Below are 72,089 nucleotides of genomic sequence, written 5' to 3' on the forward strand. Positions count from 1 at the left end.
AAGTATATATCACCTTACACCTGACACACATTTTTCAAACCTAGTGACGTGACAGAGTGGTAAGCCGCACCGGACTCACATTCAGTTGTAGGACAGTTCACATCCACTTCCGCCAGTCCTGACCGAGACATTACGTGATGTCCTTAAATCGCTATAAACAACTGCCAAGAGGGTTCCTTAGAAAGGATACGGCCGATTTCCTTCCCCCATTCTTGAAATAATCTGAGTCTGTGTTCCGCCTGAAATGACATCGGTGACGACGGGACGTCAACACTAATCTTTCTTTCTTCGTTACTATTCTTTAACATAGTCATCAAGTCATCAAGTCATCAAGTCATCAAGTCTCTTCAAAGGACAGTCGTAACGTTCTACCAAACGTTCAGTTTCCTCGACGGTAGAAATACTTTCCTTAAACCGTCCTCTCACGGGACGTGAAAACGCACGTGGACATGGAGCTGATGGCGTACCAGCTTGGAATTCTACGTTCCACTACACTGCGGAGTGGAAAATGGAGCATATGGCATATTTGTACCGTGGAGAGGAACCTAGGCAATGAGATGGGCTATCTAAAGTAGATCATAGGAGTCACCATGTAGTATTGAGTTAAACTACATATTTTCTGAGTTATGTTTATCGTAGAGCACGTGCTGTGAATGTAAGATATTTCAAAGCATGAGAAAACTAAGGATCTTTTGAACCCACGTCGTTTTATCTATTACATGTTATAATAAAATTACAGAAAACTACACTACAGGCCATTAAAATTTCTACACCAAGAAGAAATGCAGGTGATAAACGGGTATTCATTGGACAAATATATTATACTAGAACTGACATGTGATTACATTTTCACGCAATTTGGGTGCATAGATCCTGCGAGATGAGTACCCAGAATACCACCTCTGGCCGTAATAACGGCCTTGATACTACTGGGCATTGAGTCAAACAGAGCTGGATGGCGTGTACAGATACAGCTGCCCATGCAGCTTCAGCACGATACCACAGTTCATCAAGAGTAGTGACTGGCGTATTGTGACGAACCAGTTGCTCGGCCACTATTGACCAGACGTTTTCAATTGGTGAGAGATCTGGAGAATGTGCGGCCAGGGCACCAGTCGAACATTTTCTGTATCCAGAAAGGCCCGCACAGGACCTGCAACATGCGGTCGTGCATTATCCTGCTGAAATGTAGGGTTTCGCAGGGATCGAATGAACGGTAGAGCCACGGGTCGTAACACATCTGCAACGTAACGTCAACTGTTCAAAGTGCCATCAATGCGAAAAAGAGGTGACCGAGACGTGTAACCAATGGCACCCCATACCATCACGCCGGGTGTTACTCCAGTATGGCGTTGACGAATACACGCTTCCAATGTACGTTCACCGCGATGTCGCCAAACACGGATGCGACCATCATGTTGCTGTAAACAGAAACTGGATTCATCCGAAAAAATGACGTTTTGCCATTCGTGCACCCAGGTTCGTCGTTCAGTACACCATCACAGGCGCTCCTGTCTGTGATGCAGCGTCAAGGGTAACCGCAGCCATGGTCTCTGAACTGATGGTCCATGCTGCTGGAAACGGCGTCGAACTGTTCGTGCAGATGGTTGTTGCCTTGCAAACGTTCTCATCTACTGACTCAGGGATCGAGACGTGGCTGCACGATCATTTACAGCCATGCGGATAAGAAGCCTGTCATCTAGACTGCTTGTGATACGAGGCCGTTGGGGTCCAACGCGGCGTTCCGTATTACCCTCCTGAACCCACCGATTCCATGTTCTGCTAACAGTCATTGGATCTCGACCAACGCGAGCAGCAATGTCGCTATACGATAAACCGCAATCGCTACAATCCGACCTTTATCGAAGTCGGAAACGCAATGGTACGCATTTTTCCTCCTTACACGAGGCATCACAACAACGTTTCACCAAGCAACGCCGGTCAACTGCTGTTTGTGTATGAGAAATTGGAAACTTTCCTCATGTCAGCACGTTGTAGGTGTCGCCACCGGCGCCAACCTTGTGTGAATGCTCTGAAAAGCTAATCATTAGCATATCACAGCATCTTCTTCCTGCCGGTTAAATCTCGCGTCTGTAGCACTTCTTATCGTGGTGTAGCTATTTTAATGGCCAGTAGTGCGCATATCGGTAGTTGAAGGCTGTCGTTAGTTGATATTTATAGTGTAATAATTACGAAAGTACGCTGTTTCACTGCTGTGGCACAATGATGATCTATCAAAAACGTGTCGTTTTGATACAGTTTGTGGTAGTTAAATAGCAAATCATGACAATTGTCTATATAGTCTTTAGACAACATATAACTTACGCGGAGACCCGGCTTCCATGCCAACGCAGAAGCTTAGGTGATAGAGTCGTGAACTGTGAAGAGAAAGGCAGCAGGTTTGCGTCCACCTTCTTCCAAATTTTTTTGGCTTTTGTATTTCTTATTACTTTAATAGAAGTATTACCTGTAGTAGTCGATATCTATTATAAATATTGCATCTGCAGTAAGTCTTGTTTCGAAGACCGACGACCAAAATGTTTCAACAGTGCCACCAAGTCTTAGCTTAACAGCCAGTCTATGTAATAAATAAATAAAAGTTACAAAGTGGAAGTTTTTGCTATTATCGAACATCGTGTACAATATATAGGCCCTATACCTATTGTTGGTTCTGTAGACTGCCTGATGTTTTTGTGTAGCCGGTAGAGCTCTTTTTCAATGATGGAGAGCAGCTTCAAAAACAAATCTCTTTCAGTCAAATGATATTACGAAACGAATCTCCATCCTGAAATCAATGCAGTGAAGTATAGAACTTCACACTGATGGTAGTAAATGCAACATCGAGAATATGCAGGTTGACGTTAGACAGTATTATTTAACTATATTAAGTTTAAAGCCGAAACTGGAATGAAGATTCAATTGCGTTAACGAATAAGCTCTGCTAGGGTGTGTATACAGATCGTTGTTTAACATTATTCGCTGTTCAAGCCATCGACGAATCTAGAATCTCCTTCGCCATTTCGTCTGTTTTTGTTAGACAGCATCTAACAGAGATGACGCAGCTATTTTACGTGAGTGCATTCCCACAAAGAACCTGTTTGATTTACGCGCCACATGCCGCAGACTGCCGCTGGACTGCGCTCAGGTCGCAAAACACGACGACGAGCACGTTCTGTGAGATGTAGCAGTTTATTTCCGAGAGAGCAACAACCACGACGGACGCCACATCTGGCGTGCTTCGCCATGGGGAACACGTCTCCTGTGAAGACAGCTTTAGTCACGGAGCCTTTCGAAAATTGCTCATCGTTGGAAAATTTGCGGCTGCTGCTCGTAAGCTCCTCGTCTGCTTGGACAATGTCGTCTGTGGTCGATATCCTTCTTTCCAGATCAGCGTCAACCGTGCCTGGGAGGCGTTGAGAAATTATTGTTCGCAACATATCACTACTGCTGGACGCCACATTGCGTTTGGTCCATATACCTCCAGAATTTCACGGTGAATCTCTGTGAATTTAATCTTTTTGCCTATATGAATTGCACCATCCCCTTTACTTCAACTTTGGAGTACGCTTCCATTTCTGCGCTATGTCATTCGCAGATTGTCATGCACCTGTCATCCGTGCCGCAGCGTAACTGTGTTTTCAGAAAATCCACATAATGCAGTTTCTTCCAACATAGCGCCACTACGACGACATGTGTATCGTACTTTTTAAAGCCTCCTCATACATACATGCATATGAATACTGTATGGCTGTGCTTGTGCGCCAATTAACGTAAGTACGTTTCCTTCCACCTGCTACTTCCCATGTTACGTAATTCAGTTGCATTGTAAAGCAATGTCTTATTTGAACTGCTGGCCTTAATATCAATTCGCAGCCACATTTTTGTCAAAGTTTATAAAAGGGTTTATAAATTTATTTCACGCTTATTTTGCTGGAGGGTTCATATGTAAATCTGCGCTGTAGACATTGCCGCCCAAACGTAAACGTACAGAAGTTACTGCTGTTGCTGACAGTATGAGAGTTGTTCATTGCTACCGGTTAAGAACTAAGTGCTCGTCGTAGCATTGCAGTTTTGTCAGAATAGATAAAGAACTAGTGACAACGGTTCGTTGCATTTCGAATTCAGTTAAGGTGTGTGGAGCGAACTAAGTCGTAGACCATTTATTGCAAACATATCATTATCTGCTGTAATTTTAACCACGTAAGTTAAAAGAACAGTTCTACTACATTTCCTCCATTGTTTTTCCACTAATTTATTATGGAGTCAGGTTTCAGCAATGATCATACACTTCAACAGCGCTGTTAGTTTAAAACTACACGCTAAGTGCAAAGCGGACGTCGTCGTAGAAACATCCGACATTCGTTATAAAAATTTGCGTACAACCACATAAAACGTATATATTCACGCAAAGAAAATTTCCATCGCGTCTTCTTTCAGTTGGGTAGCATCACACACGCCGTATTGCGAACATTTTGGGACATGGTATCTCCTTGAATCAAGAACCTGAATTTCTAATAAATTAAGCACTGTGAGAATGTTGTGAGTTTCACATGCATTTTGAAAGCTCTTAGTGAGTCGTTGCTACCGGTGCAAGAATAAGTTGGCTGTCGCCCAAAATTAGCAGGCAGCTGCGTCGCATGACGGGCTTCAGATTGCTCCACTAGGAATTGGGGCGGTGAAGTGTCTGATTAAAGGGTGAAGCACCACAAGGTCCACGCGCCTTTCTGGGCGACTCTGAGGCGATACCGCCTCGCTGACAGTCTCAACACTTGTGTGAATTATAGACTGTGTCCTTGTTATACTCCACTGGTCCCAACGGGACAGAAGGTACTTATTGTGCACTGCCATCATTTGTCTAACAGCAAATGTGTGGTAGTCCTGTTGCTGAAATTTAGACTCTCTTGTACCTGTGGATGACAGTCTTGCCAAGTGACCTTTAGATTGAAAAACTAGTACAGGTATTGATTCATAGGTATAAAAGAACTCATCGGAAATAGGGTACAGGCACTGATGGGCGCTATGGAACACATCTCTGTCAAGTACAAACCATCTTGAAGTTTTCACTCTGCAGCGGAGTGTGCGCTGATATGAAACTTTCTGGCGGATTAAAACTGTGTGCTGGACCGAAACTCGAACTCGGGAATTCTAGTCTCATTCCGGCACACAGTATTAATCTGCCAGGAAGTTTCAAACACAAAACATGTAACACGAGGTGTCCCACAAGGTTCCGTGTTTGGACCTTGCTTTTCATAATTCATATCAATGAACTGTACAATACGATGCCACGTAAGTCCATACCATGCGCAGAACACCAGTTTTTTTTTTTTACAGTTCATAGGACCTCTGACACACTCAAGCTGGAAAGTGCAGGGAAACTCAGAACATCCAGTATGTGGTGTCACCGCCAGACACCACACTTGCTAGGTGGTAGCTAGCGATGGTTCACTGACAAATTACGCTGTCATTTGCCGAGACGATAGTTAGCATAGCCTTCAGATACGTCATTTGCTACGACCTAGCAAGGCGCCATTACCAGTTATTATTGATGCTGTAAAACATGTACCGTCACGAGCGATGTTCACCAATTATGAATTAAAGTTAAGTATTCCAGCAGCTACGTACGTTTTTGGCTATTCTCATTTCCGTGTCCTGTTCCAGACTTCACGCCAGCCTGCGTGAGCTTAAACGCGTGGCTTTCGGCTTCCTCATAGTGGCTTGGTTGTCTTGCCAAGCCATAACACAGTGTATGTGTAAGTAGGGTGTTTAGGTTTATATGTTGGTAACGCCACGTAGAGCTCTGTACGAAAATCACTGACTGATCTGTGTACAGTCCGTGACTGGTTGGCATTGTTGGAATATTCGCTATTGCAGTATTGGGTAGTTGGATGTGAACAAAACGTAGCATTGTGCAGTTGCAGCTGAGCCGCCAGCAGTGGGGTATGTGGAGAGAGAGAGAGAGAGAGAGAGAGAGAGAGAGAGAGAGAGAGAGAGAGATGCCAGAGTTTTGAGAGGTAACTATAAGCGGACGATCTGGACGTGTGTCCGCCAGAAAAAGGAAATTTGTAAAGATGGATGTCACGAATTTCTAGATATATGACTTTTGAACATTGTTAAAGTAAAGACATTATTTGTTCTCTATCAAAATCTTTCATTTGCTAACTATTCCTATCAGTAGTTAGTGGCTTCAGTACTTAGAATCTTGTACTTAGCTGGCTGTAATTGGCGCTCGCTGTATTGCAGTAGATCGAGTAACGAAGATTTTTGCGAGGTAAGTGATTCATGAAAGGTATAGGTTATTGTTAGTCAGGGCAATTCTTTTGTAGGGATTAATGAAAGTCAGACTGCGTTGCGCTAAAAATATTGTGTGTCAGTTTAGTGATGATCAGAATAAGTAAAGAGAGAAATGTCTGAGTACGTTCAGTTTTAGTCGGCTGTCTTTTTTCATGTAACGTAGAAGTTATACAACACAGTCATTCATAATTTTTCTAAGGGGACATGTCATTTGGTTCAGAGCAAATGAATTAGAAAGTACCCACTCGTAAACTGTAAATATGCTTTCCAACCTATGTCAAAACGACATTTTAGTGCCTCAGGTAAGTTTCTTGGCATTCATCTTGACCATTATTAACTGGGAAAGTCGCACTAATTAAGTATGCGAAAAATTTGCCAGAGTCACCTGTCTCATAACTAAACTTAGTACTTGTGTGACGGAAAAGCTACTGCTGAACACCCATTATGCCGTTCTTCAGAGCCAACTCACGTACACAGTGCTCTTATTAGGCAATTTCTCTGGGGAAAAAAGTATTTTTATGTGGCAGAAAAAGGCGATCAGTTGTGTTGCTGCAGTAAGAAACAATATACGATGTAGAGAAGACTTTAAAGAGCTCAGTATACTAACAGGTGCATCACTCTTTTTTTCTCAGCTGCTTGATGCATATCAAGGAAAATCAAGACAGCCATATACTGTGAGAGTGTATATATAATCATGACACACGTCAAAGGCAGATGATGGGTATCAGGTTACTAGATAAAAAAGTCTAAATAGTACAGATACATAGGGGTACATTTATTTACTATATAACCGCCTTTAGCACACAGTGTATCACTGAATGTGTCCATGAATATTACGAAAGGGTGGACTGAACAAAAAGTTCTGTACAAAAGAAGAATTAAGATATGTAATAAAGAAGTCCTAAGCTACTCACGTTGCTGTATGATATGACCACTATATTACTTGCGCTTTTCCAAAAACGTTCTTGTGTCATACTGTTGTACTTTGTTTTCATAATACAGTTATACTTAGTGATTAAAATGTATCAAGCATGTTTGCCTCAGCACTGAGTACGTTACACACACTGTTTTCCCTTTATTGAGATCAGTTACATGGAAAATGCTTAAATGTGGATAAATGTGGATAAATTAATCTGTGGATAAATTAATCTATAGATCAAAGGAATTTCGAAAACAATAAATCATGTTTTCTTTATTAGCGTCCAATTGTAGGTATACATCGGTTTCTAAAGTTGTGTGTGCTCTTTCGTTATGAATTCGGTAATAAATTAGTATTTGTAACTACTTTATTAATAAGAGTCCAAAATAATATTATTTATTGTAACTTTCGAGTCGTTAGTTTCCGTTACAGAGACCCTCAATTCGAACTGATATATTTATCCTTCTCCTTTGTTCTTGAAAGACTGCTGTATCATCATGGAATCACACTGTATATACACACACATTTACAGACGCCGACGCCTATAACTCTGACGATCTGTGGCGTCTTTGGATGACGTTTCCGGATATGGGCTCCTACTCAAAAAATTATCTATTCACTCCCCCCTACAAGTTCTAGAAGTTCGTAACGGGAATTTCCGAACACCCTACAAATTCCTTTGACATTTCGAAGTTTGCACATCTTAAAACATCCTCTGGGTCTGCTGCACGCAGTCTTGTTTGTATGTTATCACCATACAGGCGCCTCTTTCAGTTATTAGCTCCCAACTCCGCATTATATGGATCAAGTCTGATGGAAGCATTGATGAACCCACATTGCCAGAGGCAGCATCGGTGCCTTGAATGTGAAGAGTTGGTTCCACAGATGTCACTGAATCTAAAGCTTTCTCACAATCTACGAATGTATGAAAAATAGTAATTCATAGCTGCCTATTGCTACGTTATATGCAATGAGGTAACAAAAGACATGTCAGTACAAACAGATGACCGTAGTATCGCTGATCTACCGGGTGATCAAAAAGTCAGTATAAATTTGAAAACTTAATAAACCACGGAATAATGTAGATAGAGAGGTAAAATTGACACACATGCTTGGAATGACATGGGGTTTTATTAGAACCGAAAAGAAACAAAGTTCACAATGTCCGACAGACGGCGCTGGACAGCAGAACGTCAGTGACTGCGCATGACAATCGTGTATAAAAGAGCTGTAATGAGAGAGAATCAGATGCGCCAACAGTCGCAGCATGTTGACGTTACCTGAAAAGGCCCTTTTACTGAAGCTGTATTATCAGAATGGGGAATGTGCTAGTTCAGCGTTACGATCCTATCGCCTTAGGAAGGGGATTCGAACGGGTAAAGATCCGTTGACAAATGCAGCTGTGGCGAGAAAGATTTCTAAGTTCGAAGCCACGGGATGTTAAGACGATGGACACCGTAGTGGCCGACCGAGCACAAGGCGTAATGCTGCTGGGACAGTTCAGGAAGAAATGGAATCTGTAGCGGGTTCGTCTATGCACGGGGAAGTCAGCGCTCGTGCAGTCGCACGTCGCACCGGCATTCCATACATTACCGTTTGGTTGGCACTTAGGCGTACCCTCCGATGCTATCCATACAAAATCCATCGGCATCATGAACTGCTACCTGGCGATTTAGTGAAGCGAAGGGCATTTGCGGTGTGGGCGTTTCAAAAGATGGCGGAAGATGAGGTTTGGTTGAGTAACGTGTTGTGGACCGACGAAGCTCATTCACGCTCCGAGGGTCTGTCAACGCCCACAACTGCAGAATATGGGCTACCGAAAATCCTAGAACTGTCGTGGAAACTCCACTGCTCGACGAGAAAGTCACGGTATGGGTTGGATTTACCACATCTACCGTTATCGGGTGAGAGGTACGCCGATATGTTACAGAATCGCATCATCCCCATCCTGGCTGACATACACCTGCTGGGACGTACGATGTTTATGCAGGATGGCGCTCCACACAATACTGCTAGACGCGTGATAGATCTCTGGCGCGCGTCGTTTGGTGGTGATCGTGTGCTCAGCCGCCATTTTCGTCATGCTTGGCCTCCCAGTTCCCCAGACCTCAGTCCGTGCGATTATTGGCTTTGGGGTTACTTGAAGTCCCAAGTGTATCGTGATCGACTGACATCTCTAGGGATGCTGAAAGACAACATCCGACGCCAATGTCTCACCATAACTCCGGACATGCTTTACAGTGTTGTTCACAACATTATCCCTCCACTACAGCTATTGTTGAGGAATGATGGTGGACACATTGAGCATTTCCTGCAAAGAATATCATCTTTGTTTTACTTTGTTATGCTAATTACTGCTATTCTGATCAGATGATGCGCAATCTGTCGGACATTTTTTGAACTTTCGTATTCTTTTGTTTTATACTAAAACCCCATGTCATTCCAAGCACGTGTGTCAATTTGTACCTCTCTATTTACATTATTCCGTGATTTATTCAGTTTTCAAATTTATACCGACTTTTTGATCACCCGGTAGGTATAAAAGTACAGCGCACTAACAGTTGTCATTTATACTTAAGTGGTTATGGCTGCACGACATATTAACAATATTAGTATCCGGAATGATACGTAAAACCAAAAGTACGGTACATTCCATCTTGAACTGTGCCGAGAATACAAATTTTCACTCATTATCTCAACGCAGTGGCCGTTGGCCTCCTCTTAACGACATAGAGCAGTGTCGTTTGAATAGAGTTGTCAGTGATAACAGACGAGCGGCGCTACATGAATCACTGTGGGACGTACGACGAACGAATCCGTTAGGACATTGTGACGAAATGAGGCGTTATCGGGACATGGCAGTAGATAGCCGAGGCGGCTGCATTTTCTAGTAGCACGACATCGCCTACAGTGCCTCTCCTGGACAGGTGACCCGGCTGACGGGTACCGATTTCAGTCTGTAAGAACTGATAGTATGGTTCGAGTGTGACGCAGACCCCGCGAAACCATTGACCCAAGTTGCAACAAGGCATTGTGCAAACTGGTGGTAGTTCCATGCTGTTGTTGTTGTTGTCTTCAGTCCTGAGACTGATTTGATGCAGCTCTCCATGCTACTCTATCCTGTGCAAGCTGCTTCATCTCCCAGTACCTACTGCAACCTACATCCTTCTGAATCTGCTTATTGTATTCATCTCTTGGTCTCCCTCTACGATTTTTACCCTCCACGCTGCCCTCCAATGCTAAATTGGTGATCCCTTGATGCCTCAGAACATGTCCTACCAATCGATCCCTTCTTCTAGTCAAGTTGTGCCACAAACTTCTCTTCTCCCCAATCATATTCAATATCTCTTCATTAGTTATGTGATCTACCCATCTAGTCTTCAGCATTCTTCTGTAGCACCACATTTCGAAATATTCTATTCTCTTCTTGTCCAAATTGTGTGGAATTACATGGAATTAATTGGGTTCTCTGGAGGAGGAGGAGCTCCTCCATAAAAACCATGAAGGATTCCGCAAACAGAATTCTTACGAAACACCGCTCGATCTGTTCGCTCATGACAATGAAAATAACACCGTTTCCCTTGATTTCCAGAAGGCAATCTATACATTTCTGAAATCTCAACGGAACAAAATCGAGAGATGTAAAGATAAATTCGGGAATATTAGAAAGGAGTGTTTTTGGGCCGTTACTGTTTAAAATTTACATTAATCCTTCCAAACCAACAGGCTACACTAGTGTAAATTAAACTTTAGTGTTTCTTAGTTGCAACAGAAATATTTTCCGACAATACTCGTATGCACAATAGTGGCTGGCTCTGAGCATTACGGGACTTAACTTCTGCCGGCCGGGGGGAGCCGGGCGGTTCTAGACGCTTGAGTCCGGAACCGCTTGACTGCTACGGTCGCAGGTTCGAATCCTGCCTCGGGCATGGATGTGTGTGACGTCCTTAGGTTAGTTAGGTTTAAGTAGTTCGAAGATCTAGGGGACTGATGAGCTCAGATGTTGAGTCCCATAGTGCTCAGAGCCATTTGAACCATTTATCAACAGTCAATGTAGCATTGCGCAGCAGCTTGTGACAGCGAGAAAGTGGTAGGTTATCTATGTCCCACTGTGTAAATATTTTTTTTATTTTTCATGGTAATTATTCGATGATCAGTTTACTTATTACAAAAGTGAATATTTCAGTATTAGATATTTAAACCCATAAAAAGAAGCCAGACGTACAAAGTATTTTTTGAAGACGGCTACATATATTTGCATAAATCTAGCATCTAAAAACATTATAAAAATTCCCTTAGGAGCATTACAGCGTAAAGAAAAATTTTCCTTGTTTCCAGAAAAGTTCAGGTCTGAAAGGGTTAATGTTCTGCAGAACAACGTTTGAGTGGGGTTTCGTAAGGATATTCGCGGACGACGCTGTTGTCTATAAAAACGTAGCAACGCCAAAAGCCTATAGGGAAATGCTTGAAGGTATGCAGAGGATCGACGATTGGCTCATGGACCGACAATTGGCTATGAACCAAAATAGATGTAACGTACTGGGCATAAATCCACTACTGTTCGATGAGACTGTTAATGACAAAATACGCATCAGTGGGCACAGTCCTCGTCGCTTCGGAACGCAGCCCAATCTTCAGCCAGTCTGCGCATCCGTTCCCATTAACCTCTAGCAGCCAGTAAGATTCATAATCTTTCCAAGCGGTAAGCCGCGAATTATTGCTACGCAGCAAGAGTCACTCCCTACTTCTCGACAATATACACTCCTGGAAATTGAAATAAGAACACCGTGAATTCATTGTCCCAGGAAGGGGAAACTTTATTGACACATTCCTGGGGTCAGATACATCACATGATCACACTGACAGAACCACAGGCACATAGACACAGGCAACAGAGCATGCACAATGTCGTCACTAGTACAGTGTATATCCACCTTTCGCAGCAATGCAGGCTGCTATTCTCCCATGGAGACGATCGTAGAGATGCTGGATGTAGGCCTGTGGAACGGCTTGCCATGCCATTTCCACCTGGCGCCTCAGTTGGACCAGCGTTCGTGCTGGACGTGCAGACCGCGTGAGACGACGCTTCATCCAGTCCCAAACATGCTCAATGGGGGACAGATCCGGAGATCTTGCTGGCCAGGGTAGTTGACTTACACCTTCTAGAGCACGTTGAGTGGCACGGGATACATGCGGACGTGCATTGTCCTGTTGGAACAGCAAGTTCCCTTGCCGGTCTAGGAATGGTAGAACGATGGGTTCGATGACGGTTTGGATGTACCGTGCACTATTCAGTGTCCCCTCGACGATCACCAGTGGTGTACGGCCAGTGTAGGAGATCGCTCCCCACACCATGATGCCGGGTGTTGGCTCTGTGTGCCTCGGTCGTATGCAGTCCTGATTGTGGCGCTCACCTGCACGGCGCTAAACACGCATACGACCATCATTGGCACCAAGGCAGAAGCGACTCTCATCGCTGAAGACGACTCGTCTCCATTCGTCCCTCCATTCACGCCTGTCGCGACACCACTGGAGGCGGGCTGCACGATGTTGGGGCGTGAGCGGAAGACGGCCTAACGGTGTGCGGGACCATAGCCCAGCTTCATGGAGACGGTTGCGAATGGTCCTCGCCGATACCCCAGGAGCAACAGTGTCCCTAATTTGCTGGGAAGTGGCGGTGCGGTCCCCTACGGCACTGCGTAGGATCCTACGGTCTTGGCGTGCATCCGTGCATCGCTGCGGTCCGGTCCCAGGTCGACGGGCACGTGCACCTTCCGCCGACCACTGGCGACAACATCGATGTACTGTGGAGACCTCACGCCCCACGTGTTGAGCAATTCGGCGGTACGTCCACCCGGCCTCCCGCATGCCCACTATACGCCCTCGCTCAAAGTCCGTCAACTGCACATACGGTTCACGTCCACGCTGTCGCGGCATGCTACCAGGGTTAAAGACTGCGATGGAGCTCCGTATGCCACGGCAAACTGGCTGACACTGACGGCGGCGGTGCACAAATGCTGCGCAGCTAGCGCCATTCGACGGCCAACACCGCGGTTCCTGGTGTGTCCGCTGTGCCGTGCGTGTGATCATTGCTTGTACAGCCCTCTCGCAGTGTCCGGAGCAAGTATGGTGGGTCTGACACACCGGTGTCAATGTGTTCTTTTTTCCATTTCCAGGAGTGTATTTTCATTCACAGAGCGACCGAATTGTTAATTCAACTGTCCATATTATTTTCTTGTAGCAGTAGAGCTGTAAATGCCCATCTGTGAAAGTGCGACTTCCAAATATATATGCCAGGTGCGGGCTGTATGAAGTGAGCCTACTCGTCTCTCTACAGTTTCACAAGCTGCACTAAAAATGCATACATGAAAAATGTGAGGAAATCGAAAAAGAAATGATTGTCGGAAGGGCTGACTCAGAATATAGAAAAGTCAAAGCAACCTACGGTGAAATTAAAAGCAAGGATCGTACCATTAAGAGTGCAGTGGGGAGTCCACTGTTGAAAGCAGAGGAGAGAACGAATAGGTGGAAGGAGTATATTGAAGTAATCTATCCATTCCCCTTTTTAAATTTTCTAACCTACCTGCCCGATTAAGTGTTCTGATATTCCACGCTCCGATACGTACAACGCCAGTTTTCTTTCTCCTGATAACGGCGTCCTCTTGAGTTGTCCCGCCCGGAGATCCGGATAGGGGACTATTTTACCTTCGAAATATTTTACCCAAGAGGACGCCATTATCATTTAAGCATACAGTAAAGCTGCATGCCCTCTGGAAAAATTACGGCTGTAGTTTCCCCTTGCTTTCAGCCGTTCGCAGTACCAGCACAGCAAGGCCGTTTTGGTTAATGTTACAAGGCCAGATCAGTCAATCATCCAGACTGTTGCCCCTGCAACTATTGAAAAGGCTGCTGCCCCTCTTCAGGAACCACACGTTTGTGCGGCCTCTCGACAGATACCCCTCCGTTGTGGTTGCACCTACGGTACGGCCATCTGTATCGCTGAGGCACGCAAGCCTTCCCACCAACAAGAAGGTGCACGGCTCATGGGCCGGGGGGGGGGGGGGGGGGTGCTTCATATACTACTGTCTATTCCTTCCTGTTCCGCTCCAGTCACACACCACTAGCGTAAGAATCTCTGTACCAACTAGGATCTCTCTGATTTTACCCTCATGGTGTCATGCCATGGACAAGGTCAAAGCTCGTTGCCATAAGCGTACCACATGCCACAGCCTGCTGTCCGATCATTTCATAACACCGCGCGTATAAGAGCCACCGACAACTATTTGGTTAATCATACAATCGATAGATATGAAATAAAAATTAAAGCATTTACTTTATTTGTAAAACCAGTTTCGGTTTCCCATTACACTATCTTCATGCCCCGTTAACTAACGTCAGTCACTTCATCAACCGATGAATAATCGATTGATGAACAAAGTATAGTGTCGTACAATCCAGAGATCTACAGAACCAGTTATTTAATTGTGCCTCTTGTAATGACAGCACGGAAGACTGGATTCATCCCAATTCACAGTGGTGAAGGGGTCTGAAGGTGCTATGATGGAACACAAACTAGCTCTGTCAATAAATTCAATGGAAAAGTGATAGCTGCAGGTGTTTCAATTTTCATTTCAAATTTAAAAGTCAAAGTCCCTGTAACACCAATAACAATGATGGACATAGAAAGAACCTATAGCTAATTTTTTTATCCTTTACAGGCGACATTCGATAGTTCAGTTATTTCTTTGACGAAGTTTATCTTTGCCGATCACTTGTAAACTCGACCATGTCTATTTTACACAGTATTTATGCCACTCTCTAACGTCAAAATGGTTCAAATGGCTCTAAGGGACTTAACTGTTAAGGTCATCAGTCCCATAGAACTTAGAACAACTTAATCCTAACCTAAGGACATCACACACATCCATGCCCGAGGCAGGATTCGAACCTGCGACCATAGCGGTCGGGAATGTAGCGGCTAGAACCGCTCGGCCCCTCTAACGTCCGACTCACCAGTCGGCAAGATTCAGCGTCACCAGGAGCCCCTCCGAAGATTTACGTTGCAGCTCTGGACGAAACGTTAGCAACCAAAACTTTTATTGCGCCACTGACGTAGAATCTGAACGCTCACAAGCAACTAATCGGTTAATGACCAAAAAAGAAGCATAACCGCGGAATGCTGTGTAGATATACGGTGAGCAGTGCACGTGGCACTTGTGGCAACCACTCAACGAAAAACTCGTCCTGGTGCACATAAGTAATGGCTGTCTCGCTAGGCTAGGCATCTAATCAACGTGTCATTAAGTCGGCATCCGCTGCAGTGTAAGCTTCCACCATACCAGGTAATACCGATACAACAGATATTCTGACAGGACAGCCTCTCTTGTGGCCCAGCTGCAGTGGGCCTAGAGACCCTCCCAGCGACTGAGCTACTGGACCTCCGCCGACGCCAGATGTCGCAACCCTGCTGTCAACACTTCCGTCACTCGTCACGGCTGGGGCACGCTGCCAGCATGAACTGCTCTCGGCGTAAACGCACCATTCTGCCACTGCAGGACAAGACGCAGCTCCGCCGCCCACCGAAGAATGCTAGCTAGCGTCACAAGGTCGTTCCGTCATTGAGCAGAGTTGGTCGTAGCATTGTTGCCTGCATTACATGACATGCGTCGTGGACCACCGGTTCGACACACCCCACCCTGCATGCTACGGATCGACATAAATACTGAATACCAGGTAATACCGATACATCAGTATAACATCAATATTTAAATTACCGATTTACTGATTAATCGGTATTTAATTTTGAATACTGAGAGCGATATTTTACTGTCTGTCTTTTCTAAATTGTCTTTTCTGTACCTGTCATCGGCCGATTTCTTGCCCATTCCAACTACTATAAATGTTTGCAGTCTGACAGTTGATGTCTTATAACGGGATTAAATTTAATTTCATATTCAGTGCTACACATGAGCACCAGATTTGAACATGATTCTATCTATGCTGCGTATTCATGAAAGCTTGTTATTTCCCTGTTATTTCTAACATTGCTAACGACAGCATCAGAATACAGAATACACACGTCTGGTGACAGCGCTGTACGAGAATGGTGGAAATTATCATTCCACGCAGCCACCTATGAGGCGGAATATGCGATTCTTTTAACCCCTGATTGCCTGGATCAGGAAAAAGTAGACACACTGTAGAAGTAACGAACACCAGGCTCAAAAATAACACGCATTACTGCACTGGTATTGAATGGAAAATGACTCTGTTGTCTGAAATGGTTGTGGAAAGTGCAATATTTCATGTTCAGAACATGTATCTGAAGTGTTTCACTCCCCAATAAGCCGAGACTCCCCTCTCGTCAGCCATTTCGTTCCTGCTGGCTCGTCATTTGTCGGGCACTTCTGGCACGAGCAAAACTCAGTGTAGCGTATCGCATGGCGCATGCCATCTTTTGACGATACGTCGAGGCCATTCACGCAGTACCAAGACTGACGCAGCCCCATACTCTCCTACGATCTATGTCTAGTTGTAATTCTTCATGCTTTCCCGGCGATCTGTTGACATCTTGGATATTCGGCAATCCAGCAGGATGTTCGCTTCGTTCTCGCGATTTATATGTAATAAAATTTTTGGAAAATTCACCAGAAAATCAGAAATTTTTATGGTATTTTTCTACGAAAATCTCAATATAAGAAATGTGTCGGTCGTTTTGACATTTCTGCTGTCACATGCTGTCATAACAAAAAATACGACGTCCGGTCTTACAGTTCTGCTGTCGCATGTTTCAATAACAAGAAACTCCTCACCGAAAATTGATATTTTGAGAAAAAGAATACAACTGAAAGCGATTATCGGTGGTGATCATATATTTGTGTATGCCAAGGATTAAATTGATGTCAGTTTGTTTTAGTTTTGTGTGTTGCAAACATTCAGTTGATTTCAGTTCATGGTTTGATGTTTGGAGAAAATGCCACCAGTGCGGCCTCGAAATATGGGTCGGCGTACGCACAACGCAGGACATCTACCTGATGGTCGAGTCAATGAGACTGACAAAGACCGTAGACAGCGTTTTCAGACAAATCAAACAATTTCTCAAGCATGATCCATTATGACTCTGGGACAATGGATTCAGTCGAGTTCCTAATTTTATTGATTTTACTTTCGATTCGCACATGGAATCAAAGAGCCCTGGCCGTAGTATGATCTGGGACTGCTGCCATGTTGTTAGAAGGATGACGAACAGCTCATTCTGCGCTCAGGGAGTAGCGGCGTGTAGCATTGGCAAAAATTCAGCAACGGCGGAAGTACTACAGAACTACAAAATAATCAGTTGGGATGACTGTAGGACGGCGCACGAACTAGCGTTGGGGGCACTCGATCGAACACTAAGACATTTTCGGTCCTGATTGTATACCAGTCAGGTTCCTCTCAGAGTATGCTGATAAAATCGCTCCATATTTAGCAATTATATACAGCCACTCGCTCACAGAAAGGTACGTACCTAAAGACTGGAAAATTGCTCAAGTCACACCAATACGCAAAAAGGGAAGTAGGAGTAATCCGCTGAATTACAGGCCTACATCACTAACGTCGATTTGCAGTAGGGTTTTAGAACATATACTGTATTCAAACATATGAAGTACCTCTAAGAAAACGATTTATTGACACATAGCATGAATTCAGAAAATATCGTTCTTGTGAAACACGACTAGCTCTTTATACTCATATAGTAATAAGTGCTATCGACAGGGCATGTCAAATTGATCCCATGTTTTTAGATTTCCAGAACTCTTTCGATACCGTTCCTCACAAGCGTCTTCTAACCAAACTGCGTGCCTACTGAGTATCGCCTCAGTTGTGCGACTGGATTCGCGATTTCCTGTCAGAAATGCAACAGTTCGTAGTAACAGACGGTAAGTCATCGAGTAAAACAGAAGTAATATCCGGCGTTCCCCAAGGAAGTGTCATGCGCCCTGTATTGTTCCTGGTCTATATTAACGACGTAGGAGACAATCTGAGTAGCCGTCGTGGATTGTCTGCAGATGATGCTGTCATTTATCGTCTCGTAAAGTCATCAGATGATCAAAATGACTTGCAAAATCATTTAGATAATATATCTGTATGGTGCGAAAAGTGGCAACTGACCCTGAATAAAGAAAAGTAGGAAATTATTCACATGAGTACTAAAAGAAATCAGCTATATTTCTATTACGCGATAAGTCACACAAATCTGAGGGCTGTAAATTCAACTAAATACTTAGGGATTACAGTTACAAATAACCTAAATTCGAACGATCACATAGATAATATTGTGGGTAGAGCAACGAAAGACTGCGATTCATTGGCAGAACACTAAGAAGGTACAACAGGTCCACCAAAGAGACTGCTTACACTACGCTTGTTCGCCCTATTCTGGAGCACTGCTGTGCGGTGTGGGATCCGCATCAGGTGTGACTGACGGATAACATCGAAAAAAGTACACAGAATGGCAGCTCGTTTTGTATTATCGCGAAATAGGTGAGATAGTGGCACAGACATGATACGTGAATTGGAATGGCAATCATTAAAACAAAGGCGTTTGTCGTCGCGACGGGATCTTCTCATGAAATTTCAATCACCAGTTTTCTCCTCCGATTGCGAAAACATTCTGTTCGCACCCACCTACATAGGGAAAAATGATCATCACGATAAGATAAGAGAAATCAGGGCTCCCATGGAAAAATTTAAGTGTTCTATTTTCCCGCGGGCTGTTCGAGAGTGGAACGGTAGAAAAAGAGCAATGAAGGTGGTTGATTGAACCCTCTGCCAGGCACTTTATTGTGAATAGCAGAGCAATCACGTAGATGTAGAACCCAGCCCTCTTTCGAGGGTCGATGTTTTCGCTGGCCTGAGATTTTCGCCTAACGCTGCCGGTTATTGCAAGATCAACAGCTGCATCAAATAATCAACATTGTGGAGATACGTGTGTGTATGTGTGTATGTGTGTGTGTGTGTGTGTGTGTGTGTGTGTGTGTGTGTGTGGTTTGAGGTTTTCGGGCGCTAAACAGCGTGGTCATCAGCGCCCAAACGCATAGAAACAGGAACACATGCAGTCAAGGGACGGACAGCGAACAAGGAGAACGGCTAAAAGACACAGACCTGACGCAGTTACAAATCCTCACATACAGAGGCAAAAGAGATAGGAAACACAAGGAAAAGAGAACAGAAATCGAAGTGAAACAAGTAGGTAATCGTGACTGGCGGACCTCTTACCTAAAGCCTGGGTGAGCCAGTCACCCAGCAGCACATTAAAATCCTCTCCCTAAAATCCGAGGCAACAAATTGGACAGGACACAAAACCGTAAGACCTTAACCACAGTCGTCGCGTCGTCTTGCAAAACAGAGGGCAAATCCGGTGGCAAGGAAACCACCGCCCTCTGGTCAGAGAATAAGGGACAGTCAAGTAAAATGTGGCAGACAGTAATCTGGACGCCACAAGCACTGCAGATTGGGGGGTCCTCCCGCCAGAGTAAAAAACCGTGCGTTAAGGGACTGTGCCCGATGCGGAGGCGAGTGAGGAGAACCTCATCCCGCCTGCATGACTGGTAGGACGTACGCCATGGCCGCGTGGTGGCCTTGACCAGACGCAGCTTATTTTCACCGACTGCCAGCCACTCCTCTTCCCATTGACGCATAACACGAAAACGCAAAAGGGAGGTAACAGCATGGAGGGGGACGGCACATTCAACAACGTGAGGGAGGGAACATGCATCTCTGGCAGCCACATCCGCCAGTTCGTTTCCCCTAATACCCACGTGCCCCGGCACCCAGCAGAAAGAAACCTCCTTCCCCTGCCGTTTCAGGTGGAGTAGGGCATCATGGATGTTCTGGACGACCGTATCCGCTGGGTACAAGTGTTGCATGGTCTGAAGGGCACTCAGGGAGTCAGAACAGATGAGAAACTTAAGACTGGGAACACATCTCATCTGCTCCATTGCCCGCAAGATCGCAAACAATTCGGCATCAAAGATGGTAAACGCCGCAGGAAGCCGTAACTTGACTCAATCAGGGAAAACAACAGCACAACCAACAGAGTCCCCCTGTTTAGAGCCATCCGTAAATACTGGTACATGCTCGGCATACTGGTTTAAAATATCGTAAAATAAGGAGGTAAAAACAAACGCAGGAGTGCAGCTCCTCCAGTACTCTGACAAGTCTAAAAGGACGCTGGGCCTCTGGAGCAACCAGGGAGGCAGGCAGGTAAAACCCTGGAGTTGGGGTGCCACACGCTCCACACCAAGGGACTCAAGCAAATGCTTGGCACGAATCCCAAATGGTCTCGTTGCCCTTGGACGACTGGAAAAAGAGACGTTCCATAGGCGGTCGGGTAACAGTAGGGTATGCAGGGGAGGTATGACAGGCGAGGAATTGACACACCCGTCGCACCATGAGGAGTTTCCGCCGGATGGCGAGCGGCGGTTCCCCTGCCTCAGCACACAGACTGGGGATGGAACTGGTAGGGAAGGCACCAGTGGCCAGCCTGATACCCTCATGGTGTACTGCGTCAAGGATCTTCAGATACAACAGCCTCGCTGACCCATACACGATGCATCAATAGTCAAGACGCGACCAGACGAAAGCCCTATAAAACTGCAGCAGACGCGCCCGATCTGCTCCCCAGGACCGATGGCTCAGACACTTCAAAATATTCAGTGCCTTCACGGCCCGCACCTTGAGGTGAGGAAACCATTGCGGAAGAATCCCCCATGATTACCGGCGTCTCCGATGGCGCACTTCTCCCTTGTGGGGGCCCTCTCTGAGGGCACTCCCGCCTTAGGTGATTGTTCACACCTCAGGTCACAACACCCGACAAACGGACGGAGGGACCAATCGGCACTTTCGGAAGGTATGAGCTCGGGTAATCACCCCTCCCTGGGCCTGGCCGTTACCAGGGGGTACGTACGTGTCCTACCTGTCTACCCGGGGCGGGGAATTACGCGTTACCCCATCACCGGCTACGCACGAAAATGCGTGGGTCGGACTTCAGACACGCACAGGGAGGAAGAAAGAGAAAGGGAAAAACAAAGAAAGCGAAAGGAAAGAAGAGAGGTCTCAAACGCCGCAGCAGAGAAAAGGGTAAAGAGAAGAGGTAAGGAAAAGAGAAGGACAAAGGAAGGATGAAGACATACAAGCAGGGAAGGCGAAGAATGCGTTAAATTTACGAGCGTCCGTCTCCGGACGTAGGCACAAACCATACTCCCACAGGGGGAGAAAGGGAAGGAATGAGCCAGAGGTGAGGGGGGGGGGGCGAAGATGGGGGACGGGGAAGGATGCGGAAAAGGAAGGTATGCAGCCCGGAAAGGAAGGAGGGCCACATTAGCTCGGGGTCCCGTGCTCGCTACGCACGTATCCACAAAAGAGTTGTGGACCCCCTGTGGGGGGTGAATTGGAGTGGCAATCATTAAAACAAAGGCGTTTTTCGTTGCGACGGGATCTTCTCATGAAATTTCAATCACCAGTTTTCTCCTCAGATTGCGAAAACATTCTGTTGGCACCCACCTACATAGGGAAAAATGATCATGATAAGATAAGAGAAATCAGGACTCGCACGGAAAAATTTAAGTGCTCTATTTTCCCCGCGGGCTGTTCGAGAGTGGAACGGTAGAAAGACAGCATGAAAGTGATTCATTGAACCCTCTGCCAGGCACTTTATTGTGAATAGCAGAGCAATCACGTAGATGTAGAACCCAGCCCTCTTTCGAGGGTCGATGTTTTCGCTGGCCTGAGATTTTCGCCTAACGCTGCCGGTTATTGCAAGATCAACAGCTGCATCAAATAATCGACATTGTGGAGATACGTGAAAACTCTCAAGTCAACAACGAATATGTGAGTCGCTGTAGAAAATGACGAATCGACGGAAGTGTTTCGCAAGCAGTTATTAGACACTGACAATAGAAAAATTTCGGATGACTCTTCCACTGGCCGCATTTCGTTACCACCTAATATTTGTCAGTTCACAACATCAAAAGGAGCAATCAGCACGAATGTGTTCTCGAATGTTGGCGAAAATTACAAAACGCATGTTTGGTTGAGCGAACGAGCCATTTTGGCACCGAAAACTAAGGACGTAGACGATTTGAACACGTCTCAGAATAGAACTGATAGCCAACTGCATTCATTTAATTAGATCAGTTACGTTACCGATCCAGGCGAAATCGTCAGTTATCCATTTCACTCTCGAACTTGTTGGATTTGCCAGGAATGTCACTGCACAATTTGCAGTTCAATATCGGCTCTGTGATAATGGTGTTACTTAGCCTGAACCAGTCGATACTGTGCTATGGAACAAGACTCGCTGTTAAGAATCTGATGAACAATGTGACTGAAGTTTCGGTCATCATAGGAAAGTTCAAGGCCGAGAATGTTCTGATTTCAAGGACACCATCGATTCCAACCGACGGGGCGTTTCGCTTTCAGCGTTTCCAGCTTCTGGATGGCCTTGCATTCGCAATGACGATTAATAAATCGCAAGGGCAGTTGTTGGATGTGTGCGGAATTGCCTTGTTTTCCCCATGGGCACTTGTACGTGGCGTTCTCGATAGTCGGTAAAGCATGGACGCTACTCGTTTTCACTCCGGACAGAAAGCAAGAACATTGTTCATCACCAAGCGTCGCGATGAACAAAATAAAAATACCACCAAATTATCAAAACAATGAATTCCGACTTACTTCATTTCACTAATTTCGCGGTCTTCCTGAAATTGTTTTTTTTTTTTATTTCAGTTCAGACAAATACAGGGAAAGATCCCTTTTCAACCAACTCACTGACACAGAATGACTGGCAACGCACAGCCTAAACCACTGGAGATACAGACATGTTATACGATGAACAGTTAAACCGGGTGCGAGAAAGAACGTGCCAAGCTGTGCTGTGATGATGTGCAGTTTTCTTCTCCTTTTTGTTGTCATTTTCAACAGAAAACAGGAAAGTGGTGTTTTTGGCTACCTTTAAAATCCTGCCTGTTCGTTGATAGAAACATCCGAAATAATGTCATTAAAGCTACTACCCTCAAGGACCAAGCAACTGAAAAGGCCGGCCGGGGTGGCCGAGCAGTTCTAGGCACTACAGTCTGGAACCGCGCTACGGTCGCAGGTTCGAATCCTGCCTCGGGAATGGATGTGTGTGATGTCCTTGGGTTAGTTAGGTTTAAGTATTTCTAAGTTCTAGGGGACTGATGACCTCAGTAGTTAAGTCCCATAGTGCTCAGAGCCATTTGCACCAACTGAAAAGTTTTCTCTCGTACCCCGTGTACTAATGATACCAACCGATTTACCCATTCATTTTGACTTCTATTCCCAGTCAATGTTGCGTTTGCAGTAACAGTAAATAACATCAAAGAAAGGGGAAGGAGGTGATCGACAGAAGGGGGAGAAAATTGATGTAAAGAAGGAGAAGGATATGGCCGGAGATATGAGGGAGGAGGATATGCAGAGAGAGAGTGTGGGGTAAGAGATGTGCAGGTGATGGAAAGCGAGAGACGAGGAAGGAGGAGAAGATGGACAACTAGAAGGGGGAGGGGAAGAGTAATAGAGAAGGAGGGTGGGCAGGAGAAAAAGATAAGGACGTATATCCTATTCCAATGCATATTCAGCTATTGCGAAGCATTGTCGGGTTCGCTAGTTTATACAATAAAACATAACTACGCATACAAGACATGTCATGACAATTCGTACTAGTATATTGCTACTATGAATTTTGAAACTTGTGATTCTGTTACACTCACAGTTCTGTTACACTCCCAGCTGCCTTTCTTGAAGTCTAAGGTTTTTCGCTTCTATAATATATCTCATATATTAGGTGGAACATTTTTTTCCATGATGGTACCCTGTTTCGACTTCTATCGTCTTCATCCATTTCTTCCACCCTTTCCATAACACTGTCTCCAATCTTCAATGCTTTAAATAGCCTTCCTACATATTCTTTCCTTCTTTAAGCCTTCCCTTTTCTCTCTTGCCATCAGACCTCTTGTTGTCCATACTTTTGCTTTTAATGGATCAAATGTCTTATTACTTTTTCCAAAAATGCTTCATCTATATTTTCTCGATTCACCCTTGCTGTTCTCTCAGTTGGCACTTTCTGTTAATCCCTGTTCCCACATGCCTAATTCATTTGTAGCATTTTTATGTATTTTTTTCATACCATCAGACAAAATTAGCACCACACTTTTATGAATATATGCGTTGTTGACCTGTTCTTTATTTCGACATTTTTCTGCTGCCACCACTATTTGAAAGTGTCCCATCGGTCTGTTACGTTCTTTTCTTCTGTCTGAGTCACTCATTGCTAAGGTAACCTTTCAAGCACTTAAAAGCCTCTTCTTGTTTCAACTTTATCACGTCACATCCTTTAACCATTTCTTCAGGTGTAGTCTGTATTTTGTAACTAGTCTCCACATTTGTAAATGCATTATAAAAAATCTTAAATACCGTACCATCATGGCGACTAACAGGCTGAACCTAAACTTACTCGATGATACCCCGGCAGATTTCCGAATTAACATGTGTCCTGTGGATCAAAACTTTACATTAAGAACTCTGTCTGAAAAAAAAAAAATTAGGAGGTGTATCCCCTTCTTAATGTCATTGTTTCACTTTGTTAGCGATATTAATTTTGTAAGAGTATGAGATAGTAATCCCAAGAAATATAGAAATCCTATCAAAATAAGCACAGAAAATATTAACCAAAATTATAAACTTCACTACAGACGGCTTCAGTACCTACTCCGGCGGCAGAAAGAAAGGATGACTGTCACCAGTTCTCTTGCTTGACTCATGCCAAGGCAAGGGCTTCAACAGTGTCAGCCATTTTGGCTGTTTGGTTGCTTTCATTCAACAGTCGGGATTGAAATCTGGGACAGAGTGTATGTATTTGCGGCAGTAGGCAACCTCTCGAGTGTGTCGCAATTTTTCTGTGTTGAATCGTGGTCTTTTCAAATTGCGTGTGTCAGAATTATTTTCATCTTTCGGACCTAGAATATTTCGCATCAGGCGCACTGAATGTGTCACGTGCTTTTGGTATTCACGACTGTAGCCAGCCAATACTCTGAAATATTTTCAACTTGGTGACTTCGAATGTTTCAAGTCTGGCGAAGCAAAAACTTTGTGACCGTTATTTCTACGAGTGATGTGCGCTCGAACTTAGCTAGTTCGTCAAGGTCCAAGTTTAATTTAGAACCTATTGTGAAGGAAGTTTAATTATTTTCCTAAATTTTCCAGAAGTTTATGTGAACGTGAGATGGCGTTCGTTTCGTTTAAGTCCTCAATCAGATAATAATTAATTTAATGTTAAAAGAGATGTGGCATAGTATCTTTAAGTTCACATTGATCCAGGAAATATTTATTTTACTGATAAACCCAGCCCTGGATCAGAAAAATTGTTATAAGTACACCCGATTGATCAACTTTTGTAGTCAATTTTATTATAAATAAATTGATTGATTTAATTATAAAAAACTAATGTTAAACCATTGTTACCGCGCGATATGTGGAGCGGCATACTGAAATACACACAGTTTAGTTAAAAATTAAAACACTGAGTAGTGAACATCATTCTTCACTGCGAATTCCTGCCTGCTTTTTTTTTTTTTAATTTTGCTACTCGATTTCTCAGGGTTAATGCTACAGGGCCCGTAGACTATTGCGTAGCAAATACTTAGAAATCCAGCCAAACATTCAAGGGATCCTGCAAACAAAAACTTTCTAAATTACAATTTATTATTGGTCCAGATACACGTGCCGGTTCACGAGACAGAAGATTACTGAACAATTATTTTGTGGAAGTAAGAAGTTTTATCTTCTCTCTTCCGATTTTATTATCCGAATAGTCACATATGTTTGTGACTGCTTCCAAAAAAGAATGACAACTTGGAAGTCAGCCTGAAATTTGAACACGTCAAGGAAATAAAATACCTGTTAACAATCTTCAGTACAAAAAACATAGAGAAGTTAGAATCTGAATTAGAATTCTAAAAATAAATAATAATGTGTGTGCTAGGCAAATATCACAAACAACAAAACTTCGCTATGGAAATTACATAGCGCGTCCATAGGTAACGCATCTATCCTATTGTACCATATGCATGTCAAACCAGGCCTGAGATGCAAAAATAAAAAAAAAATTAAATAGACAATTGAAAACTGAAAAACCCTTTGTAATAGAGGGACGTAAATAGTTCCCTAACTTATCGGAGCTGTGAAGGACCTTGTGGGCAGAAATTGGTGAAACCAAGGATATAGAAAACGATAAGACCTTTTTAGCCCACCCGGTTAGCCGTGCGGTCTAATGCACTGATTTCCGGGCGGGAAGGCCTAGCGGTTTCCGGAACGAATCCGCCCACCGGACTAGTGTCGAGGTCCTATGTGCTGGCCAGAGTGTGGACGGTTTTTGAGGCGTTTTTCCATCTGCCTTGGCGAGTGATGGCTGGTTCCCCTTATTCCGCCTCTGTTACACTATGTCTTCGATTGCTGCACCTACACTTTCTCCACGTACCCGTACACCATAATTATTCTACCATGCAAACATTGGGGTTACACTGGTCTGGGTGTGAGACGTTCCTGGAGGGTTCCATTGGGGGCCGAACCGCACAGTAACCCCGGGTTCGTTGTGGGGCGGCGGTGGGGTGAGTCTGAGGGCTACGGCGAGGACGAGGCCTCTCCGTCGTTTGTTGTTACCCAGTTCCCTGCAGTACAATACAGTGGTCTTTTTAAAGGACCTGTCATTCCTACAGAATTACTGTATATAGGGTGTTACAGAAAGGTACGGCCAAACTTGCAAGAAACATTTCTCACACACAAAGGAAGAAAATATGTTATGTGGACATGTGTCCGGAAACGCTTACTTTTCATGTTAGAGCTCGTATTATTACTTCTCTTCAAATCACATTAATCATGGAATGGAAACACACAGCAACAGAACGTACCAGCGTGACTTCAACCACTGTTACAGGAAATGTTCAAAATGTCCTGCGTTACCGGGGATACATGTATCCACCCTCCATCGCATGGAATCCCTGATGCGCTGATGCAGCCCTGGAGAATGGCGTATTGTATCACAGCCATCCACAGTAAGAGCACGAAGAGTCTCTACATTTGGTACCGGGGTTGCGTAGACAAGAGCTTTCAAATGCCCCCATAAATAAAAGTCAGGAGGGTTGAGGTCAGGAGAGAGTGGAGACCATCGAATTGGTCCGCCTCTACCAATCCATCGGTCACCGAATCTGTTGTTGAGAAGCGTACGAACACTTCGACTGAAATGTGCAGGAGCTCCATCGTGCATGAACCAAATGTTGTGTCGTACTTGTAAATGCACATGTTCTAGCAGCACAGGTAGAGTATCCCGTATGAAATCATGATAACGTGCTCCATTAAGCGTAGGTGGAAGAACATGGGGCCCAATCAAGACATCACCAACAATGCCTGCCCAAACGTTCACAGAAAATCTGTGTTGCTGACGTGATTGCACAATTGCGTGCGGATTCTCGTCAGCCCACACATGTTGATTGTGAAAATTTACAATTTTTTCGCGTTGGAATGAAGCCTCATCCGTAAAGAGAACATTTGCACTGAAATGAGGATTGACACATTGTTGGATGAACCGTTAGCAGAAGTGTACCCGTGGAGGCCAATCAGCTGCTGATAGTGCCTGCACACGCTGTACATGGTACGCAAACAACTGGTTCTCCCGTAGCACTCTCCATACAGTGACGTGGTCAACGTAACTTTGTAGAGAAGCAACTTCTCTGACGCTGAAATTAGGGTTATGGTCAACTGCACCAAGAATTGCCTCGTCCATTGCAGGTGTCCTCGTCGTTCTAGGTTTTTTGTTTTGTTTTGGTTTTAGGGCGCAAAACTGCTATGGTCATAAGCGCCCGGTCCGTGACTTAGGAAACAGTAAAAAACCGAAAATAGAAACCAGCAGCAATGGGAACGAAAGTCATAAAATTGGAGAAACTAAAAGCAGAAGGAAGGCTTAAAAATCCACTACAGAAAGGGGTTGGTTGTCCCCAAAAAAAAAGCTTCATATGACTGACGTCATTTCACTGGCATTAATAAACTTGAGAACGCGGTCGGCTGAGCGCGTGTCATCTGCTAAAATCGACGATATATCAGGCGATAGCTGTAGACGGGGACGTAACGGGTTAAAATAGGGGAACTCAATTAAAAGGTGTCTTACCGTCCACAGCTGAGAGCAGTGGGGACAGAGTGGGGGAGGATCGCCGCTTAAAAGATGTCGATGGCTGAAAGGACAGTGCCCTATCCGGAGTCTAGTTAAAATTACCTCCTCCCGACGACGTGTTCGGGAGGAAGAGGTCCAAGCACAAGGAAGAGCTTTCACGTCCCGCAATTTATTATGGGGAAGTGTCGACCAATGCGCGTGCCATAAATTTTTAGCAATTTTTAGTAATTATGGACGTGTGGGGTGTCGCATTGTCCTGTTGGATTTGCTCAAGTCCGACGGAAGGCACAATGGACATGAATGATGATGATGATGATGATGATGATTATTGGTTTGTGGGGCGCTCAACTGCGCGGTTATTAGCGCCCGTACAAATTCTCTACCTTCACTCTGGCCAGTCTCGCCACATTCATGAATGATGATAAAATGATGAGAACAACACCTAAGACCCAGTCATCTCCAGGTAGGTCAAGGACATTAATGGGTGCAGGTGATCAGACAGTATGCTTCGTACGTGTCACTTGTCAGAGTCGTATCTAGACGTATCAGGGGTCCAGTATTACTCCAACTGCTCACGCCCCCACATCATTACAGAACCTTTATCAGCCTGAACGTCCCATGCTGACATGCAGGGTCCATGGATTCGTGAGGTTGTCTCCATACCCGAACACGTCCATCCGCTCGATACATTTTGAAACGAGACTCGTCTGACCAGCAACATACTTCCAGTCATCAACAGTCTAATGGTGTTGACGGGCCCAGACAAGGTGTAAAGCTTTGAGTCGTGCAGTCATCAAGGGCACATGTGTAGCTATTCTGCTCCGAAAGCCCATATCTATGATGTTCGTTGAATGGTTCGCACGCTAACACTTGTCGATGGCCCAGCATTGGAAACTGCAGCAATTTGCGGAAGCGTAGAACTTCTGTCACGTTGAACGATTCCCTTCAATCGTCGTTGGTCCCGTTCTTGCAGGATCTTTTTCTGGCCTCAGCGATGTCGGACATTTGATGTTTTACCAGATACCTGATATTCACGGTGTAACGCTTATTTTCGACCTATTTTGTATCTGTATGTCAACTTGAAGTGTTGCTCGTGTAGAGTGTTATATTTAGCATGGAAAGTCTTTGACTATGTATATATGTTTCTGAACGATGTTGTTGAAATTGTGCTTGTGGATTTTGATAATTACTGGAAGGAGTATTATAAAATACACTGTAAATGACTTGGTCCATAGTTAGGGAACTTAGGGTTTAATGTGAAAGATGTGGGGCAGCCCCGGAAATTTAGAAGTAGCCTGGCAGAGTGGAAAAGGTGTGGTTGGTGCGCAAGTGTCAACTTCTCCTTTGTGACAAGCAAGGAATCTGGGCTGAGCAGTGCTGTGTTTAACATCTCGCTTGTATTAGCGGATCATTGTGGTTCATACTTTTGGAATTTTGCAGCCAGAAGAGCTAAAGGGCAGTATTTATGGGCCTCGGATGATGCATTTTGTGATACCATTATCATGGGATGGTTTTTGGCCCTATAAAAATAGTATTTCGACGCCAAGAAGATATGTGAGTGAGTGAGGCCAATAGTACTGCCGCCAGGTTAATGGCCACTGCTAATTACGCCACGAGTACCACCAGCCTTCCACTAAATTGTTTATATTTGACAATCTGTAAATGCATCACGTATTTGTGAAATTTGGTTGATTCTAATAACAATCAAGATGTTACTACAAAATGTATCTTATGGTCATGATTATTTCAATTTTACAAACCTGGACAGGAATCCCATCCCAGTGAATTTAATTCCGAGTGTCCTAATTTATTATGGAAAGACTTGCTTGGCAGCTGTAAAAATAGTTATTGTGGTGTCACCGCCAGACACCACACTTGCTAGGTGGTAGCTTAAATCGGCCGCGGTCCATTAGTACATGTCGGACCCGCGTGTCGCCACTGTGTGATCGTAGACCGAGCGCCACCATACGGCAGGTCTAGAGAGACGTACGAGCACTCGCCCCAGTTGTACGACGACGTTGCTAGCGACTACACTGACGAAGCCTTTCTCTCATTTGCCGAGAGACAGTTAGAATAGCCTTCAGCTAAGTTAATGGCTACGACCTAGCAAGGCGCCATTTGTACCATTGCATGTATCTCAAGATAGTCTCACTTGTATCATCAAGAATGCTGTATACCAAAGGACGATATAAAAGTTAAGTGTTCTAGTAGCTACGTTCTTTTCTTTATCACATTCATTACGAATCCTGTTCCAGACTTCGCGCCAGTCGGCGTGTGTGTACGTGTGCCCTTTCGGCTACCCGTCTCTGTGGACTGGCTGCCTTGTCAGTCCACTACAGTTATGATTGCTTTCTAATGTGTGAAGTGATAGTGTTTAAATTTCGGTTTTATAGATTGAGAAATACTCCACTTCCAATGCAATTTAAAATAAGTAGTGTTGGCATTTGCACACCCAAATATATTTTGAGTAGATTAAACGATTGCTTATAAGAGCACATTTATTATTTAAAGAGCTATAGTTTCTTGTGCTTTAATTAATTACTAACTAATGATAAGAAAACTTACCCCACACTGGTGTAGTTTAGTTAATAAGCATTGTTGTTCAAACCATGAAAGTTTAAGACCCCTTATGTACTAGGCTAGTTAGTGAATGAAGTAATGTAAACGCCAGTGTAGCTAGATTTGCGTTCTGTTTGGTTGCTTCCAACCAAGTTTAAGAAAGTCCTAATTTTTTTTGTTTTGTTTTGGTTTTAGGGCGCAAAACTGCTATGGTCATTAGCGCCCGGTCCGTGACTTAGGAAACAGTAAAGAACCGAAAATGGAAACCAGCGGCAATGGGAACGAAAGTCATAAAATTGGAGGAACGAAAAGCAGAAGGAAGGCTTAAAAATCCACTACAGAAAGGGGTGGTTGTCCCCAAAAAAAGCTTCAAATGACTGACGTCATTTCACTACCACTAATAAACTCGAGAACGCGATCGGCCGAGCGCGTGTCATCTGCTAAAATCGACGATATATCAGGCGACAGCTGTAGACGGTCGCGTAACGGAGTAAAATAGGGGCACTCAATTAAAAGGTGTCTTACCGTCCACAGCTGAGAGCAGTGGGGACAGAGTGGGGGAGGATCGCTGCTTAAAAGATGTCGATGGCTAAAAAGACAGTGCCCTATCCGGAGTCTAGTTAAAATTACCTCCTCCCGACGACGCGTTCGGGAGGAAGACGTCCAAGCACAAGGAAGAGCTTTCACGTCCCGCAATTTATTATGTGGAAGTGTCGATCAATGTGCGTGACATAAAAGAGTAACACGACGACATAAAACGCTCCGGAGATCGGCGAAGGGAATCGATTGAATAGCTGGCCGAAGAAGAGAGACTGCCGCCTTGGCTGCAATATCGGCCGCCTCATTTCCACAGATGCCAACGTGTCCTGGGAGCCAGAGGAACGCCACCGAGACACCCCCAAGGTGGAGCAAGCGCAGACAGTCCTGAATCCGGTGCACCAGAGGGTGCACAGGGTAAAGAGCTTGGAGACTGAGGAGATAGCTGAGAGAATCTGAGAAGATAACGTACTGTATCCGCTAATGGCGGCCGATGTAGTGGACAGCCTGGAGAACAGCGTAAAGCTCCGCAGTATACACCGAACACTGGTCGGGAAGCCGAAATTGATTTGGGGTGTCGCCAACAATATAGGCACTCCCTACACCTAACGATGTTTTCGAGCCGTCGGTGTAAATAAATGTGGCTTCTGTCATTTGTGCACATAGAGCAGCAAATGCCCGACGATAAACAAGTGAAGGGGTACCTTCCTTGGAAAATCGACAAAGGTCACGGAGCAGGCAGATCCGGGGACGGAGCCAAGGCGGTGCTGTACCCCAAGTTGTCAAGAAGGTTTTAGGAAAGCGGAAGGAAAGAGAATGGAGCAGTCGACGGAAGCGGACTCCCGGTGGTAGTAGGGAGGAGGGGCGGCCTGCATACCCTACATCAAAGGAGGCGTCGAAAAAATATCATGGGCTGGATTAGCAGGCATGGAAGACAGATGGCTAGCATAACGACTCAGAAAGACTGCTCGCCGATTGGACAGCGGAGGTTCAGCAGTCTCAGCATAAAGGCTTTCCACAGGGCTGGTGTAAAAACCTCCAGACACTAAGCGTAATCCACGGTGGTGGATAGAGTCGAGACGCCGAAGAATAGACGGCCGAGCAGAGGAGTAGACTATGCTTCCGTAGTCCAATTTCGAGCGCACGAAGGCGCGATAGAGGCGGAGAAGGACCACTCGGTCCGCTCCCCAGGAGGTACCATTCAGGACATGGAGGGTATTGAGGGATCCCAGACAGCGAGCCGAAAGATAGGAAACATGGGAGGACCAGCACAGTTTTCTGTCAAACATAAGACCCAAGAATTTACCGACGTCTGAAAACGGAAGGTTGACAGGACCTAGACGTAAGGAAGGCGGAAGAAACTCCTTACGTCGCCAAAAATTAACACAAACGGTCTTACTGGGAGAGAAACGGAAGCCGGTTTCGATGCTCCAAGAGTGGAGGCGATCGAGACATCCTTGAAGATGTCGTTCAAGATGGCTGGTCCGTTGAGAGCTGTAGTAGATCGCAAAATCGTCCACAAAGAGGGAGCCCGAGACATCAGGAAGGAGACAATCCATAATTGGATTGATGGCAATGGCAAACAGTACCAACACTCAGCACGGAGCCCTGGGGTACCCCGTTTTCTTGGGAGAAACTACGGGAGAGAGTAGTGTTCACCCGCACCCTAAATGTGCGCTCTGCCATAAAGTCGCGAAGAAAAAGAGGCAGCCGACCTTGAAAGCCCCAAGAGAACAGTGTGCGGAGGATGCCTGTCCTCCAACAGGTATCGTATGCTCTCTCCAGATCAAAAATATTGCTACTGTTTGGCGTTTCCGGAGAAAATTGTTCATGATATAAGTGGAGAGAGCAACAAGATGGTCAACTGCAGAACGATGCTTTCGGAATCCGCATAGGGCAGGTGTTAAAAGACTGCGGGACTCCAGCCACCAAGCTAAACGGTAATTCACCATACGCTCCAAAACCTTACAGACACTACTCGTGAGAGAAATGGGGCGAGAGCTAGAGGGGAGATGTTTGTCCTTTCTAGGTTTCGGAACAGGAACGACGATAGCTTCCCGCCATCGTCTGGGAAAAGTACTGTCGGTCCAAATTCGATTATAAAGGCGAAGGAGGTAACGCAGACTATGGGTTGATAAATGCAGCAACATTTGGAAGTGGATACCATCCGGTCCTGGGGCGGAGGAGCGAGAAGAAGAGAGTGCATGTTGGAGTTCCCGCATGGAGAAAACAGTATTGTAGCTTTCGCGATTTTGAGAGGAGAAAGCAAGATGTCGCACTTCCGCTGCACGTTTCTTCGGGAGAAACGCTGGCGGGTAATTTGAAGAGCTCGAAATCTCAGCAAAGTGCTGACCCAACGAGTTAGAAATTGCGACGGGGTCCACTAATGTATCATGCGCGACAGTGAGCCCAGAGACCGGGGAGAAACTAGGCGCGCCGGAGAACCGTCGAAGCCGACTTAAAACTTCCGAGGAGGGAGTGAAGGTGTTAAATGAGCTAATAAAGAATTTCCAGCTAGCCTTCTTGCTATCGCGGATGACACGACGGGATCGCGCACGGAACTGCTTATAGCGGATACAGTTGGCCAAAGTAGGATGGTGGCGGAAAACGCGGAGAGCACGTCGCCGCTCACGTATTGCGTCACGGCATGCCTCGTTCCACCAAGGAACTGGGGGGCGCCGGGGCAATTTGGAGGAGCGTGGTATTGAACGTTCCGCAGCTGTAAGAATAACGTCGGTAATGTGTTTGACCTCATTGTCAACGCTGGGAAAGTGACGGTCATCGAATGTCGCTAGAGACGAAAAAAGTGTCCAATCAGCTTGGGCAAACTTCCAGCGTCGCGGGCGCATATATGGCAGTTGAGGCTGCAGTCTAAGGACACATGGAAAGTGGGCACTCGAGTGTGTATCATCAAGGGCGAACCATTCGAAGCGCCGAGCTAGCGGAACAGTACCGACCGCAAGGTCCAAGTGAGATAAATTTGTCGTGGAGGCAGACAAAAATGTAAGGACCCCAGTGTTGAGGCAAACTAGATCCGCTTGGTGGAAGACGTCTAGCAATAGTGAGCCACGTGGACAAGGATGTGGAGATCCCCAAAGTGGGTGGTGGGCATTGAAGTCCCCAACCAGCAAATAGGGGGGGTGGAAGCTGACCAAGAAAATGAAGGAGATCAGCTCGTGCCATTGGTGTGGACGATGGAATGTATACAGTACAAAGAGAGAACGTGTATCCAGAAAGGGAAAGACGGACGGCGACAGCTTGGAAGGAAGTGTTTAAATGGATTGGGTGATAATGGAGAGTATCATGGAGAAGAATCATGAGTCCTCCATGGGCTGGAGTGCCTTCAACAGAGGGGAGATCATATCGGACAGACTGAAAATGAGGGAGAACAAAGCGGTCATGGGGACGCAGCTTTGTTTCCTGAAGACAAAAGATGACCGGCGAGTAGGATCGTATGAGGACCGACAATTCATTCCGATTGGCTCGAATGCCGCGGATATTCCAGTGGATAATGGACATAGGGTGAACAGAAAATGGAGGAATGTGACCAAGGTCGCTGTCAACTCAACGACTGCTCAGAGCTTGCGACCGATAGCATGGAATGGCATTCAGCCGAAGGCAGAAGATCCTGATCCATAGGTTGTTCAGGAGCAGCTCCTGCCACCAGCGATCGGTCGGTTGATCAGCCGCCAGCAGTGCGCCTCGGCGACACAGAAGACGGCCGAGGGCGATTTCCGCCAGGTGGTGCTGTAGATGGGACACGCCTTGGCGGAGAAGGAGAGGAACTGGATTTCTTCGTAGCCTTCTTGGAAGTATGATGTTTAGATGAAGGAGGAACCGATGGGTGTGAAGTTGGGGTACGTAAAAAATCCTCACGAGTATGCTCTTTTTTCGTAGTCTTGGTGTCAGACTTTTGGGCTCGAGATTTAGCAGAACCCGATGAAGGGTGAGCCAGAGAGTGGGCAGGCGAAAGTGGTGAGGTTGAACAGGCGATCTTTGCACTGGCCGATCTGACGACCGTGGCACTAAAGGTGAGGTCACAAGTCTGCGTGGCCGCCTCCTTTGTTGGCTGAGGAGAAGCAAGGACAGTGCTGTATTTTCCTTTCTGAGGCACGGTGGGCTCTCGACTGGCGAATAATTTTGGAGCAGCAAAGGTCGACACCTTTTCCTTCACTCTGATTTCCTGGATGAGCTTTTCGTCCTTAAAAACGGGGCAATCTCGAGAGGAAGCAGCGTGGTCACCCATACAGTTGATGCAGCGAGGGGATGGAGGTGGACAAGCACCCTCATGGGCATCCTTGCCACACGTAACACATTTGGCTGGATTGGAACAGGATACTGGCTGGTGTGATTGAACCGCTGACACCGATAGCAATGCGTAGGGTTTGGGTCGTAAGGGCGAACGGAAATTATCTCATAGCCTGCTTTGATTTTGGATGGGAGTTGAACTTTGTCAAATGTCAAGAAGACAGTGCGGGTTGGAATGATGTTCGTGTCAACCCTTTTCATAAATCTATGAACAGCCGTTACGCCCTGGTCAGACAGGTAGTGCTGAATTTCTTCATCAGACAATCCATCGAGGGAGCGTGTATAAACGACTCCACGCGAGGAATTTAAAGTACGGTGCGGTTCCACCCGGACAGGGAAGGTGTGTAGTAGTGAGGTACGCAGCAATTTTTGTGCCTGGAGGGCACTGACTGTTTCTAACAACAGGGTGCCATTCCGTAATCTGGAACAAGACTTTACAGGACCTGCAATTGCGTCGACACTTTTCTGAATAATGAAAGGGTTGACCGTGGAGAAGTCGTGACCTTCGTCAGTCCGAGAAACAACAAGAAACTGTGGCAAAGATGGAAGAACTGTCTGTCGCTGAGACTCGGTGAACTTACGCTTGTGAGCAGACATAGTGGAAGGTGAGGAAACCATTGCGGAAGAATCCCCCATGATTACCGGCGTCTCCGATGGCGCACTCCTCCCTTGTGGGGGCCCTCTCTGAGGGCACTCCCGCCTTAGGTGGTTGTTCACACCACAGGTCACACCTCCCGACAAACTGACGGAGGGACCAATCGGCACTTTCGGAAGGTATCAGCTCGGGTAACCACCCCTCCCTGGGCCTGGCCGTTACCAGGGGGTACGTACGTGTCCTACCTGTCTACCCGGGGCGGGGAATTACGCGTTACCCCGTCACCGGCTACGCATGGAAGTGCGTGGGTCGGCCTTCATACACGCACAGGGAGGAAGAAAGGGAAAGGAAAGAAGAGGTCCCAAACGCCGCAGCGGAGAAAATGGCAAAGAGAAGAGGGAAGGAAAAGAGAAGGACAGAGGAAAAGAGAAGGACAGAGGAAGGACGAAGACTTGCAAGTGTAGAAAGCAAGGAGTTTGGAACAGTTTCGAGCGTCCGTCTCCGGACTTAGGCACAAACCATCCTCCCAGAGGGGGAGAAAGGGAAGGAAAGAGCCAGAGGTGAGGGAAGGGCGAACATGGGGGACGGGGAAGGATGTGGAAAGGGAGGGTATGCAGCCTGGAAAGGAAGGAGGGCCACATTAGCTCTGGGTCCCGTGCTCGCTACGCACGTATCCACAAAAGAGTTGTGGACCCCCTGGGGGGAAGTCCTAATTACTGTGTTATCTATTCTAATGCAAGTTGGTTAATGCATAGGCACAGAGACCCTGTAGTGATCAGTGGAGTTAAAGCGTATGATCATTAGCAGACCCCCATGATTTAAATTCAGAATCCTTTCCGGCTTTTCCCTGTTCAGTATTGCTACTAGTTTCGTGTGTGTCGGTATTTGGTTTTATAAACTGTTGCACCTAGTTCATTTAAAGTACGTGTTGTTGAGAGGCATATATTACTGTTTACAATGTCATTGGCGATTTGTTTGTCTGACTTATTAGTTAGTAACACATTTATCTGCAAGGTTGTAGGTTGCTGTGTTGTAGCGTGAACAGATGTAAGGAAAGAGTTGTGTGTGTGTGTGTGTGTGTGTGTGTGTGTGTGTGTCAAGGAGGGTTATGTTAGCATTAGCACTGCCCTCTGCTGTATCATTTTGCTTGACACAAGAATGGCCAATTAGGAAGGCGATCGGTTTTAATATACAGTGTTACAACTTGCTTTTGTGCTGGGACAACGTCTGTTCCTGACCCACCGTTTACTATTGGTTGTACTCTGCTGGAGTGTTTCGGAAACGAATACCAGTTTGAATATTCTGTTTCCATTTGGTTATCTCACTGTCAACTTTCTCAGAAATTCTTCGCCGAGGTGTAACGTTAGCATCGATTGTCGTTTTGTAAGACGACCAGTGTTACTGTTAAAACGGTACTCTCGCTAAATGGTCGTGCGGGAAAATCCCTATTTCATCGCTGCCTCGGAGATGTGTCCCATCTGTCGAGCACCGACTATAATACCGCGTTCAAACTCACTTAAATCTAGATAACCTGCTACTGTAGCATTAGTAGCCGATCCAACATTTGCCCCAGACACTTGTTTTGTACAGGGTGAAGCGAAATTCAGGCTCTCTGACTTCGCTGCGCGACTCCTCAATCCCAGCGATAAAAAATAATGTCTATCACAAAATTTCGTCTGGCGAGTACATCCGGCAGAAAAGGACGTTAAACAGTGGCAATCTGGCAACACTGTAACCCCATGTATGGTAGTACCTGCGTCAACAAGATTTTGATACGCTGTACAGCTGGTACAGTGGGTAGAGTGGGTAGAGTTTTGGGTTAGTATGCAGGGAGTCGAGGGTTCGAAGCTGGGTTGAGACATATACTTTTTATTTGGTAAACGAACATGGGCTGCACCCCTATCATTATGCTTTCACGCAACACCTCCATCATACAGATCGTCATCAGTTGATGCAATTCTGTGAATAGTTCCAGCAACAACTTGAAGCCAACAATGTCTTCGTAGCACTCTTGCGAGTGTCTGCAATATGTGCAAAGCCCACCATTGGTGTGGCGTTAACCCGCACATCATCCGCGATCGTGCATATGGAGTTCGCTTTGGTACCAAAATCTTGGCCAGAATAATGAGCGACAGGTGTTTGAGCCCCTACATGTTACCTGACCAGTTGACTGCACGAGTGTATCGTGCATTTCTCTCAAACTTTCTGCCTGATGCGCTGGAAGATGTTCCACTACATGTTCGGGAGAGGATGTGGTTCCAACCTGATTGTGCACCTCCACGTTCTGTAATTAATGTCCGACAGTATTTGGAAAAAAACGTTTCCAGAGAAATAGCTCGGACGTGGAGGTCCAGTTTTATGGTCACCACATTCACCTGACCTAAATTCCTTGGATTTCTTCCTGTGGGTAAACGTAAAGGGGATCATGTACTCTACTCCGCCGACGGATGTGGAAGAATTCGTAGCGCGTGTTCATACTGCTCTTGTTACTGTGGAATCAGCTTTGCTGCGAAGGGTCCAAAGCTGTATGATCTGGCAGGTTGCGTAATGTTTGGACGTGCAGGGAGGTCACTTTGAAACTCTGTTGTTCTGAGGACAATATTCCTTCGTGAAAGTTATAAGTATGCTGTTTAGGATTTTATGTTGGTAACGCCACGTAACGCTCTGTGTGAAATCACTGACTGTGCTGTGTGCAGTCTGTGGATGGTTGGCATTGTTGGAATATTCACTGATGTAGTGTTGGACAGTTGGATGGGAACAGCGCGTAGCGTTGCGCAGTTGGAGGTGAGCGGCCAGCAGTGGTAGATGTGGAGGGAGAGAGAGAGAGAGAGAGAGAGAGAGAGAGAGGCCAGAGTTTTGAGAATGGACTATCTGGACGTGTGTCCGCCAGAAAAAGGAAATTTGTAAGGATGGGCCGGTCGGAGTGGCCGAGCGGTTCTAGGCCCTTCAGTCTGGAACCGCGCGACCGGTACGGTCGCAGGTTCGAATCCTGCCTCGGGCATGGATGTGTGTGATGTCCTTAGTTAGGTTTAAGTAGTTTTAAGTTCTAGGGGACTGCTGACCTCAGATGTTATGTCCCATTGTGCTCAGAGCCATTTGAATCATTTTTTTGTAAAGATGGATGTCATGAATTTATATTATATATATATATATATATATATATATATATATATATATATATATATATGATGACTTTTGAACACTATTAAGGTAAATACATTGTTCTCTATCAAAATCATTCATTTGCTAACTATGCCTATCAGTAGTTAGTGCTTTCAGTAGTTAGAAGCTTTTATTTAGCTGGCAGTATTGGCGCTCGCTTTATTGCAATAGTTCGAGTAACGAAGATTTTAGTGAGGTAAGTGATTCATGAAAGGTATAGGTTATTGTAAGTCAGGGCCATTCCTTTGTGGGGATTATTGAAAGTCAGATTGCGTTGCGCTAAAAATATTGAGTGTCAGTGTAGTGATGATGAGATTAAGTAAAGAGTGTAATGTCTGAGTACGTTCAGTTTTGCTCAGCTGTTTGAAAAAAAAAATAACATAAGATGTTTACCAGCACAGTAATACATAATTTTCCGAAGGGGACGTTTCAAAGTCATGCCGTCATTAATATGGACATATTATTGACACTGGTTGCTAATGTGCGACATCTGAACCCTCATATTACATGTTGCATAAATTACAAGTAGATGTTATGTTATTGTACTGTGTTATCTTCAGAATCTTGAAATTGGTATTGTTTTTGTAGTTATTTGTCCTATGGCAGGTCATTTAGGTCTTTTGTTTCTATTGTGTATTTCTTATTTGTCTTATCACATATCACGTTCAGCGTTACAAAATGTTGTAAATTTAGGATACATGTGACCTAAGAAATGATGTATATTACAGTATGAAATGTCAGAATGATATCAGCCAATAAAAGAAATGCGTCGCAACCGAGGATCGAACCCTCTACCTCCTGCATGATAACCCAAAACTATGCATTGCACCAACTGTACAGCACGACTAACGGCTGCTGACAGAGGTACTTACCATATGTATGGTTACAGTGTTGCCAGCTTGCCACTCGTTACCGTCCTTTTCCTGCCAGATGTACTCGCCGGACGAAATTTTGTGAGACATTTTCTTATCGCTCGCATGTGAGGAGTCGCCCTGCTAAGCCCGAGTGCGTGAATTTCGTTTCACCGTGTATAGGCGTTGCTGACCTCAGCGCCGTGTTCTGCCTGTTTACATATCTCTGTATTTTAATACGCATGCCTGTGCCAGTTTCCTTGGCGCTTCAGTGTATATTACAAGCTTGTATGTGTCTCCACTCACTGCGATCCTTTTCTTCCCTCTTAACGTTGTTGTATGAGCAACCGTCCACCACATCATCCAGAATCTGCAATCTCTTCCTCCTTCGGTCTCCTCTTTCCTTCGACATACTCTTCTAAGACTGTTTTTAGAGGACCTCGTTCTATATTGGTATACGTCCAGTTTCGTTTCCTTTTTTACATCCAGTAACTGCCTTTGCTCTCCTCTTTTCAGTACCTGTTTCTTTTTCACTCTATCAATCCATCTTACAATTTGAATTCCTTGCCATGTCTACAATTAAAAAGCCTCCAGCTTTGGTCTGTCTTTCTTCCTCAGTGTCCACGTTTCAGCACCATCCTTAAGGACACTACATGCAAAACATTTTGCTTTCCTCAATTGTTTGTGCATACTGCTGCGTAAAATTCTCCATTCCTTATAAAATGCTTCTCTCGGCATTGCTATTCTGGTTTTAATTTCTGTGCAGCTCTTCCAGTAGGTTTTCTATCCCGATTCCGAGCTATTTAAGATTTTGCGCATGTTCTAATACTTCTCCATTCAGCATTATCTTTACTTTTTATTTCTTCCTAACGGCATTACTTTCGTTTTTTGGTATTAATGTTCATTCGATAAATATCTCCTCTGGCTTGAGTGATGTGCTTTGTGTCATGTGATTATTGTTCAGCAGTCCATAGGAGGTGTCTACAGCAGTCAAGTACAATATTCTTGCTCCTACAATTTTTACCCCCTCGTCATCTAGTGTGTAATCATTTGTCATAAAAATATACAAAAGCTTCATCACAAGCAAACGAAAATAGGTAGCGTTTTCAGTTAACACAAAATTTCTGGACTCTAACCGGAACCAACTGAAGAATATGTCTCTAGAATCTCCCCCTTATTGTGTTATGTCTACAGATTCATGAAAAACCTTACGAGAGATTTCATTACATTTCTGCATGCTTAGCGGCGTAAGTCTTTCAGGACAAAACTTCTTTTTAGAATGAATCATCTCCAGCTCTAGTTACAAAAAAATTTTTAACGACAATCTGCATAGGCCTCACTGTACGCGCCGCTATATGTGCAGGTTTCAGCTGTATACCACACTGCATTAAAATACTTAGTAGCTTAGCATGCAGGACAGCTTGAGACATGTGAATAATTGGCAACACTGCGGTAAAGCCTTTGCTTCCGTTAAGCAGCTTCCCGTGAGCTGCCCTGCTCTCCTTCCGAGATGCGACAAAAAGCGTTAAGAGCACTGTGTGACGCCAACCGCAAATACTGGAAATGAGACCACAGAATCGTGTCGAGATTCACAGCCGCGTGGTAGGGCTGTTGTGAATCTGCAAAGCGGATCGCGAAACAGCAGCTAACGCCAGGCGTCTTTCTACCACGGGATTTTGAGTTTAACATGTGGGGACCTCATAAAACCACACGGGTCGTAAATTACACAATATGTAATACGAGAGTCGGCATCAGGCATCCGCGTACGTGCAGTGAGCGAACGCACGGCTTCATATTGCACTGGTATGGTCGAGTTCACTTGCACCCTCGATGGTGTCAAATACTAGGCCACACTACTGGACAATAAAATTGCTACACCAAGAAGAAATGCAGATGATAAATGGGTATTCATTGGACAAATATGTTATACCAGAACTGACATGTTATTACATTTTCACGCAATTTGGGTGCATAGATCCTGAGAAATCAGTGCCCAGAACAACCACCTCTGGTCGTAATAACGGCCTTCATACGGCTGGGCATTGAGTCAAACAGAGCTTGGATAGCGTTTACAGGTACAGCTGTCCATGCAGCTTCAACACGATATCACAATTCATCAAGAGTAGTGACCGGCGTATTGTGACGAGCCAGTTGCTCGGCCACCATTGACAAGACTTTTTCAATTGCTGAGAGATCTGTGGAATGTGCTGACCAGGCCAGCAGTCGAACATTTTCTGTATCCAGAAAGGTCCGTACATGACCTGCAACATGCGGTCGTGCATTATCCTGATGAAATGCAGGGTTTCGCAGCGATCGAATGAAGGGTAGAGCCACGGGTCGTAACGCATCTGAAATTTAACTAACGTCCACTGTTCAGAGTGCCGTCAATGCGAACAAGAGGTGACCGAGACGTTTAACCAATGCCACCCCATACCATCACGCCGCGATATATGCCAGTATGGCGATGGCGAATACACGCTTCCAATGTGCGTTCACCGCGATGTCGCCAAACACGGATGCGACCATCATGATGCTGTAAACAGAACCTGGATTCATCCGAAAAAATGACGTTTTGCCATTCGTGCTCCCAGATTCGTCGTTGAGTACACCATGGCAGGCGCTCCTGTCTGTGATGCAGCGTCAAGGGTAACCGCAGCCATGGTCTCCGAGCTGATAGTCCATGCTGCTGCAAACGTCGTCGAACTGTTCGTGCAGATGGTTGTCGTCTTGCAAACGTCCCCATCTGTTAGGGATCGAGACGAGGCTGCACGATCCGTTACAGCCATTCGGATAGGATGCCTGTCTTCTCGACTGCTAGTGATACGAGGCCGTTGGGAACCAGCACGGCGTTCCGTATTACCCTCCTGAACCCACCGATTCCATATTTTGCTTACAATCATTGTTTCTCGACCAACGCGAGCAGCAATGTCGCGATACGATAAACCACAATCGCCATAGGCTACAATCCGACCTATATCAAAGCCGGAATCGTGGTGGTACGCATTTCTCCTCCTTACACGAGGCATCAGAACAACGTTTCACCAGGCAACGCCGGTCAACTGCTGTTTGTGTATGAGAAATCGGTTGGAAGCTTTCCTCGTGTCAGCACGTTGTAGGTGTCGCCACCGGTGCCAACCTTGGGTGAATGCTCTGGAAAGCTAATCATTTGCATATCACAGCATCTTCTTCCTGTCGGTTAAATTACGTGTCTGTAGCACGTCATCTTCGTGGTGTAGCAATATTAATGGCCAGTAGTTAGTGTCTATCCTCATAATGATTGTGTATACTTGCAGCTATGACTTGTGCACAGACAAGAATCGTTCCCTGAGACAACAATTACATCAGAGCAGACAGTGGTGCGATGGTGAGCGCTTCGTCGTCTCTGTTCTCTGGTTAGTCAAGAGTGATGGCTGAGCTGGTGTAACATGACAACTCTTAACATTAGGTACGCAAAATTGAAAAAGAGTTCTTCACTGTAGCGGGGTTGTAAGTAATTTTAATGGATAAATGTGTTTTCTAAGATATTGGGTGTTCGTATTCCCAGTTGCACAATCGGAGTTACAGTTTTAGGAGCAGTATCCTCATTTATGAAGAGTCCTTGACTCAGTTCGTTGCCCGATGAATTCATTCCGAGCGGCGCAAAGAGCGGTCGTGCAGGAGGGCTGCATATTTGACGTATGTAACGCAGGTTGAAAGAGGGGTACTGAGAGCAGAGACTCGCGCGATGCACAAAACTCCGGTTGCGTCAATAGGCGGCACACGTTGTCATCACCAGTGCTGTTATTCCTGCTACGGAGAAGCTCAGATGAAAGAATCATCGGATCACCACACATGACATTGCTGTGAATGACTGAATAAGGAAAGGAACAGTGCATGACATAACTGACGAGAAACTTCATTATGGCGAAGTATCTGCAAAGTGGGTGCACGAGCGTTTTCCATACCATCAGGAGACAACAAGATTGTGTCTTAGCCTGTCCAATCAGTTGACAACGCGGAGCAAGGAACGGGTATCATTGCTCATATTGTGGCATGGGATGAAACGTGGCTAAAACGCTTCAAACTCAGTCTCGAAACGGATTGGCGTGGAAAGGTGACCTCCTAGCTGCCCTCGTCCTGTTATAGCCCAGTCTGCTCCGAAGACTGGAAGTGTGATGTTCAGCTTCTTTTTCGATAAAGAAGAACAGCTACTCACAAACTGGCTGAACAGAATTGCAACAAACAGAACAAGCGCAGGAGGAAGTTCCTGACTGGGACAATGCTTGTCCATAAAAATTCTACACCACATGTGGAAAAGATAACCCTCGAACTCCTTCAAAAATTTCGATAGTAGGTCGTGAAACATCCTCCTTACAGACCCATTATCTCTCCATGTGACTCGGCCCTTTAAAACGATCTCCGAATGACCGAAGGTTTACCTGTGACAAGCGAGTGCACGACTGAACGGAAAGTCCAGGGTAACGCCTTCAGCTGTGTATTTAAATTTCTTTATTCCAGCACGATTTGTTGCGGTGACTGTTTGCACCGTCATCAGGCCCTCACTTCGCAAAAACTGGATCTAAACCAACCTTTCATACTACCAGAACAGGGGATAAATTTTAAAACGGTGTCCGCAGATGTATTTATGTACGAAGGGCTCGCTGCATACGTCGAACAACCACTGGATCCGTCGGCAACCCAGACTTCCACACTGAAGCCATTCACGCCCTGGTACCATTGTATTAGTGCCTGTAGTAGTTTTGTATGGTTTTATTGTTCCACATGAACTGACATCTTGTCGTTGAAAGCCAGGTGGCGGTCTGGTGACAACTTCTATAGGTCGTCATTCAGGAAGGCGTCTCTGCTGTGTGATTGTGTAGCATAAAGAATTGTAATGGACTTCAGTACACGAACAGCAGTGAGTGGTCGAGTCACATTAATGTGACAACCGCCTGTGTTCGACGTCAGCTTGCAATAACAACTCCCAGACGCCAGGTGGCAGCGCTAAAAGTGTATTGCTCCTTGTTACACATGGTGAGCCAGTAATGTGCACTGAGCTCACTGTCCAAGGATTTTTCCGTACTTTCACCGGAAGTAGGGCGGAGAGCATTTAATTTTTATTAGCGATGATTCTTGACTTTCGTGTAGGTCGTCATTCAGGAAGGTGTCTCTGTTGGGAGATTGTGTAGTGTAGACTAGTGTAATGGAAGGTAGTACAGGAACAGCAGTTAAGTGGCCGTTACGCCAGAGTTCAACCGCCAAAAGCGCACAGCGTAACCGACGTAACACGCTGCACTTTCCCACTCCGACGTGTACATTCGTAATGCGCACTTGCCTCTCATTTGAAATGCGAAGTGCTCGATCCACGAGGCAAGAGCACAATAGCTTCACACAAGTAACGACCTCCTCCACAAGGTAAGGCGTAGAGAAGACAATGGCGTCAGCGTCGGAGCGTCTTCTTTTCATGGCGTTCTATAGCCTCCTCATGCATTTGTTAAGCACTTTAAAAACCTGTCCACTTTCTCCGTAATGACTAACCGCTCATTTACATATTGCTTTAAAATGAATTCAAGGACTTGTTAGACCTGAAAGCAGATCGTGCAATCAATTAGTGAGACGTGGATGAGATTGCAGCGACAGCGACACCGACCTGCTTCAATTACTATTAACGATGAAGGCTCTTCCTTTGGGAGGTATCGACACACGACTCACAACTCTCATCACCGCTTCTTTGTGTCAATAATACTACCAAAGCACGTCACAAGATCTCTTCAATAGATAACTGTCACTTCGCGGAGAAGTGTGTACTGGGCCACCCTTTAGATACTACTAACTACATCATTGTGCTATGTTTCAATCGTAGGAGGTGTACATTATGAGTAAGCTATATCAGCATTGCAATACGTAGGTAGAAAGCAACGTCGGCCAATATAGCTCACTGTCGTAATACTACAATTCGTTGTCCTGCAAGATATTGACTTCTCTCAACGACGTAATGTGTGAGACTTGAAACACACAACGACGTCACCTTAGGTTTTATATTCAACTTATCACTTTATAAATTTCACTAACGCTCGCTAATACATCACTATGTGTGAAAGGATGGACACAATAACACTTTTTGTGGTATGATGTGGCCAATGATAGCCATCTGGATATTAATTACAACGCATCGGACTATCAGGGTTCACTAGGTTCGAAAGCTAAACTACAACGAAAGCTAGTATCAGTCACCAGAAATATTCTACATGCGAAAGTCTACAGGCAGTTGGAATGATGTATTTACTTTATCAGTAACAGCAACCTACATTGGAGAATACTTTCACAGAGCAAAGATATAATTTTATACTATTTATGTCTCGTTGTCAATCAACGATAACCTCTGCAGCTAGTGCCTTGCTACAACAATATCGTAGACTATTGAAATTTTATCATAATAAACCATCTTTCAGAATTAAATGGATAACTTTTCATTTATAATCAATTACTTTTCCATGACACGCAAGTAATTTTCCCTTAATTATCTTTCTTTTCGTGGTAAGTCGTTCACTAAAAAATACTATGCCTTTTCTTTAATTTCTTTGAAATTTGCGGATTTACTTTATTCCGAAAGGGTATACTCCTGATCTAGTCTGCTTTCAAATAAGCCACTCATTTTCCATCGTAATATTTTGGGGATACAAGAAAAGTCAGTTACTGACTCTTTCAATATCATTTCCTGCAGTTAAATCAACTACAGGTGGAAGTCAGTGTTTTATTTTCCGATTGCCGGTTATCTATTCAATACCTCACTAAGAGGAAATGTAATAAAAAATGAAACAAAAGACTTGAGTGTTACCGCCACTTTTCAGCTGTATGAAAAATAATCAGATTAAGATGAACCACCTCAGACGTTGACTTCCACGACCCACAAATATTTAAAATTCAAAACACAGCACTCGATCAATCCATGAGCTCTTTCAGATAGAATTAGCGTCTTCTCTTGTAAATGATTCTTGATTTTTCGTTTAGGGCCAAATGGAAAAGCTATCACGTTCTCAATAAACTTATTTTTGTTTCTCAATAAATATCTATCGCGTAGGACGACTGTTCTTTTTAATATAGACCTCACCTTCAGTGCATCCAACGAGATTTCCGGAATTTACTATATCGAAGCGCTCACGCGAAGTCACACATTAAATCATAATCAAAATATCTCAAAGTCACTACTCCATAGTACTTGCGTATACCTATTCAACGACAATAGTACACTGCAACGCTACTATCCCTTAATGTGTGCTTTAATCCACAATCACAAAACAAATAACCGACTTCGCATGAACACGTCTCGTCACATACACCATTCCAATCGAGAATCTCACAAAAATATTGAAATACAGTTCGCCTACCATCGCGTGGCAATTAAACAGCACAACGCACCATTAATCACGTCAAGGAGAAACTAATCTCACAGTCCAATAACCCGTAGCTTATTGTATACCCGGTAAGACTACACACTACCAAAATCGGCGAAATAATCATTTCCTACACAATCCGATAATCTCCTCAAAATAGCTTTCCAAATGACTTATAACTGCTTTGAAAACCTTTTAGTTCTAGCCCCGTTGCAGACTAGTTCATGTATCGCACGTGTGAGCCGATCTCATCACACACTTGAGAATCTCTCTCGAGGCTCACTACTGAAATTCTCAAAGGACAAGCCAAGAACCATTCTCTGCGAACAAACATATCACGCTAATTCTCTCGTTAACAATAAGTGTTTTTTTTTTGCAGTCGCTGGGAAATGTTTCTATTGGCTAGCTGCATCGTGGTTGTTATCTTTGCCACACGCGCGATTCAGCAGTCGGCTGGGCGTTGCAAACACGCTGACGTGACAGGACACAGCTTTTCCCAACCATCAAGCGTCACATGGCTACAATATTTTAACTCAAAAATTGAAGAAAACGATATAAACATTATCTCTTCATTCTTCTAGCACATAAAAAATCTATAGTTAGTTTAGGCTTACAAACAAGTGACGCGCTTTGTTCGGGCCGAAAACTGTTTGGCGCATTACAAGGGGTATTGCAAGAATAGCCTCGGCCAAGGCATTGGATTTGTTTGCAGAAAAAAAATGTTCCTCACTATAGTGGAGTTCACGCTTGTGGGGCACCTCGTCAAAAGTGAAAACATGTGCGTACCGGAACTTGGACAAGACTCTTACTTTCCACGTTCAATGTCCTTACTGGTTAAGGCATTCACCGATATCACGAACTTAGCTACGTTATCGTAGTATAAGCCAAACCGCAACTAAATTAAAAGTACCAAACCCCATATACGTATTACACTTCATCGTTAACTTCAAAATTTTATGGTTGCCTCAGTAACGTAGAGCCACGGTAGCTCTCTTTAGGCACTTTTTATTATGATTACTGTAATTATTAGCAAAATTCACAAGTTACGAAATCCCTTTTCTAGTCATATGTTGCAAGTAAGATTTTCGCTTCTTGTCTGGCATTGACGAAGTAGTGTAGTCTTTGGCTTTCAAGAGGTCTTCTATCTGCTAGATTTTTCTTTCTGGTGGAGCTAGTCATGACTGCCAATGTAACAGAATCTAACTTCAATTTTGAATACAATGTTTATGTTTCTCCATTTTGACGAGACATTTTTTGCTAATATTCTCAATTTCGTAGTGTTCGTATTTTCTATCACGCTAATTATGGCTCTGAGTACTATGCGACTTCACTTCTGAGGTCATCAGTCGCCTAGAACTTGGAACTAATTAAACCTAACTAACCTAAGGACATCACACACATCTATGCCCGAGGCAGGATTCGAACCAGCGACCGTAGCGGTCGCTCGGTTCCAGACTGTAGCGCCTAGAACCGCACGGCCACTCCGGCCGGCGCTAATTATCTTCAGCAAAATTTTTAGATCAAATTCTAAATAGAAATCGGCTTTATTGCTACCACAAAGTCACTGAATTAAAAAAAAACCTGCAAGAAGCCCCGCCATTTTAATGAACGTTTTAGTTTACTATAATTAGTTTCGGACGTGTGCCTGCCGTCATCCGGCAATGAGAATCTCTTGTATATATTTCGTAGGTTTATCACGAAACAAACGCAACAGAAATTTTGTGGAACTTCCAAATCATATGCAAGACGGGTACCTCTTATTACTAGAGGTAATTTTTTACGTCATCACAACACTGGGGCCAGAAATGAAGGGCAACAAACAAGCCGTAAAATATCGTCGACGGACAGCTGGGCTGTAAGAGTGCCGCGGATGACAACCAAAGTGGTCCAGGCATGAATAGAAATGGCCCCTCAGACCATCGCTTCTGGTTGTCTGGCCGTATGGCGGGCGACAAACAGATTGGATCCCACCGTTGTCGCGGGCATCTCCAGACACGTCTTTGCCATGGACGTTATTGAATGGAGTATAACTGCCTTCAGTCATGAGTCCCCCTCCGAACTGAATCGAATAGGTGTCTGGAGACGCCGTGGACAGCGGTGGGGTACCAACGTGTCACCCTCCATACGTCCCGACAACCGAGAGTGATGGTCTTGGGCACAATTCCTTTTCGCACCATGACCCGTTCAGTTATCAGCGGCAATCCTACAGCAGCCGGGCGGTGTGTCCGGGCGGTTCTAGGCGCTTCAGTCTGGACCCGCGTGACAGCTACGGTCGCAGGTTCGAATCCTGCCTCGGGCGTCGATGTGTGTGATGTCCTCATGTTAGTTAGGTTTAAGTAGTTCTAAGTTCTAGGGGACTGATCACCTCAGATAATAAGTCCAATAGTGCTCAGAGCCATTTGAACCATTTTTAGTCCTACAGCACATTTGTAAGTCGTCGATGTTTTACGTTCCATTTGTTTCCATTAAGTCATCTTCTGCTTACATTCTGACAAGATAATGATCGCCCGCACACGGCTAGAGTTTCTGGTGCTTGTCTTCGTGCTTGTCAAACCCTACCTTGGCCAGCTAGGTCGCCGGATATCTCCCCAGCTGAGAACGCTTGGAGCCTTATGAGCAAGTGTCTCGAATCAGCGCGGTAATTTTAGTATCTAACGCGCCAATGTGATATATTTTGGCTCGATATCCCTTCGGAAGACATCCAATATCTCTGTTCAAGTAGTATATGGGTCATATGTGGAGCAGACCGCTGCTGACTTGCTCGATTTGTAAAGCTCTCTCTCTTGAATAAACTGTCCAAGTTTTCTAAAACTGTAATCATTTATTTGTGTTTACATGTATGTCACACCTACCGATATCCATCTCATTCGTGTAATTGCTTCGTAGTGCATTATTTTTCTGGTCATAGAGTGTATATAAAAATAAAACTCAATAAAAAATCCCCTCACAATAATAGAGGAGTTAACTGAAGCTAAAAAAATGTGGTTACTTATAGACGTCCATAAGGGTTATGACACGTTTTATCCCGAGTACCTCTGGAATTTTAGAAAACTGTTCAGGAATTATGACACATATGCAGAAAGACATGTACCAGTGGGCAGAGAATCTGTAGATTCGTCATACGTGCCGTGGTACAGTTGCAGTAGGGGAATGACTCGACAGAACATGTCGATAAATCATCCACTCAGTACTGTCAGGGATTTTCTCTGCCTCGTGATGGCTGGGTGTTGTGTGCTGTCCTTAGGTTAGTTAGGTTTAAGTAGTTCTAAGTTCTAGGGGACTGATGACCATAGATGTTTAGTCCCATAGTGCTCAGAGCCAGTACTGTCTCGTCGAATTAGTTCGCGCCTGCAGACAGGCAACCCAATAAAACAAAATTTTCGGAACTGGCTGCTGTCGCACCTAACTAACTGTCCGTGTCACCAACTTCAATGAATTGCACGCACGTATTAACGTTCGCCGCGTCACGAAAATTGCCCGCATAGAACACTTGCCACATGTGTTAACTTGGAGAGATGCTATACCCACTGATGTGTGTGTATTTTCTGTATGCCTCTGAACCAGCAAAGGTACTTCTGAATAATACTGCATATTGTCTGAGGTGGTTCATTGCATCTTACGTCAGTAGCTCGTCTTCGTGAGAAGGAGCAGTGTGAAGAAGATCTGTAAGAGTTGCGGAAGGACGACGATGGGCTGCAGTTCATCTCCACTAGATCTGGTCTCTAAGATATCGAGCTAGAAACTTGGCTTGTGAGTCCAGCTGCTGCATTTCTCTGCCTGCAATATATCCTGCCACCAGGATGGTTGCAGGAGGACAGTTATAACTATCTGTACGTCAAGTTGACAAAAAGTTTCTCCAGACTACCTTCAGTAATGTGAAACTTCTACACCCATCTTTTGAATCCCTCCACAAACCTCCACCCACACTAAACTCATCTAGTCTATGGCGAATATCACTTTAGTCAGGACATATGCATGATGAGAATAATTGGGAAAACAGACAGGACTAGTAGACAAACAACAAATTCTCGCTCCAAATTCGATGTTGCTGAATCCACATTATACGGGCACAGCCTCTGCACTGCTGTGAACTGAACACACACAGCCGTAATTCTAACATACGAATCATTGTATACAGGGTCACATAGACTGTTCTGCATTACCTGCGAACAACTGCCAATTCAAATCTCACTGATTTTGACCCTATCATTTTTTAACGATTGTACTACACTACAGCGCCGAAGAAACTAGTATAGGCATGCATGTTCAAATACAAAAGTATGTAAACAGGCCAAATACAGCAGTGCGATCGCAACGCCTGTATAACACAACAAGTGTCTGGCACAGTTATTAGATCGGTTACAGCTGCTGCCATGGCAAGTTACCAAGATTTAAGTGAGTTAGAACGTGGTGTTACAGTCGGCGCACGAGCGATGGGAACACAGCATCCCCGAGGTAGTGAGGGAGTGGAGATTTTCCTGTACGATCATTTCACAAGTGTACCGTGAATATCCGGAATCCGGTAAAACATGAAGTCTCTGACATCGCTGCGACCACAATACGATCTTGCAAGAACGCGACGAACGTCACAGTGGTGCAACCCTTCCGCAAATTGCTGCAAATTTCAGTGTTGGACCATCAACAAGTGTCAGCGTGTGAACAGATTAACGAAACATCATCGATGTGGGCTTTCGGAGGCGACGGCCCAATCGTGTACACTTGATGACTGCACGACACAAAACTTTACTCCTCGACTTGGCCCATCAGCAGAGACATTGGACTGTTGATGACTGGAAGAATCTTGCCTGGTAGGACGAGTGAGCAGATGGTGGACGGTCTATAATGATGTGGGACGTATGCAGTGAGAGTGGTATGAGACGCCCGATACGTCTAGATAAGACTCTGACAAGTGATGCGTACGTAAGCACCCTGTCTGATCACCTGCATCCATTAATGTCCACTGTGCATTCCGACATACTTGGACAATTCCAGCAAGACAATGCTGCACACCACACGTCGAGAATTGCTACAGAGTGGGTACAGGAACACTCTTTCGAGTTTAAACACTTCCGCTGACCACCAAATTCCCCAGACATTAACACTATTGAGTATATCGGGGATGCCTTGCTACGTGCTGTTTAGATGTCCACCGCCTCCTCCCCCCCTCCCCTCCTCCGTACTCCTACGGGTTTATGGACAGTCCTACAGGATTCATTGTGCCATTCCCTCCAGTACTGCTTCATACATTCGTCAATTCCATGCCACGTCGTGTTACGTGACTTCCGCCTGCTCGTAGGTTTCCTACACGATTTTAGGCACGTGTACCAATTTCTTTGGCTCTTTGTGTGTATTCCTTTGTACATCTCGATTATGCATTAAGATCGTCGAGACACGCTTACCACACTACTTGTCGTGCAGCGCCGTCACTGGTGTAACTGTGGAACTCAGCTATCCTCAGGCTTGCCATTGGCGTACTCTGTCACCTTCGCTCACAACAAATCGTTTAAGTGACAGTTTTCTGTGCATTATACAACTGATATACATTATGATGGGTCATGTGTATTTCCACGTATTCTTTAATAATGTGATCCTTGAAGTTGCTTCGTTGGCCAAATCACAGTACTTTCTTACTTCATTGATGGTCTGGTGAAGATACAAAGTTGAAGAATATCAGACTTGGTTGGCGGCAAAAGGAAAGTGCAGAGACGACTTCGTATTCTTCCACAGTGTGGGTGGCCTGTTCTACAGTGAAGAGCCAAAGAAACTGGTACATCTGCCTAATATCGTGTATGTGCCCCGCCAGCACGCAGAAGTGCCGCATCACGTTGTGGCATGAAGTCGCCTAATGTCTGAAGTAGTGCTGGAGGGAATTGACACCATGAATCCTGCAGGGCTGTCCATAAATCCGTAATAGTGTGAGGGGGTGGAAATCTCTTCTGAACAGCACGTTGCAAGGCATACCAGATGTGCTCAATACTGTTCATGTCTGGGGAGATAGGTGGACAACGAAAGTGTATGAACTCAGAAGAATTTTTCCTCGAGCCACTAGGTAGCAGTTCCGGACGGGTGGGGGTGTCACATAGTCGAGATGGAAATGCCCGCGTCCGTCGGATACACAATGGACATGAATGGATGCAGATGATCAGACATGATGCTTACGTACGTCACACCTGTCGGCATCGTATTTAGAGTATCTGGGGTCCCATATTACACCAACATCACACGCCCCAACCCCTTACAGAGCCTCAACCCGCTTGAAAAGTCTCCTGCTGACATGCAGGGTCCATGGATTCATGAGGTTGTCTTCATACACGTACACGACCATCCACTCGATACAATTTGAAACGAGACTCGTCCGACCAGGTAACATGATTCCAATCATCAACAGTCCAATGTAAGTATTAACGGGTTCAGGCGAGGCGTAAAGCTTTGTGTCGTGCAGTCATCAAGGATACAAGAGTGGGCCTTCGGCTCCGAAAGCCCATATCGATCATGTTTCGTTGAATTGTTCGCACACTGACACTTGGCCCAGCGTTGAAATCTGAAGGCTTGCACTTGTGTCATGTTGAGCAAGTCATATCGGTTGTCGTTGGTTCCGTTCTTGCAGGATCTTTTTCCGGCTGCAGCGGTGTCGGAGATCTGATGTTTTACTGGATTCCTGATGTTCGCGTTATACTCGTGAAATGGTTGTACAGGAAAATCCCCAGTTCATCACTGCCTCGGGGATTGTGTGTCCCATCTCTCGTGGGCCGACTATAACAACTCACCTGACACTGTATTATCAGTAACCGATGTAACAATTGCGTCAGACTTGCTGTCTTATTTAGTCGTTACCGGCCGCAGCGCTTTACGCTGCCTGTTTACATATCTCTGAATTTGAATACGCATTTCTTTGGCGCTTCATTGTATTAAACGAAATCTACGAGAATGTTAGCATGTCAACCGCAAAATTTTCCCGCTTTATTTAACATTCAAAGAAGCCTCTTATAGAGTGACGAGTTCATCACATGCAGTCCTCTTTCTCGCAATCGTTCTTCACTGATCACTTAAAAAGCAGCAGTTTTAGACAGTCGACGGAAAACCACATTATCCCGAAGGATATTATAATTATGATAATACCTTCAGCTGCTTACGGGTGTTGATATACTCGTATATCTACGGGGACAGGTGAAAATGTGTGCCCCGACCGGGACTCGAACTCGTGATCTCCTGCTTAAATGGCAGACACTATCTATCTGAGCCACCGAAGACACAGAGGATAGTGCGACTGCAAAGACCATCCAGCGCACGCCTCCCGCGACACTCACATTCTCACCTTGTATGTACATACTCTACGTTCACAGTGTCCTACCCCACCACACTCATTGCTCGTGGAAAACATTCTTGCCAACGGGGTATATGTGTGCATCTGCACAGAAGGAGAAGGTCATGGCCGGTATTGCCAGAACTATACATATCCATATATATTACCCTGTAGGATTCTAGCTGTCGTGAACAAAACGTTGTCAATGAGGGGAAGAAAAAGTAGAGGTTTACAATGTGCCCTCTTTTTGGTCAACTCCCAGATTTCTTATTTTAAACTTACAGTGCTCTCTTAATCTTCTAGGTAGCTTATCCATTTTTTTCTGAACGTCTGTTTTTAGTGGGGGCCCTCTTTACGCGAAGTACTCAAATCAGAGGCGGCGTGGGCTCTGCATCTAAACATTTCAAGGACACACTCAGATTTCGACGACATGCGACAGAAAATGCAAATCGGTAAGAATTGGCTTGTAATAAAATGGCTGTCCCGGAGAGTCACCATTCCTTCCCTGAAGCGAAATGTACAAGCAAGCCAGAGAGTAATATTTATTTCCATAGTGAACTGAGTTCTTTGATGAATGAAGCACAGTATGTAGTAAGGCTATTAATCTATGCTCTCAATTAGACCACAAGTCGTCCACATACTTCTAAAATACAATTATTTTAATGATCGTTGCCTGCAGCACTGTCTTTGAAGTCCTCCAAATACATTGACCACCAGGGGAGGAAGAGGGCCGCCAATGGCGATCCCGTCTTTCCTGCTGAAAAGACTTCTCTGAATTTTCAATGAGGCAGGATAATTTTACAGCGGACGCCGTAACATCCTAGTAGATCTCCTCATTTTACACTACCGGCCACGCAATTTACACCACCATGAAGGTGAAAAATGTTTGAAGAGTACTACATGATTGTATATGAAAATTATTAGTGTCTCACTGCAGCACCACCTACATTTAGCGTATAAGAGAGACTGCGTAGTGTGTTTCTCAGTCATAAATCGAATCGGAGTTTGACGGTTCTTGATAAGATTGGTTTATGTCGGATGTAAAAAAAAGACAAACGTTTACCAGCACGTTATGGGATGTTGACAGAGGGAGGATTGAGAGATGTAGAGAATGTGGTTCTCCTCCACCGTTAGTGCTGCTAACTCTGGTCTGAATCCTCCGACTGTGGTGCAAATAAGGAATAGAGGGGTCCAGGAGGCTCATAATGGCATGCTGTATCTTAGCTACACTTTAACACAAGAAATGACCCATCACGAACGAATGATCCAAATGGTAAGGAAATCGGTGGATGTGATGCACACCTACAGGCAAAAAATAATTACAATTTCCTAAAAACTGGACGAGTTATACAAGAGAGAAATCTTCACAACTGAGCAAGTCAGTAACACATTGGGCCACCTCTGGCACTTTTGAAAGCAATTATTCAGCCCGTAAATTGATTGACAGTTGTTTGAGGGCCGCCTGAGGCATATAGTGCCAAATTCCGTCCAACTGGTGCGTTAGATCGTCCAAACCCCAAGTTGGTTGAAGGGCCTCGCCCATAATGCTCCAATTCTTCTCAGTCGGAGAGATATCCAGCGACCTTCTTGTCCATTTCAGGATTCGGCAATCCCCAAGAAAAGCAGCAGAAACTCTCGTTGTCTGCGGACCGGTATTGTTTTGCTGAAATTTAATCCCAGGATGGCTTGGCATGAATGGTAACAAAACGGGGCGTAGAATATCATCGGCATACAGCTGTGCTGTAACTATGCCGCGGATGATAAAAAATGGTGTCTCGCTACGGTAATAAATGGGATCCCAGACCATCACTCCTTGTTTACGGACCTTATAGCGGGCGACAGGTGGGTACATCACCACTGCACTGGCCGTCTCTAGAGATGTCTTCGGTGGTCATTGGGGCTCACTTAGAAGTGGGAGTCATCATTGGAGTCAATTCCACCGCAGTCAATTGTATTCCAGAGCGACGACGTCTCTGGAGAAGCCTCAGACGTTGATGGGATACCAACCAGACTGTCATGCGCCATGTGCCCCGACAGTCAGGAGTAATCTTCTGCGTTGCCATATCATTTCATAGAGAACACATTTAGTGGTCATCAGCCACATCCTTGCAGCACAGTGGTACGTCAACGGTATTCTTCGCCCCGTTTTGTTCTCCTTCATGATAAGGAGCACATCTAACAACTCTGCCAATGAGTGCTAAGCCGAATAACTACTTGCTTAAGGACAAGATGTGCGCCAACGCGTTATTTATTTACTCAATTTGTGAAGCTCTTTCTCCTGAATAACTCATCCAACTTTTCTGAAATTTTAATAGTTAGTTTGTCTCTGCAAATACATCACATCTACGAATTTAAGTCCCATTTGCAATATTCCTTACTGGTTTGTGGTTTTTTTATTTCTCAGAGTTTACTTCGTGCAACTGGCCCCTGAGAGGACAGAGACATCGTCCACTCGGTCGTGCAGGATCTTATTTCAACGTCACGCACCTTGAGAAAGGAAATGGGCTGTTTTCAGGAATACAAGTATCCACACAGAGAGTGCAGTGACGTTTCGTGTGGTGGTGTCCGAAGGACGGGGTGCCAAAACAGGGTTGGCACCTCGCAACGATGCAAAGAAAATGATAGTCTCTGCGTGCCACACCAACGAATGAGAAGCGTCGCCATAGTCACACCTTCCAGAACTTCGCTACGCCACCGCAATCGATGATCTATTTACGGCTGAGCAGCGCAACGCTCGACGCAGTTCGTAGTCACCGATGTAGACCACAGTTTGAAAAAATGGTTCAAATGGCTCTGAGCACTATGGGACGTAACATCTATGGCCACCAGTCCCCTAGACCTTAGAACTACTTAAACCTAACTAACCTAAGGACATCACACAACACCCAGTCATCACGAGGCAGATAAAATCCCTGATCCCGCCGGGAATCGAACCCGGACGTGGGAGTAGACCACAGTATCGTCTCATAATACCCGGCAGTGTATTAATTGTCTTAGGCAGAACTTTATTGCGAACGTTATGCCAGTATTCTCTGAGTGAAACACCTTGCAGAATTGTGTTTACTGATGCTTTAATATTCAAAGACAGTTGTTAGTATTCAGAGCATTTCTGTGGAAACAAATCGTACCATGTTAAATAAAGCTTAATATCTACACTTACAAAAAGAAATCGCTACATCAAAAAATAATTAATGTAGAGTAATGAGATTTCGGGAATACATTTGTCTAGGTAACATACGCAAGTGATTAACACTGCTCAAATGGCTCTGAGCACTATGGGAGTCAACTGCTGAGGTCATTAGTCCCCTAGAACTTAGAACTAGTTAAACCTAACTAACCTAAGGACATCACAAACATCCATGCCCGAGGCAGGATTCGAACCTGCGACCGTAGCGGTCTTGCGGTTCCAGACTGCAGCGCCTTTAACCGCACGGCCACTTCGGCCGGCGATTAACACTGCAAGTTCACAGGTTAAAGTAGAGGCGAGATAAGCCATTGCAAATGTGAAATGTTAGTATAACTTCCAGTATGTTGAATATAAACAAGTAAACGGACTCCATTTTGTTGTAAAGAGTCAGTTTATGAGATAGAGTTCCATGTCTTTTGCATTTGGTCTGTCAGTGCAGAGGCGGTTATTACTGTTTGCGGATGACGCTGGTGTTGTCGTCCAATGATGTCCCACATATGCCCGATTGGTGACCGAGCAGGCCAAAGCAACATGTCAACTCTCCGTAGAGAACCTTGGCTTAGAACAGCGGTTTGTGGGCGAGTGTTACCCTGTTGGAATGCGCCACCAGAAGGCTGTTTATGAATTGCAGAACTACAGGTCGATTATCCAAACTGAACTTCGCAGTCAGGTTGACATGCGAAATCATGCCCCAGACCATATCTCCAGGGGTAAGTCCAATGTCTCTAGCACGCAGGCAGGTTGGTTGCAGGCTCAACTTGCCTCCTAGTAACCAGCACACTGTCATCACTGACTCAGAGACAGAACCAGTTTTCATCAGAGAACACAAAATATCTCCACTCTGCCTTCCAGTGAGCTGTTGCTTAACCCCACTGTTGTCGCAAGTGGTGGTGGTTTGGAGTCAGTGAAATACACTCTGTAGGAAGTCTGCCTCGGAGCTGTTCTTCAAGTAACCGATATGTAACAGTTCCTTGTTTCACTGACATGCCAACTGCTGTTCCAATTGCTGCTTCAGATTCAGTAAGATGCGCCACAAACATACGCCAAACACTATTGTCTTCCCTCTCGGTAGTACCACGTGGCCGTACGGAGACCGATCTTGTCCCGACCGTACATTCTCTTGACCACCGCGGCCATCAATCACGTACTGTGGCTACATTCCTGCAAAGTCTTTCTGCAGTATAGCAGAAGGAATATCCAACTTCTCTTAGCCCTATTACACGACATCGTTCAAACTCAGTTAGGTGTAGATAATGGCGTCTTTGTTCCCTTGACTCTCATAAACTAACCACAATCAATCTCAGAGGTAATTACCGCTTAGACCACTGCACCAGTTATATAAAACCTACGTGATTTGCTACCTCATAGTGGCACTACTAGCCCACTCTGAAGCGACTGGCGCGAAAGGTTAATATTCATCGTATTTCAGATGTATAATCACGTCTTCCAACTTTCGCTTGTGTCGCACGACACCTTCTTGGCATTGTGTGCTTTTTCCGTCAGAGTAAATTGTAATAAGGTGAACCATAATTTATATGGTACAGTTCGCCTCAGTCTTCTCCCGGAGAAAGCCAAAGCACCCATCGTTGTACCGGCGAATGTATTTTCGTCTAGCATAACATCTGGAGCACCACAGACTGTAGGCGTGGCAACCTTGTTGCTTTGACAAAGACAAGCGCGCTGTCAGCTATGTGCCCAGCAACAACACTAGTCACTGGAGAGAATTACGTCGGCTTTTCAGAAGAGTCTAGATGCTGGGACGCAACCACATACAGAGACCCCGAGAAGAATATACAATGCTGAACTCTGTTTGTGATCATAGGGGCCCTGCACTGGCACGTAAGACAGTCACCTATGTTTCGCGTAGCCGGTAGTTTGGTCGGCAGCCCTTAATATCTAACGCTTGTGGCCGAACGGTGTACCATGTCCTCTGATACCTCCGTTACGTTATTATCCAACAGTGCCATAGAAGACCGCATGCTGCACATGCTGTTCCGGCCTACCTTTATACAGACAATGTCCGACGGTTGCCCTGGCCAGCATTTTATCCAAACCTCTCATCCACTAAAAACATTTGCTCAGATGTAGCCAAGCTGGCGCAGTCATATGGTGCTCAAAACGTTTTCTGGGAGTTTGTAAATCGGTATTGTTATAGATTTCTACGAGCTCCATCTTTGCCACTTGTGCTGCCATAGGGAAGAAATAGCGCCGAAAAACACTTTTTTGACAATATCTCCTTTACTACACATTTCACAACGAAAATAATTATGTACTAAAACTAGAGAAAATTTTTTTTAATAATTCATGTGTTAACCTTTTTTTTTTTTTTTTTTTTTTTGAATGAATAGCCTAGCGCTTACAGGCCAGATCCATCAGCACGAGTCTATCGTTCCACAGTGTCGTTTGCATTTTTAGAGCCACGTCTTTTAAGGCAATGATCCGATTTACATCCGAAAATCTATTGCAAGTAAGTGAGATGATGAAGTGAAGAAAGAAGAATGGGAGACATTTCGTCAAGTGTTCAAGGAGAGCACAATAAGATGTAGCACACCATAGTATCAGGTATGTGACTGTACCCAACGCTGAGGGGAACATGCGTCAGTAGAAGTAGTTTTTCATGAGGCAATCATTCCATCTGTGGCACAGGATAAATTCCTGGGAAACAATTCCGACAAGAACAGCTTCACTGCAACTTGGTCAAGCAAGCTACGAGAGATTCGGATACAAAAATAACACTGGTCAACACTCATTTTCTTGCCAAGGATATTTGAGTGGCTTTAGGATGGGTTAGTGGTGCTGAGGACGAATATAGCAACCATTTATGCAGTTTGGCTCTAGTTTTTGAGATAATGCATGATTTATTCAAAAAATTAGAAGAAATTGCTAATACTGAACTCGAGCGCTACAAACTACAATGAAAAAAGAAAATAATCTTTATAAATAGCTTCTATGAAAACCTGATAGGCATTTGTCCACGTATAAAACATAATTGAAAAGTTTCTCTATAAGTATATCATTTTCCGTCCATGACGAACCGCTTCCTGCACGCTTTCCTTTTATAGGTCTCTTCAGAACAGTCACGTTGCAGATTCCAGCAATAATCTGCCATCATATGCCTGTCCCATCTTCCTTTACATCTTTCCTCTATTCCTTTCATATCTTGATGGAACCGCTCTCCTTGTTCCTCACTGAAATCACCTAGATTACGAGGAAATCGATCCAAGTGGCTGTGAAAGAAGTGCAATTTTATGCTCATGTTAGCTCCTAAGTTTTGAAAGTTAGTGAGCATGTTTTTGACCAGTTCCTCGTAATTGGGAGCTTTATGATTGCCCAAAAAACATTTTACAACAGCGACAAAACTGTTCCAGGCCGATGCTTCAGTGACAGTCATGACACTTGTAAAATTGGTATCGTTGATGAGCCTGCGAATTTGAGGACCATCAAATATTCCTGCCTTAAGTTTTTCACTGAGTCCAGGGAACGTATTGCAGATGTATGTGAAGCAATTACCATTTCTGTCTAAAGCTTTGGTGAATTGCTTCATTAGTCCTAACTTAATATGTAATGGTGGAAGAACAATCTTGTCCCTACTAACCAGAGGTTCATTAATGATGTTTGCTTCACCAACAGCCATATGTTCCCTTGGAGGCCATGTTTTCTGCTTCCAATGTTCATGCTTTGCCCTACTATCCCACATGCAGATAAAACATGGGTGCTTTGTGTATCCACTTTGTTGTCCAAGCAAGAAGTTCACCATTTTCAAATCAACACAAATCAACCACTGGTGCTGCATATACTGAATTTTCTGCAGAACCATCTTGATGTTAGCATATGCTTCACAAAGTTTTGTTGAGTGGGCAATTGGAATAGATGCGTGACGATTGCCATTGTGTAGGAGAACACATTTTAAACTTCTAGTGGAACTGTCTATGAAGAGACGCCAGTCCTCTGGTCTATATTCCGGCTGCCCCAATTCAAGTAAAAGTCCAGGTATATTGCTGCAATACACTATAACCTCTTCTTGGTTGAAGTATGGAAGAAGGTTTTCTTCTCTCGTCCGGTAAGCTGTTATTTTAACACTTGGATGAAGACAGTTCTTTTCCTTAAGCCTGGATGCTAAGAGTTCTGATGCTTGCTTTGAAAGATTGAGTTCTCGTATCAAGTCACTGAGCTCCTTCTGGTCGAACTGCTGGGGTTGTGTCTCACGTCCTTCGTATTCCGAACCACTACTTGTACATTCCTCGCCGTGCACATCGTCATATGATGATGTTAGCGTGGGTAATGTTGTGAAGGTTGGTACAGGAACATCGTTGCTGTGCACCACCGGTCTTCTTGCTGACTCCAAATCGGGATATTCCCACTTTCGTTTTTTGAACCTATTAAAACCTTTCACATTAACAATGCAAAAATAGCAATCATCTGTATGGTTCTTCTGCTCTCGCCATACCATAGGCACTCCGAAGTTTAAGCTTTTCCTTTTTCGTTTTGTCCACTGCCGTAAGCACTCCACACAGCATTTACAAACTTTATGGGGTGCCCACGCCTTGTCTTGATCTCCAAGTTTAATTCCGAAATATGCCAGATACGCTTCCTTCACAAAAGGAGTGATATTCTTCCTGTTCTTTTGAAGAACGTATTCACCACAAATGTAGCAGAACTCATCTGGATGGTTCACGCAAAGACGGCGTGAAGAACTCATGTTTTCCTAAAACAAAATTGCACAAATACTACATATTATGCAGAACTTTCTTGTATTTGCATGTCAATCACATCCAACAAACATCATTAATTGTTTTGTGTGAAATGAATACTCACCTCTTATTTGCTACGTCACGATGAAAAGGTTCTATCTCCTTGAAGCTGCACTGCACATGTGTGTGACTTTCGACCATCGCCATTTTTCTTGTTTACACTGAACGCTACCTATCGGCTGTTGCGGGGATTACCTCGGCCAACAAATGAATGTCGAGTACCGCCGAATTCAAATCTGCACAACCCTCAATATCTTCAACACACGCACCACACAACAGGACTGAACACATGCTGACAGTGTGATGTTTGCATGATGTAATCCTCAACCACACAGATGCACTCCCTGAGCACAATTGTTTAATAAAGATAGTACAATATCACTAATTAAAAAACAGGTAGCAAATACATTACACCATATATGGACCCTGCAGTCGATATTATCCACATGAAACTCATTTCCACAAATAACCTATATCTCAAAAACCAGAGCCAATTTGGAAAAAGTACAAATATACTCGGAATGAGTATCATAACAATATCCCATTTTCGTTCAAACTTCCCTGGCAACGAAAAAAAAATTATTTTGTAGAGCTGTGTAATCAATAAGGCACTCAGGATTTCATCTACATTTGTTTCCAGAGTATCCACTACTTGCCAACTACCACTAATGATCAACTCTGCCACAGAGATGACGTCCACGTATTTTTCATCCAAGATCAGTTCGACTGTGTGCCCGCCCGCCGTAGCGCTGATGCTGCAGCTAGAGGTGGCAGTTCTGTCTACAAATGTCGCACTCGCCATACCTTGGAACCAACGAGAAATTTAATCTTCTTATCGTGCACTAAGTAAAATGTCATTATCTTCTGTCCTCCTTGGTTTTACAATTTTATTGACCAACAGTAGTAGTGAGGTATAGCGTTTGTTATACGTATGTAAGTGGAAAAAGCGTTACCACTGTCTCCATGGACTAATAATTCTCTTAAATCATCTTGAGACGGACTATACCAGTGACCGTCAAAAATGTTTGTTCAACAGACAGTTCTGAAATTGGAACGCGGCACCACGGGGCATAGGTACTACCTTGCTATCAATTGGTAACCTACGTAAATTAGTATGCTGTGAGCACCAAATGGACAAGTTATGTAGTAAGGGCGAGGTAATTTGGCTCCTGATTTCCAAGTACTGATCGTTAAAGTCAGCACCATTCGGAAAACTTCGTGCGATTGTTCTGTCTGATTTCTGCCACCCTCAGCAACCTTAAAGTTGTCACACTAACTGCCTAATGAAGTGTTGGTGTGTTATCTGTGTGAACAGATGATTAATGGGTTAAAACTTCGACTGCACGCCACGTAAACCTTCTCGTTTGTTAGAATACCGGTGGCTTTTATGGATTTCAACATTTTTATTGAGGACACTGGCCAGTAGTGAATAGCGATTTTAACCTTTTACACAAGCCTGACTTCTTCTGGGTTACATGTATAGATTGTTAAACATTACTTCCAAGTAGTATATTTTTTTAACCAAGTCTTCTTGCACATACTATTTTTCACCCACTGCACTGGTAAGTAGTGTCTTTTCTTGCAGGCTTTTCTGCTTGCCTGTAGTAAATCAAAAAAAATGTTTCGTGATTCAGAGCAATGAGGAGTGATCAGAAAAGAACGCAACGTTTCAACGAACCTCGTACGAAAACTAAACGAGAAACACTTCCTTCAAGTTTGACACAGTTCTTCCCGCGCAAAGTCAGGATCATCATCTGAACCGTCGATATGGTCAGCCTCGCCGTCATTGTCAACAAAGTCTTGTTCCAGTTAACCCAAACTTTCGCTGTCCGTAAGACAACGTGGAGCAGTGTCCTTCGTTCCTCTACATACTGTACGAACCACTGCCCCCTCCCTCACCCCCCCACCCCAACAGGTTAACTTCATACAACAAATGGCTGCCTCAGAAACCATACCTCCCTCGCAATAGGGTGGAGATAGATCAACCCTATCAGTATATGTGGCTTCATATTTAACGCGGGGGAAATTGTGAAATCTTCACTTGTTGAGATCGGCAGTCTTCCAGAATTTCAGTGTCTGGTCAATTGACGACACTGGCAGGGAAGGTGTTAATAATAGTAATTTTACTTACGTTTAACTGCATTACATAATATGAAACAGTCAGCAGAGTGTATTAAATATCTTGAATGGCATTTTTGTTCTATTCATAGAGGCGTATTACAACAGTCTAACTTTAATTTCATGCTTAAGACATTCAACACCCTAGTTTGCATAAAATATTCATTTTATTTGATACAACCGATTTCGATAGACTTTTCTGCCATCTTCAGATCTTAAAAATTAATTACATAACACAACATTGACGTTGACGCTCCCAGAGCTTACTGCAGGTACTCAGGGTAATGGAACACATCCACGTGCTGACTTTGGCAGAGGACAAAGGTAATCATAAGTAGAATGCACGCCCGTCATTCCGTCAACGATCGTCAGTTGAATTTTGTAAGTAGAATGTATACCAACGAAGAGAAGGTAGAAACGCTACTCATGTATCAAGAATGTAAGTTAGCAGAACAGTAATTGCAATACTGCTTTATGTACGGGTACATTTAGTACAGTAGTTTAGTCCTCTTAAATACTGTTGTGTAGAGAAGGCATACAAGAAAGGCTGTCCTTCCTATAAACTGCATCTACATAACGTTCATTTTTATTATTGTTGTTGAAGGTAGGCGAAATGCTACGCCGGCGGCAGAACTGTACAGAAGGCGACATCCTGACTAGAACCCACCTTCCCGATGGATGTTTTCTCGTCTTTTTGCGATGATTCAGGAAACGGGAAGTTTCAACGCACGACAACGCAATCGTCGTAGCACTCACACAGACGAAGCTGTCGAAGTTACTGTTCTCTCTTCCATTGCTATGAATCCTCATGTGAGCACAAGACTGCTTGAACACACGAGATTGCCATTCCTAAAATCAGTGTACATTGCATCTTACACCTCACCAGTTCCATCCTTACCACGTACACCTACATCAGGAATTGCACGGGAATGATTTCCAGAATCGTGTACAGTTCTGTCAGTGGGCACAGCAGCAAATCCTCGCCTGCACGAACTACTACTCCAGTGCTCTATTTACCGATGAATGTTCCTTCTCAGACAAAGGACAGGTAAATACGAGGAACATGCATTATTGGTTCAGCGACAACCCACGATGGCTTAGACAGGTGGAACATCAGAGTCAATGGAGAGTTAACGTCTGGTGTGGGATGATTGATACTATAATTATTGGCTTTCATTTCATCAATGGTAATCTAAACGGCACAGCGTATGCCAACTTTCTCAGAGGAATTCTTCCTCCTCTTCTGGATGAAGTGTCGCTAAGAACCAGAATGCTTATGTGGTATCAACATGATAGACGTCCAGCACATAATGCCCTGCGTGCACGTCGTGTTCTGAGCCGAAGGTATCCTGCCAGATGGATTGGTGGAGGAGGAACAGTTAGTTGGTCTGCTAGGTCTCCTGATTTAAATCCTGTGGACTTTTTTCTTTGGCGATGCATTAAAGACATTGTCTACCGCGACATTCCAACAACTCCTGAGGACATGCAGGAAGTGTCGTGCTTGCTTTTAAATCTCTTCAGCATGCAACACTGGAAGCAATAAATAATTCTTTCAGTCAATGAGTGCATCAGTATATCGGTGTCCAGAGTCACCAATTTGAGCACCTTTGAATGTTCTGCTCCTGGCCTATGGTACAGGAGAGTCACAGTCAGTTTTGTGTTATGTTTTTACCTGGTTTTCATTTGTTTCCTGACAACTCCAGCAAATGGACGAGTTTGTGATCCCGGTCTCAAAGTCAATGTTGTGTTGTGTAAACAATAACGTTGTGTTTCAGTGAATGGTACACCGTGATACAACTCTGAATAGGTCTTTAGGAGAGGAAATGAATTACCGAATAAAAAATACAGGGTGCTATTTAAAAGTCATACAGCTATTCATATCTTTGTAAAAAACAAAGTTGAAACGAAGGAAGTCATGCTGATTGATGTCCCTCTGACGGATAAAGAACATTTGCTTGAAACATTTTGTAACTTGCAACTGGGCAAACAGTTATTTAGGGTGGTCGAGATAAATGGGACACCATATATATTTGCGTAAGGTGTGTTATGTTTTTAAACGTTTTAGTTATGACAAACCTATAATATGCTGATCTTTATCCACATGACAACTCGGCGTGAGGTCCAAAAGAAAATGAACACGTCTCACAATAAAAAGATTTTTAAGACATGAAGATGACAGCAAAGTCTGTCGAAAACAATTGTGTTACAAAAAATATTTTACGTAGGCTGCCGAATGCTTCTGCGAAGTAAAACAGGTCACTCCTTCAGTATTCTCAAAATGGGAAAATTCAGTTCATATTGATTGCTATAATTATGTGACGCATTTGGAGATGACTGTCTCGATAATGCGGACTCACGAATCCAAGTTACTTTCGTCTGAAGTGTATACCGTAACACTGGATCGGCACGAGGCACATACGCCAATGAGCTGTCAGCACTGAAACACCAACAAGAAAACGGGCGTCCCTTTCACAATCTCTGCCCCGCAGTGGCAGCTCTATTTAACATTATGTTGCTGAGACCAACGCGAAATCCACCAACATCAATTAAAATGAAGCAGATATCAAAATATTACCTTGCCTGTAAGTAGTTTTATTTCTTAATGAGCAGAAAAATAGACTCTTTAAAAGGTCCTAATGTTAGCTGACCCGGCTGTTAGATGCTAGACGCGTATATTTATTAAATACGACTGATAGCCGTGGGCTGCATGAATACTAGATTGGGGCCGCATGAGAGCCGTGGTTTGAAGACCACAGTTCTATACGCTCTTCCTACAAGCAATGGGAATATCAACCGAATACCATGGAATTACGATGCGCTGGCACCTGCTCCTCAGCTGTAACGCAAGGGTGTGATGTGCTGCGCTAACGCTCACCAATCGCGTGCAGCTGCGCCACGTCAATGAAGCACTCTGTCCCCCTAACGCGCCGCGCTGCTCATTTATCACTTCGCGCCAGATATACTTTGACAGCTCGACCTTCAGGGCGCGTACCGACCCGTGTCATCGTGAGCTCTGGCACCTTCGCGAGGAGTTCACTATTCCACTTCCTATGCGTCTTTCTACGGAGTAGTCCATACATTTTCTGAGTGAACCTAGAAAAACAGTCACTCCGAGGTCTAATATTGAAATAACATTCAAGGTGTTCTTCAAGTAGCCTTGCCCTGCTGGATTTTTTTGCGCACAGTTAAAGAAAGTGATCCCCACATATGGATTTCACAGCTTTTTTCAGCGTCGTAGTGGCAAACTTCTAGGAGCGATATATTAAGTCATGGAAAAAAACTTTTGCTGTAGGTAAAATGTAACCTGGAACTTTGTGATACCGCACCTAAACTCACCGCTACAGTTTCCGTATCCCAGGTGACCTGAATGAAATTTCCGTATCCCAGGTGACCTGAATGAAAATAGCTTGTCCCAGGTCTTTTTAAATTTTTTTTCTTTTTCTTTTTAGCCATCTGTCTTCTGACTAGTTTGAAGCGGCAGCCCACGAATTCCTCTCCTGGGCTAAGCTCTTCGCCTAAGGCGGAGCAGCACTTGCAACCTACGTCGTCAATTATTTGCTGGATGTATTCGAATCTCTCAGAACATGTCTTACCAACCGAACCCTTCTTCTAGTCAAGTTGTGCCACAAACTTCTTCCCAATCCTGTTCAATACCTCCTCATTACTTATATGATCTACCCAGCTAATCTTCAGCATTCTTCTGTAGCATCACATTTCGAAAGCTTCTATTCTCTTCTTGTCCAAACTATTTATTGTCAATGTTTCCACTTCCATACATGGCTACACTCCATACAAATACTTTTAGGAACGACTTCGTGACATTTAACTCTATACTCGATGTTAACAAATTTTTCTTCTTCAGAAAAGCTTTCCTTGCCATTGCCAGTCTAAATTTTATGTCCTTTCTACTTCGACCATCATCAATTATTTTGCTCCCCAAATAGCAAAACTCCTTTACTACTTGAAGTGTCTCATTTCCTAATCTAATTCCCTCAGCATCACACGACTTAATTCGTCTACATTCCATTATCCTCGTTTTGCTTTTGTTGATGTTCATCTTATATCCTCCCTTCAAGACACTGTCCATTCCGTTCAACTGCTCTTCCAAGTCCTTTGCTGTCTCTGATAGAATTACAATGTAATCGGCGAACCTCAAAGTTTTTATTTCTTCCCCATCGATATTAATACCTACTCCGAATTTTTCTTTTGTTTCCTTCACTGCTTGCTCAACATACAGATTGACTAACATTGGGGAGAGGCAACACCCTGTCTCACACCCTTCCCAACCACTGCTTCCCTTTCATGTGCCTCGACTCTTATAACTGCCACCTGGTGTCTATATAAATTGTAAACAGTCTTTCGCTCACTGTTCAAAAATGGTTCAAATGGCTCTGAGCACTATGCGACTTAACTTCTGAGGTCATCAGTCGCCTAGAACTTAGAACTACTTAAACCTAACTAACCTAAGGACATCACACACATCCATGCCCGGGGCACGATTTGAACCTACGACCGTAGCGGTCGCGCGTTTCCAGACTGTAGCACCTAGAACCGTTCGGCCACCAAGGCCGGCTGTGAATTATTAGCTTTGGTCGTACTTGATCTATTCAAACAATCTCTAGTAATAAATATTTTTGTCGGAATTACTGTTTCGCAGCCAACGTACGAACCGTAAGGAATACTTATTGTACTCCGTCGGAGAGCAGTGTCCGTCTTTATTTTCTACTGGCATAATTATTTGAATGTTCTCAAGCAAACGCAGCGCAACCACTCTTTAAATGTGTTCTACTCTTGAAGCGTCACGCATGTTACAGTTTCCACTCTCATAAATACTTGGTATGTGTCAGACCTCCTCACACTTTCTTGCTGTGTCCTCCCTTGCACGTACTTTTAAAGTTACTGTGCCTCGAACTCTTTTCGTAATAGCTTTCTGCGCGAAACGAGTTATACTGTAGGTAAATTTCCATTTCAATTTGGCTTTGATGAAAGACAGGAAAGGAATTGTAATGGGCAGTTTAACTTCTGTGATCGAAGATAAATGCAGAAGGTCTCTAATAGCAACACTGGATCGATATTCGCGCTCACGCAAGGCAACAGCTTCAGTAACGTTAGCCAGCAATTCCAAGACCGCCACAGAGGCGACTGGCAATGAAAAGACCTTCGTAGAATTTGTGAGTGCAGTGCGTCCAATGAGTGATGGTTAGCATTAAGAAATATAACAGGTACGATCAACTGGAGCGAAGAACTTCGTACGGACATATGCACTACACCGAATGGTTTCCGAGACAGGACACATTTAATGTAATTTGTCAATTAAACTCTCTATTGTTCAATACAATATCAGGTTTACACATGTACAATGGTAAGTAAACACTATAACACGGGTTTTTACAAACTATCAGTTGAAATATACGTATTGTTAACACGCTCATCTCGAAGTACTATCATACACGTCACTTGACTTGTGTTATATAATTCACAATAAAAGTTGAAATCTCCAGCCAATTTCACTTGTGCACGCTTGTAAGAACATGTTATTTTGCTTGTCTGCACGTTCCCTAATGAGAGCAGCTGCGTCCACAATGCGACCACTTGGTTCATTTCGTGTATTCTCATTTCCTTTGAACGCTTCAGACTCCACACAATCCTTTAAACAAAAATGAAATGACGTGAGGTCTGGCAGTGTTGGTAACCAGTTAATTGTACTACCACGGCCAATCTAGTGATAAGGGTTAGTGCTGCTGTTATTCCCTCACAGGTCTGGTAAAATGTGAAGGGACTCGGCATGCTAGGAGTACACTGTAGTCCGCGTGGCCAAAGGAACGTCCTAAAGGTGTTCAACAAACGAATTTTCGAAAAAATGTTCGTAACTGTGTTGCGCCATTGGCTCTTCTATAATAACTGGACCTAACAACATGTTACCGATCATTCTGCACAGAACACTGATCGAGTAACGAACTTAGAATTTGGTCTCCGTTGTAGCGTGTCGGTGTTCCTTCGATCGCCGTGACCATTACGTGTTTTGTTGACTCTATTTCGTGTAAACATGGCTTCATCAGTGAATAGTGTTAATGGAAGCAAATGACTATCATTTATCCACTACTGACGAAATTCGAATTGCATGGCGTTGTCGCCAACGTGAAAATGGCGAACACGCTGTATGTGAAATGGGTAGAAGTTTTCCACATGTATCTTACACCATACACGTGTTAATGGCATAATTATACGTGCAGAAAGTCACTAAGTGCTAATAGTAGGACTACGCTCAAGCACTTCGACCAATCTTTGCTTTTGCTACACAGTTGTTGAACTACACGTTCAGAAGAGAAATGAAAGCTTGAAAAAACATCTGTTTCACGCAGTGTGCTGAGAACTCTAGTAAACACTCATCGGTCAAGATTTCTACGTGACGGAAACCACAGACGGTGTTCTTCGACCGTAGGAGGAGCATTCTGACGCAGAAACTGGAAGCATACACCATATCTGCACATCCAGCATTAGTGTAGATATGTGGCATTAAGCCAGCGAGTGTACAGACACAAATAAGCGATACCTCTCTCTGATGCACTGTTAGTCTCTCTCACTACTTCATTCACAACACACTTTGGAAAATGCGTTTTCAACGGGCCAGTTTAATGGCAGAAAGACATCCCAGGCAAAGAGGTTGAAAGCTACGAGGTAGGCTGAGCTGCGATAAAACCTAGGAAGCTAAGACACATACGAACGAAACACTATCCTAAAAATAAATGAATATTAAATGTGTTCTGTATCTGGAACCATTTGGAATAGGGTACATGACAATATGAAGTTTTCTTGTTTCCGATGAGCGTTCCTATCATATCCTTGAATACTGACCAGTCTTCCTGGGACACCAAGTATAAAAAGTTACCCTTTCGTGAATTTTTTTTCTTAGTC

This window comes from Schistocerca nitens, chromosome 8 (genome assembly GCF_023898315.1).
Source record: "Schistocerca nitens isolate TAMUIC-IGC-003100 chromosome 8, iqSchNite1.1, whole genome shotgun sequence".
Taxonomy (NCBI): domain Eukaryota; kingdom Metazoa; phylum Arthropoda; class Insecta; order Orthoptera; family Acrididae; genus Schistocerca; species Schistocerca nitens.